Source organism: Carassius carassius, chromosome 19, assembly GCF_963082965.1.
Source record: "Carassius carassius chromosome 19, fCarCar2.1, whole genome shotgun sequence".
NCBI classification, from domain to species: Eukaryota; Metazoa; Chordata; class Actinopteri; order Cypriniformes; family Cyprinidae; genus Carassius; species Carassius carassius.
In genome coordinates this window covers 14,928,265-14,989,212 of record NC_081773.1, presented here as the reverse complement: position 1 = coordinate 14,989,212, position 60,948 = coordinate 14,928,265, and the positions used below count along the sequence as shown (strand labels likewise).

At 37.5% G+C, this 60,948-nt stretch overlaps 1 protein-coding gene and 1 long non-coding RNA gene across 2 annotated transcripts; both read right to left on the bottom strand.

Annotated features, from left to right (window-relative positions):
- Positions 1-3,327: 3,327 nt before the first annotated feature.
- On the bottom strand, positions 3,328-35,585 carry LOC132095157 (rho GTPase-activating protein 15-like). The gene is made up of 14 exons (XM_059499946.1): positions 35,496-35,585; positions 33,767-33,911; positions 33,031-33,090; positions 32,596-32,657; positions 32,312-32,399; positions 31,387-31,476; positions 23,238-23,336; positions 22,844-22,982; positions 21,552-21,674; positions 18,014-18,112; positions 17,833-17,910; positions 17,365-17,499; positions 10,013-10,118; positions 3,328-4,056 (listed from the first exon to the last, which is right to left on the bottom strand). Exons 2-14 carry the CDS (start codon positions 33,899-33,901, stop codon positions 3,873-3,875), a joined length of 1,398 nt encoding a protein of 465 aa, XP_059355929.1. The 5' UTR covers positions 33,902-33,911; positions 35,496-35,585; the 3' UTR covers positions 3,328-3,872.
- A 12,988-nt stretch (positions 35,586-48,573) lies between these two features.
- LOC132094709 (uncharacterized) lies at positions 48,574-51,987 on the bottom strand. The gene is made up of 5 exons (XR_009422379.1): positions 51,815-51,987; positions 50,903-51,278; positions 50,696-50,816; positions 49,836-49,954; positions 48,574-49,752 (listed from the first exon to the last, which is right to left on the bottom strand). It is a non-coding gene; the product is annotated as an uncharacterized LOC132094709 (long non-coding RNA).
- Between the last annotated feature and the right edge of the window lie 8,961 nt (positions 51,988-60,948).

Genomic DNA, 60,948 nt, shown 5'->3' with positions numbered 1-60,948 from the left:
TAAAAGCATATTAGTATGTTATGTGTAAGACAGGTTAAAGAGATGGGTCTTTAATCTAGATTTAAACTGCAAGGGTGTGTCTGCCTCCCGAAAAATGTTAGGTAGGTTATTCCAGAGTTTAGGTGCCAAATAGGAAAAGGATCTGCCGCCCGCAGTTGATTTTGATATTCTAGGTATTATCAAATTGCCTGAGTTTTGAGAACGTAGAGGACGTAGAGGATTATAATGTAAAAGGAGCTCATTCAAATACTGAGGTGCTAAACCATTTGGGGCTTTATAAGCAATATTTTAAAATCTATACGATGTTTCATAGGGAGCCAGTGCAGTGTTGACAGGACCGGGCTAATATGGTCAAACTTCCTGGTTCTAGTAAGAACTCTTGCTGCTGCATTTTGGACTAGCTGTAGTTTGTTTACTAAGCGTGCAGAACAACCACCCAATAATACATTACAATAATCTAACCTTCAGGTCATAAATGCATGGATTAACATTTCTGCATTTGACATTGAGAGCATAGGCCGTAATTTAGATATATTTTTGAGATGGAAAATTAACATACTTTCCAGAAGGCCAACAATTCACTTTTTTTTTTTATATATTTTTTTTATTGGTCTTATTAAATATATTCTAATTTGATTAAATAATTTGTTGATTGGTGGGTTTTTGTTAAATGTGAGCCAACTCATCACAATTAAAAGAACCAAAGACTTAAACTTCAGTCTGTGTGTATTGGATTTATTTAATTCACAAGTTTCACTATATATATATATATATATATATATATATATATATATATATATATAATGGTAGTATGTGCATATGTGTGTATATATATATATGCACACACTGCTATTAGTTTATATATTTTAAATGTATATAGGCAAGGTCAAATCTTCTCAGCAAACAAACTATGTAAAATACTGAAATAAGTAATTTGGTCATTAAGTTTTTTTTTATTATTATTATTTACTTATTTTTATTTATTTTTTTTAAGATTCAGACACTTAACACCTCATTCCAAACACTCAAAATGCACCACACCTTTTCACAAGCCAATTTGATGGGAGACATTAATTTTGCATGTATTACAGTTTTTTTCGATTACTAAACGACAGTGGGCACAGCTGGAGTCACATGTGCAAAACTCGAACTACAATCTGCACAGCAGCAGTACATGTGGACCAAACTCTAGTTCGTTTTTCATTGCTTGAACACAGTTTTCAAAACTCTACACACTTATCTCATGACTTTAACCACAACCTGCACAACTCTCTGGATTTACAGCACTTTGTTCAAATGCTAACACACTGCTGTCAAAACTGTGAACCACACATTCAAAACAGAATAGATTTCAGCCTTGTGCCTTTCAAACACTGCTGATTGCAATTTCAGGATTAGCCCCTCAATTATTTGTTCGAATTACAGTATGTACTTTTAGTTTCTACCTTTTTATTCTCATTACTGTAATTCTGTAAATTACTATAGACTACTGAAGCAAAATGCTAATTTTCATTTACTTTAAAGAATTGTTATGTTCTAAAAATGTAAATAAATCATGTGAAAGAATGTCACTCTTTTCTTTGAAGAAAATATTACTTTGAATGAAGTCACTGAAATAGTTCAAACTGTAAAGATGAAAAGTGAATATTTTCTGTATTGGTGTTTGATGCTAGTGTTTTTCCTCTCAGTGTGTTCTGAGTGATGGTGTGTGTTATCTCAATGAGGGTTGTGTGTAGTGTTTGGCTGCCCTGAGCCTGTTTTGAGCCATGTGTTAAGAGTTGTGTTGCTTGGAATGAGTTTTGCAGGTGATGTGAACTGTTTAGCTCAGGTGACTGTTGCTAGTGCAGACTGTAGTTAGAGTTTTGCACATGTAGCTCCAGTTGTGCTCACTGTCGTTTAGCAATCGAAAAAAACTGTAATGAGCTAAGCACCACCTGCAGTACTACGGCTCTAAAAGTGTGAGCTGTGTTGCTCAAAGCCCAGTGTCATGTGACCATGGGCTCTAGCACAGAATAAATCTGGGCATTCGCTTCATGTACACTGAAAATATCTGCCAATATTCTCCCCTGGGTTACTTACCACTTCAGTCCATCCACCCACACATTTTGATTTCTTGTTATTTGAAGCATTTAATGCAAGAATGAACTCTACAGCATGGCCTCTCGGCTCTGCTTGGGCAGCTGAAGTTCAGTGCCTACTTTTGACCAAGACAGTATGAAATAAATCACTGAGGTGTGCCGCTATCATGATATAAGTACAATTCTGATGAAACATTCAGATTTTAGTCCCATACAAGCAAACAAACCCGTTTTTATCTCCTGCCAACAAAACCACAGACAGGGATGTCTGTAATTGGGTATATTGGAGATATATAAAGTTTTTAGTTTTTATTTGTTATTCAAATGTCATTTAAAAACAATTTCTTCTCAATAGACCAATGTACATCACAGGATGGATTTAAAGCAAAGCTTTGTCTGCATTAGAATCATAATGGTTGTCTGCACATTTTTTATTGTCCTGTAATACTTCTGGGTTCTTTTTTAATTATTATTTCTGGATTTTCTTGTCTAGCACTGAAGTAAGCGAGCCTGTCTGGCATGTTAAACTTTTTTTTTTCTAGGTGTCAAAACGTAATGACAAACTAAGCCACCACATTCAATACAGGATCCAAGCTCTCTGTAAACTTCTTGTGGTTGGAGAAAAAAAAAAAAAGAGTATGTGTGTATCTTTTCAAAGGTTCTGCAATGAAGGTCTTGGTGGCCTGCCGAACTCGTTAGGTCCCTGAGTGAAGCGCAGCTGTGCCAGAGAGGTCACTAAAAGCTGCATCTCATTTCACTGCGTTATTTTCAGTCGAAATTTAGAGAGACGCACAACCCGCAAATCTGGTTTATGTCGCCCTCCTGTTCCTCCAGTACCCCTTCATCATTACTGCTTGAGATGCCAAACTATGAGGGATCTGATGCAGGGAAAAAGCTACAAGGAGGGATAGCTCTTCCCGTAATTACAGACTCTCTCTTATCTCTGGGATGGAATTAAAAACACATTCCATGCAGACAGTCTCAGCACTGGCCTGCGGGAAGCAAATAAAAAGAGACTGCTGTTCGAGAATTGGAGAGGACTTTGGCAGTTTGATTAGAAACCGATGTGATCACGCTGTACATTATCTGACAATGCAAAGGGCCCACAGAGTGACAGAGTTTATGAAGGAGGCTGCAGGAAGCAGGAAGAAGAGCAGAAAACTCAATGCATTAAGAAATAAGTTTTTTTTTTTTTACTTTTTTTTTTTTTTTTACTTTTTTCAAAATAATTGTACAAATTTTGCTTAGCTTATAAAAAAAAAAAATACATGTACCATTAATAAAACACAACATCACAAATACCTGTTGCAACAGACTGCAAATATGTGCTGCCAGAAAATAATCACAAGTTTGCTATCAGGTTTCTGCCAAATAAAAGTTTGACAAAAAAAAGCCTGCCAGAGATCGCTTACATCCAATTTATTTCAAACTAAAATTATCCATTAGAAAATATCAGTGTACAAAACCCATTTCCAAAATTGGGTTAATTTCCCTGTCACAAACGACCATGTATATCAGTACAAATATACAGCTTTTTAATTTTGCCATTGATGTTTTGAGGTATGATACAATGCGAGATTTGCATTATACAAAAATATAATTATATGTATAAAATTATAAATGCCACTATTTTTATGTGAACCTTTTTTTTTTTTCAAGGAGCAAATATGAAAAAAAAAAATCAGAAGCAGGGAACACACATTCACACACACATACACACACACAAACACAGACATCTTTTTTTTTTTCTTTTTTCTTCTTCAGTCTCTTTTTCCAGAATACTCTGGGGTGACTTCACATGCCCTCCGGTCCAAAGATCTCCACACATTCAATGAGAATGGACTCCACTATTTGATTCTGATACACCATATTGACTTCCATGTTTCCGGATTCAAGCTCGGGCCACATGAGAGTCGGTCCAAACACAATGCTGATGCCCTGAGTCGACATTAAGTTTTTCTTTGACTTCATCAAGACTCTGTAAAACAGAAAAACACCAGATCATTGAAGCAACACAATAGCAATGAATATAGTTTGCAAGTCTTGTGAAGATCCCTAATGGAAGAACTGACTACGACGTACAAGTACAATCATTTAAGTGTGCGTGTTTCCTGTCATAAGAAACTACTCAGATCGTTCGTGACGGACCAATGGCAGGGTGTTTTTGAGGACTTGTGCCTGGTCTTTGGAGGCATCTAAGCACACTTTTAGCGGAATCTCTCTGAGCTGAGGTTTGGCTGTGGTGGAGAGACAATCAATACTGGGGTATTGGAGGACTCTTAGAAGGAGCCAGATTGGAGCCCTCTGGCTCTGTTATGGGTTGAGGCCTGGAAAGGGGGGGAGGGATTGTGGTGGAAGGCTTCCTTCCAAGTTGTCAACGGGATCCTGACTAAGAGGTGGGAAGCAGGCTTAACATTTAGAAGCACACTTTGTATGGCTTAACCGCGGCCCAGTTCTGAAAGGTACTGATTAGGAGTGTGTTGAGTTTACTGCACTCACGTACATTGCACCGTAGTGTAACCGACGTCATGTGCCATCTACGTTTATGGTCACATCTATCAAAATAATGGTCTGCAATTATGCAACACAACTCAACGATCTATAATCCCTGCTTTGTTGTCAAAATACTCACGCACTCTGCTCTGAAAAAGGTAACGTTGGTGCTACATTTGACGTCCCTCCACTTAAGTGTTATTGGGACTTTGGGAAGCCATTTCAGTCGAGAAACACAACTTAAGAGGCAGGCCAAGTGCTCTCAATAATTCCCCATTAATGTGTATAATTAACCTCGGCCATTTCGTTTCCCCTACATCACAGCTAGACGCTTGTCCTGCCATGAGCATTTTTAACCTAATTAGCGCACTATGATGTAAGGATCCCGGCTGCCATTGCTAATGGTCTGCTAATGATCTTAAGGAGAGAGACTTCATTTCCGAAGACATTTTTCAAAACATTAAATATGAAGCTTTTTGTCGAACCTTTTAGTGTTTTTTTGGTAATTATGCCACTGTGACACCACTATATACATGACCCCCACACCCCTCCCCCCACCTTCACATTCATCTCTGCTATCAGTAATGCCAGATCGATTAAAATCATGATAGAAGCTTAATTACAGTCATTATCATTTTCAATTACAGTAGCAGCACACAGTTGGAAGAAGTGCAATTCGAAGACACTATGGAAGGAAAAAAAATTATGTGACTCTGTACATCAACAGAGAACCACGTAAAAGACATTACTGTTGTATATTTAAATAGTTTATATTTAAATAATATCAAATTCACAAAAAATCAATAAAATAAAAAATACATATGCATAGGTATTTTCTAAATTAATTTTTTTCCCTAAATATCCTGATTTTATACACACACACACACAAATATGTGTGTGTGTGTAGATACCATGTATATGATAACATGGTATCTATTTATATTGTTTTATATAAAACTGTAAATCAAAACTTTTTATTAAAATAACGTAATTTAAAGTGACAGTCCTGGTGACACTTGGAACATATTTATAAAAAAGTAACTGCAAATAAATAATACAGAACAAACAACCAAACACATTAAATTAAGTGCACATAAAAAAGTGTATTTATTTTATATTTCTATATCTCTTAATTTTTTTTTATCAAATGCTTGTCCTAAAATAATGTTTATTAAAAGGTATATATTATAACATTGTATAAATGTATACATTTTATATAAATCTTGAGTTAAAATAGTGTCTGTCATCTAAAATACCTCAGATTTAGAGAATGTATTTGTTGTACACCTTGCCTAAATTAACACTTTCAATTAAGAAATTTGTTGATTTGGAAAAGGGAAGGATGCAATCTGGTCCTCAGTATCTGGGTATTTATGGCAAAATGCAATCATTAAATCATCAGCTGACTTGGAGCCCAGTGAAGAAGCTCTGGTGCCTGGGTAAGGGCCAGGCTGTGGGCAGCTTGACCGGAGGTGACTGCGTAACGCCTGGTTGAATCTGACAAATCATTGATATCCCGTACATAAGCCGACGTGTACAGCTCAAGATGCCAATGGTTATTAATTAGCATCTTGTTTGCAAGCGGGACATGACAGGAAATGGAGGATAGCTCACAATGCCGTAATTCCCCGCCTAGGAGGCCAGTGCTAATTGGGTCAGCCTAACTGGCTCCTGAAGAATCATGGGACGAATAATAAATTGAGGCGGGGTGGGGGTTACAGAATCGCTCCAAGCTTTAAACTGTGTCATTTCCATGTTATAAGATGACGGCCTTGACTGAACCTATAAAAGAAAGGCTCACTTTTATCAGAGATACTTTGATTTTCCACTTACGATATTTGAAGTTTGCCTATTTTTTAATTATTGTTTATTATTTCCTGTCTGCGCCATAAAAGGTCATAAACTGCTGGGCATATACTTTGGTGGATATCAAAAATTCACACAACGGCAGTTTTCTTCCATCTAATTTGAGAGACACCAAACATAGATGAGAAGAAATGTTTTTGTTTCTTGGCTTTCCTGATCAGAGGTTTCTCCAGGTTTCTTTTCCAGCACAAAGACGAACGGAACCTTGAATTACTAACAAAAAACAAAACCTGTGGCCTTTTAAATCACTTGTGGTAAACGGGAAATATGAGGGGTGGTGACAAAACCTCCCACAAAAAATGACATAAATAGCACTACTGAGCAAGTGTACTGTTGAGAAAATCTGGTTGCCTTGACCACATCATCACAATGCGAGCACACAACTGGTTATTGAATCCAGGCTCCACGGACCAAAAGAAAAAAATGAACATTGGTTCCATGCGGGCACAGAAAGCGCCCACAACAAAGAGCTTTTGACTTTCACCACTTTAGATGAGCCAAGTCAGCGCAAAATATAACCTACGAAGGCATTACAGTAGGGGTTCAGAGAGCTGCTTCAGTTGGGTATACCTGTGTTATAAGAGAAAGACAGGAAGTGTACAAGCAAAAAGTGAGGTTTGAGCAGATATAGAGCTTACGCATATTGACACTTTGAGTGTGAAAGACGCCAAAGGCAACAAAACAAGAAAATGGTGTGTGCAATATTATGAATACTACTTTATGTGCTGTACCAAAAGCTGCAAAGCATCTAACCTCATTGTTCTTTCTTCATCTCACTCTGGACTGCAAAATTACTACATTTGTCTTATAAGGAAGGCAAATACAACACACACTCTAAGCTAATTCACCGCACATTCCTTGCCTTTATTCATGGGAAAGTCATCCTGATATTTAGAGAGGGAAAACAGTAGACAGAAACAAGTATGACTTAAGTGAGAATATAAAATAAACAGAACCACATCACTTGGCCGGGGTGTGGTGCCCACAAAGCAAACTATGCTTTGGATCCGAAGCTCTCTTCCCATTTATTGCTCTAATAGTGAGAGAAAGGAGCAGCGGGAACATCGCTGTGGAGAAGGATCAGACTTGGTGGCACTACAGGGATTTTCAGTGTCACCACAAGTTCCACTGTAACAGCTTTTTGGTAAGCAGAATAAAAGCTGAATGGATTTTCTAATGCCACCATTCTGTGAATTTATGACAATGCTTTACCCTCGTGCCTGTGTGTAGATTTGAATACAGATTTGGAAATGCTGCCGGTGATTCCCAACTATGGTGATACTTAAGCAGGTTTGAGGGGCAGTCTGTGTAGATTCACAATGACAGTGAAATATATGTGCACATGTGTCATCTGTAAAAATGTCAGAAGAAAATGCATCTAATAAACACAAATCAATACAAATCTGCAATAACGAGTTATATATTATCTTATAAAACTTGACAAGTTTTTTATTTATCTGGTGAATATTCTAGCATATAAACCTCCTGCCGCCTGTCCTACAGTATCCATCATACAATATTTAATATTATACAGCAGTGCTTTCCAACTTGTTTTGTCTTATTTACTTTACTACACCAAACACCCTTTCATCAATTAATAGGTTATTTAAATTATTATTTGTATGCAATTTTATTTACATTATTATTATTTTTTTAAACATTCTGAATATTGCTTAACATTGAATATTATTATTATTATTATTATTACTGAAAATGTATTATATTATATTATATTATATTATATTATATTATATTATATTATATTATATTATATTATATTATATTATATTATATGTTTTCCATTTAACATTGATTTTTTAGTTTTTTACCATATGGTTTTATTATAAACCATAACATCAATGTTAAATGGTAAATAATATAATATAATATAATATAAACCCTCAGTAATTAAATAGCAATAATAATAAATGTTAAACGATATTCAGAATAATGCTTAAAAAAAGTAAATTAAATTGCATGAAAATATTAATTACAAAAACCTATTAATGGAGGAAAGGGAGCTTGATGGAGTTTTGTAAATAAAACAAAAAAAAGTTGGAAAGCACTGCTGTATAATATTAAATATTGTATTTAATATTTGTAAATCTCATGATGGATACTGTAGGACAGGAGGAAGCAGCTTTGTGTTCTAGCATGTTCACCAGATAAATAAAAAACTTGTCAAGCTTTTATTATGGAATGCAGACCTAGTTTTCTTTAGCACGTCAGACTCTCAGAATATCATGTTCCTGTCTAGAAATCGACTTTTCAATGGGTGTCTTTCTGTCTCTCAGTCACACATTAGTGTTTTCTGATTGGGAGACCTGGCATGAGCTACCCAACAGACTTTAGCACTAGTGCCAAAGGGCATGTTCCATTGGGGGAAGGGAGGAGGGGGTGCTCATCAATCTGAGATGAGTCCTGTGGCCCTCCTGTGCTGGGTGGTAAATGTGCAGAAGGGTAAAGTGGGATAGAACACCCCTCCTGGGAGATGGAGACTAGCCATATGGCCTTCTGGCTGTGCCAGTAACGCTATCATGGACAAGGACTTGAGCGTTGACACACGGAAACACACACACACACACACACACACACACACACATTATGGTTCATATTGAGTCCTCTGTTCATGTCACATCCTGTTTATTGAGGACTTTTGTGTAAAAGGTTTTCAGATTGAGCACTATTTGTTGATTTCACTCTAAAAAAACTACTTTGTAATCTGTGACCATCTTTGATCTGCTAACATTATAAAAATACGTCACAAACTTTCCATTTGTAAAAACGGGAAGTTTATATTATAGTCTAGTCTGGTTTTGTACTGTCAAGGTCAGCTGGCAGTGCAGAGCAGTGTGATGGGTTACTGGGATCTCAAAGGGACAGTTCTCCCAAAAATGAAAATGTTGTCATTAGTTCCCTCACACCCACATGCCATTCCAATCCTGAATGGTTTCTGTACCTACACTGAAGTTTTTCCTTCAATGCAGCTCAAAAAAAGCTGAAATCATACTTTCGAAAAAAGGATAAAGTATTAAACAGACAACGTCTGACCAGTTTTTTGAAGAAAGCTGAGCCATATGCAGTTAAACGAAAAGCTAGAAAGCCTAATTTAGTTGATACAATTAGCTAGATAGTAAAGTAAACGTCAGTTCTGTTCTAATTTCACAAAGTAGACAGGCAAAAAAAAAAAAAAAAAAAAGGTAAACGTCTAATGAGAGCTCATATGCAGAGAGACATGTTTTCCAATACAAGGTCAAACACATTTTGTTGATCATTAGTGAACAGAGTGCAAGGTTTCAGACCACAGAAGTTTGTGAAACCCTCTGAAGGTGACAGATACCATTGAAGCTCAGATAACTAAAATGACACTGATAAGAAAGTTCTAACATTTAATTTACAAAATGATTAATTTACTGTGTAAAATTTCCTACTTGCGATTTCCAAAAATAATATAATGATATGTAGGCGTTATCCTCCTACCACCCACCTAAATGATTCAGGGGCCCCCAAAATGTCCTGTGCAGGACCCAATATTTGGTTTCCGCCCATGGTTGTGTGTATGGATGGAGACTTACCTCCTCAGGTGGTGGAAGAGTAGTTTCATGGTGTTGTGGTTGGGTTTGGGGAGTTGATGGATCAGTTTCTTGAAGGCCTGAATCTTCTGTGTGGGCTCCCTAATTTCTGTTGGCAGGGAAGAGATGATGAAATGTTTTGATTTGGGTATTGCTTCTTCATTTGAACCTCTAGGTTCAGAGAGAAGCTAATGTCTTTTTCATCACTTTTTCATTAACATAGCTCATCTAACATCAAAATATTCCCTAATACTGGACCATTACCCCTTTCTCTATTAATTATAGAGACATGCTTGAGAAGGCCACATGCAGAATATGTCCCATTTCAAACTGCTGACTTACCAAAATGCCAATATGTAATCGAACAGATTACTCCATTTATATGAAATATAAATCCTACTTGATCTGATATAATTTAGTTCTTAAATATGAATTCCTTTAAAATTTACAGTACAAGATAATCTCTTTTTAAGATGCCAAAATTAGCAGCATTTAGTCTGTGCTTATGCAGCTGTGTTATGCAGCAATAACCTTTATGCAGTTATCCAAACACATTTAGTACAATTGCATGGATATCTGACACCATTACACTTCTCAGCAAAATCATTTTGATTCTGTGCAATCACTTTATAAAGCATCTCGCTATTAAATGGATGTAATTAAAGATGTTGTAGAAAAATAAACTATTCCGCCTATAAAATCAAAGCATAAACACCTCTAAACTTTTTCACTCTGGTGTTCAGTTTTCCTACATCAAAGCACATGCGAGTGGTGCTAATGGTCTGTAATAGTCCACGTCCATTAAAAGCTGTTGTGCTGTAACACAAGCTGAAACCGGTGACCTCTTGACCCCGCTGCTCTTTACATGTCAGATGGATGATGACCTCATGGCAAACTCCTGAGAGGCACCAACCTGTGCGCTGACTGTTCTACATCAGTGTCACTACCTGACCTTTGACACTTTGAAGTTCCCTGAACCCATTATGATGGATATAGTAATATAGCTGATTGTATTATTTCAAATACTGTTAGTGTAAAAAAGCTTGTGTGTTAAACTAAGTAAAAGGGTAATTTATTGTTGATTAGGCTTTAACTTGGAAGGGTATTTTAATAATTTAATTGATGCTTTTGATCAATATCTTTATGGAACCTGAGCAGATGTTGAAATGGAGCTTTCACAGGGCCACCTGTGTGCACTCCAAACTCCCTCAGCTCAAATTTCACCACAACAGATTTGTTTAAAAGAGTAATAAAAGACCTTAAAGATTATACAGCCAACTATATACTACCATTCAAAAGTGTCCATACCAAGATTACAGTTATTTGCTAAAATTAAAATAGAAACAGTAAGAGAAATGTAATAATTATTAAATATTATAACAGTTTAAATTAACTGATTTCTGTCATTTATCCCCGTGATGTCAAAGCTGAATTTTCAGCAGCAGCAATTACTCCAGACTTTATTGTCACATGATACTGCAGACATTGTTTTAATACATTTTATTTCCATCCATGATGTGTTTTTCAGCATTCTTTGATTAATATAAGTTCAAAATATTTTTATTAAGTAAAGACTTAATAAGTCTTTACTGTAATTTTGTACTTTTTAAAATGTAATGCACCCTTGCTGAAAATAAGTATTTTATATATATATATATATATATATATATATATATATATATATATATATAAACCAAACTTTTACAGGCTTTGCACATACATCAAGCTGACTAAACAATTGTATTTTGTAATAATAATTACTTTATTATATATATATAAATATATAATAACTTCATATATATATAATTATATAAATTGCTTCAATTCTGCTTCATATCACATTTCCAACTACAATTGTCTCATGCAGTCTGTGTGAATGTGCATCCAGGCATCTACACTGCTGACATTCACAATTTCATTAGGCTGTACAAAGACCTTTTATAGCATGCAGTTTAAGGTTCAAAGTGATACCTGGTATAACTGTATTGATTAACTATCATAATGAAACAAATTTGCATTGCATGATTGTAAATCAATTTAGATTGTTTACATTCTAAACAGAGCAAAATCTCTTCTGTCTTCCTCCCGCTAAGAAAACATCACTGGTTATTCCTACTGTGGCTGGCTAACAGCTCCACCATGCTATTCATGGGATGTGCCATGGAAGGGAGCTGGCAGTAGTTATGCCCCCAGTCTACTGTACTGCCCAGGATGCCCCCTGGGCACTAATGGAGCAGATGTCTCCGTGTATACACCGCGCTGGCACAGGCTCTGCGAGCAGATGCCCCTGTCAGATGCCAGGTCTGTCAGTTGAGCACAGACAGAGACCATGTTCTAGGACAGAGAGTGAATCTCTGACCCGCTACTCTAGGTACCACTAGCAGAGGGACAATATTTTGTGCTTTTTAATGGAGTTAGCTATAACATTAGGGTTTAAAGCTGTGCGTACGATGCCCTAAACCACTCAAAATAGAGTGATAACATCAATTTGAATGTCAAGGCCACATAATTAGTGAAACAATGTGTTACGAACTAGAATTCTTCACTACAGCTTTCATCAACATTTTGTCTTTTACTTTATTCAAGCAATATCTTCTTTTATGACTTTCTCTTCACGCATTATCTCAGTGGAGGGTGTTAGCTTTCTTTTGGCTTTGACACTGCATGGCAGTCGGCCTGTAAAATATTTAATCTAGTCATTATTGCTGGCATTATTGCTGTCATTAATTACTTTGCCTTTGGTGGCTAGCATATTGGAGATGGTCCCTTGTCCTGTATTTTGGACAGATGGTGGGGACAGTGTCATTAATATAAAACTCGTTCGAAATGCCTATACCCTAAATCAGCATGAATTCACTATGGTAAACATTGTTCTTATGGTACTTGAATGTATTTTTTCCATCCAATTTTGCATTATTACAATACAGAACTAATTATGAAACACAGTCATTTTGGGAGATGAGATAAAAAAAAAGAAATATATATATATATATATATATATATATATATATTCTTTTAGGTATAATTAGTAATGCCTAGTAAATGTAAAATGTAAAAGTAAAATGACAAAACAGGATGTCACTTTCTGACACTAAAATTATATTCCTACAGCTGCACAAATGCGGCAGGGCCATTGCTACAGTGCACACTCTATAAATCAAACTGAGAGAATCATTGTTTTGTGAAAAGAGCTGATGTACAGTAAAGAATAGATGCACTTTTGGTTACAAAAATCTGTGAATATAATCCAATTACAAACAATGAGACCATCTTTACTGCAGTACAGCTTTGCTTCTCAGGATAAGCCCATCTGCGAGCTTTGTCTGCAGGCTTCTTTAAGCCCCGTCAAGGCAAATATTAGCACACTGCAAATAGTCCTGCAGGTTATGATTAAGATTTTAAATGTATCCCAATTGAATACTTTGCTTTATGAATAACAAAGTCTTAGAGGATCGGCGCTGTAATTTATTAAACATGAAAAACTTCTTGATGAAATATAGAGGCTGGGAAGAGATTTATGCATCTGAAAATATTTCTGCATGCTAGCTTTGCATGGCAATGAGGCCACGTTGCACAAATGAGGAAAGCTGCATAGAATGTAAAGGCTTGTGATTCACAGACTGAAGTTTGAACTGTCATCTGAAAGAGCATAACATCAGAATAGACAAACAATTATGTTATGACAGATGTACTGTCTGACGCAGCTCTGATTGGCATTATTTCAGCACATTGTACACTACAATTGCGGCACTGTGGTTTCTCAGAGAAAAAGTCAAGCTGGAAATCTTACAATCTCGCTTTTTAAAATACGCAACTGGTCATCTTCAAATGTGATATAACGATACAGTCCATCTGAATGAACTTTCCAGATTACTACACAAACGCCGAATTGTGTGTGTGGGCCCGGAGAACAAAGCCTCCATTTGTCAACAAGTATGTCTTCGCTTTGTACAACAAGGCGAGCTTGTCTATTGGACAGGTGGCAGGACAATGTCGCTAAGATACCAGGCAATATGAATAATAGATTTAGTCCATCGTGAGCCAAGAGCTGGTGCCTGCCACATCCACAACAGGCACCGAGTGAAAGAATGGAAAATTAGGCCAACTGTTCACCTGAGGACCCTGGGAAGATCAAATGTTGGTTTGCGGGAGTGAGTGCGTACATGTTAAATAAACATACAGATTGCAAGCGAGAAGACGAAATGTGCTCTGAGCATCTCGCAGATCGTGAGCGAAGGGGCCGTTTAAATGCTGGGCGAAGTCTTAAGCCTGAAGATTACATATTAATAATTGGCCAAAACTTCCAGTAAGCTTAAATTACTTTGAGTTCCACAAGATTTCCAGAAGCAGTGTGCGATTGGGCAGCTGTCCTAATTGAATGGATCCTTGTCCAAAGTACCATTTCAGAGACCTTTAGTTAATAACACCCATTTAAAGGGCAGCCATGGTTAGAGGAGCTGTCCTCTTTTGACAGTGATGGACCAATACAGAAGACCTGAGCCACTCAAGTATCAGCTGGATTCACTGAAATTGCTTGTCAGTGGTCTAGTGTGAGATCAATGAAACAGGATGTTGGGCAGTTTCGGTAAATGAAATGTAAGACGAGCTCCAAGGTTTAACCGTGCCAACATTGCAGACGGGGAGGAGCTTTGTAACCTACATACTAGAAAAGTCTACAGTGCAAAGAGTCTTGTTCTACAGATATGGTTAATTACTGTCCTGCCCTGTATATAATATAATATAATATAATATAATATAATATAATATAATATAATATAATATAATATAATATAATATAATATAATATAATATAATATAATATAATATAATATAATATAATATAATATAATATAATATAATGTAATTGTCTTATAAGATTAGGTTAGTCTCAGAAATAAACATACACATATAAATCAAAAACAAAAATCAATAACTAAAACGTAAAAAAGTTATTTTTAGTTAACTAATTCAAATATTTTTGGTAAAAAAAAAATATATATATATTCAACAAAGAGATGCACCAATCCTACTAAGAATGGAAGGTTAAGTTTAATCAAAGTATTGTCGTGTGTAAATTAACTCAGTAACCAAACAATATTTCAATTGTCAAATCAGTCTGATTAAATTAGGGGTGACACTTTAGTATAGGGAGAGACTAGTTCTCAGTGATAACTGGCTGCTTACTAGCATGCTTATTATTAATATACTGACTGTTTATTAGCACTTATAAAGCACATATTTTGCATGATCATATTCAATACCCCTAATCCTACCCAATATCTAAACTTAACAACTACCTTACTTACTATTAACAACAGCAGTTGAATAATTAAATTGTAATAATACAGTAGAACAGTAGTATGTTATACCAAAATACTCATACCCTAGGTTTTAAAGAGACATGTTGCAGGTTGAACTAATTACCTCCTGCTATTAGGGGCATTTAACAGTAATAATTAGTAGTCTACACACTATCTGTAAGTGATCGGGCTCATCTACTGATTAATTGGATACAAGCAGTTTGAGGTACTTTGGCCTACATGCAGCATGAGTAAATATTTATTAGCAATTTACCAGATCACCCCAGGCCTGTTCCCATTCTGTCTCATACATATCTCCTTCCATTGGGGAAATACTGAGGTGCTGTGTTCATAATGATATCCCTGCGCTTATTACAGTGAGAGCGCTGGCCTTTTGGTTCATATCTCAAGACTCTGAGAATATAAATCATTCATCGAAATTAAATAAACTAGAGAGAGAGGGACATTTTTATTTTATTTTATTAATAAAATAAAACAAGTATGGGATTTGTAGGTTGATTTTCTCTAAAAAGCATTTAGTAGATATAGTCGGACTATCAAAATATTGACAGGGAGGGTTTGGAAACCTGTGTGAAAACAATCGTGATTTCTGCAGTTATGATTGGTTATAGTATGGGCCCACAAGAGGGCCACAAGAGGGCGCTAGGAAGTCCAATTTAAATTTTTAGAGAAAAAGATTTATGAAAAATGATTGTGAAAAACTTATAAATCACATTTAAACCTGTATCATTTGATAATTGACTTAATACAGCCAACAAAAAATATACAGTATATATATTTTCCAGAATATGTTTTTATTATTTGTTTTGGCATTAGTAAAATTACATGATTGAGGTCAATTATTTATTTACTCAAATAGCTAAAAATAGCTCAATAGCTAAATCTGCTGGTTTAGAGTTCGAGAAACATTTCTTATTATTATCAATGTTAAAATCTTCTTAATATTTTTGTGGAAAGCATTACATGTTTTTTTTCAGGTTTCTTTGATGAATTCAATGTTTTAAAAACAGCATTGTTTTAAATATAGATCTTATTGAGGTCTGTCATTTCTGCTCAATTTAATGCATCCTCAGTAAAAGTTGAATAAAAAAAAAAAAATAATTTAAATTAAAAAAAAGAACTGTTTGGGACTGACTCCAAACTTCTGAACTTTATTGTAATTTTGGGTTCTTGGCATTAAAAGGTTTGAAAACTTCTACTCCAAACTTATCTTCCCTCATTCCTGTACACAGTGTTTAAGTCCATAAAGCTGCAATTGTGCCTACAATGTTCAGCACTCTCTATTTGCTCTACACTTACTCTCTATTTACTTGCCCGTATACGGCTTAGTACATAGTTTATCGCCACTATGCAGTTCACACGGCCACTAATCTGAAAGTGTTTGTTTTTAAACTAACAGGGCTTCAGAAACCGAACAAGTCATAAAACAAAAGAGCAGGACAAATGTTGTTTTAAGCGCAAAGGTACATACATATATTTCACAAGGTACATGCCTTTCAGAAGGTAGACTGCCCAAGAGAAACACACTGGCGTCAGCTGGACGCTCGAGAGTTTGTTCTGTGCTGCTGGAGGGAGGTTCCACGTGACACTAAGGCCGATCTGGTGACAGTTTCTGTCTGGACCACAGACCCTGACTTTGCCCTCTGGCCTGAGAATTCCCCTGTTCCCCAAAACAAGGAGTTTGAATGATCTCAGCACCTCCCTGTCAAAGAGCGACCCCTTTTGGCTGACAGATCTGCAAGAATGCGTCTAAGAGAGTCAATCCCAAATAGCACGACTCAACCCAAGAGTGGCGAGCGGTTTAGCCATCCGCGGCTTGAATTACAGCTAGGAGTACTGGGTCAGACTGAGCTGTAACCCATGAATGGAAATAACTTCATGTTGCTGTGGAATACTTGAGCATATTTTGAGTATTCTGCAGTCTCACATCTCTGGGAAAGGTAATTAATCATTCCTTGTAATACATTTTAAGGTTCTAATCCCAAATATTTGTAGCAATAACACTGATTTGCTTGTATCGATTTCAGTACTTACTAATGGCTTCCACAAACAAGTCGAAAAAGCGAAAGGGAAACAGGGGCTCTGGCAGTTCACGGAAAAACATCTTTAGCGCTCCGGTGATGACATGGATGTCCTCCCATTGGCTGTCACCCAAGTCAAGCTCCTCCTCTGGGGAAAGAGAGACACAGTCAGAGAAGCCAGCAGAGAGAATTAGAACAACAGTCGTTTGATGAGGAAATTAAAAAATGCTAATCATTATGTCAACGTTAATACGCCCCTTGAGAGCCAAACACATTCTCCTGCTTGCATTTCACCGCATATCAAACCACAGTGAAAATCCTTATCAAACAATTTGTGGCGCCTAATACAAACGAACCACTTTATACCTTTCAGCTAAGCCTTTAGAACCAAAATGATAATGTGTCTTTTAGATGAATACTGATTTAGCTGGCTGGCCTTAAACCAGCCACTGATGATTGATAATGACTGAATTAAACTTACCTTGGTCAACTAGGAAGCGTAGTTTCTGGATAATGGCCAGATTTCCACTCACCCTGTATATCCCATCAGCATCCAGGCCTGTGAGGACGAGGTAAAGACATCTGTCAGTCAGTCAGCAAGGCACTACCGCAATCATTAAAAAAAAGAAAAAAGAAAAAGAACCAGCTTTTCTGAGCCATACCTCGTTTTTCTACTTCCTCCACACACAACTTCACAAATTTGGGCACTGTGGTCCTTTCTCTCTCGCACAGGGTCAGCATGTGACATCCGAACACTCGGTCTGTGAAAAAAACATGGCATTGAGAAAAGTATAGGATTTGCTAACACTCTGTATTACAGAGTCCATGTCATAGGTGCTAATTTATTAATATTAAACGTATCAATAATGATTAAAAACAATCAGTAATATATCATTAAATTCAATTATTAAATCAATATGATTAATGCAATTATTATTACTAACAATACTAATAAAATAATGATTAACATTATTAATACGATAATAATGATAACAATAAGAACTCTAAATTTAATGTTAATTTAGCATAATAAATTTACTTGAAAATGTATTTTAAATTATTATTAATAATATTAGTAATATAATGATATGTATTAACAGTAACAACAATAACAATAAGTAGCATAAATATTATTAATAGTAGAGCTGTCAATTTAATGTGGTTATTTAGTACAGTTAATTATAAACAAATGCATTTAACTTAACAAAGTATCTTAAAGGAATAGTTCACCCAAAAATGAAAATTTTGTCATCATTTACTCATGTCATGTTGTTGTACAAGTTTCTATCTTATGTTGAACACAGAAAAAGATGTTTTGAAGAACCAAACAGTTGTTGGTCCCCATTGACTTTAATAGTAGGGAAAGAAATACAATGGAAGTCAAAGGGGACTAACAACTGTTTGATTACCAGCATTCCTCAAAATATCTTCTTTTGAGTTCAACATAAGGAATAAACTCATACTGGTTTGGAACAACATTTAGCATTTTTGGGTGAACTATCCCTTTAAATTTGTGCATCTCAGAGCATGAGACTGAAAAACCATGTTTATGTTAATTATGTGGAAATAAACAAAATATTGACTTCTCACTTGTTTACCACAATAATGTCTTAAATTTGAAGGCTATTTTTCAACAAATAGCTGCAAGATATCTGTGATCAATAAATCAACATATCATGTAATTAATTATTATTATATTATCAAATTATTGTTTGAAATGATTGCAACTTATTATAGCGATAAGTGGGCTTTAAAATTACCAGCTGCTTCAAAAATATTTACAGCTTATTTAAGGACACATAATTATGAGCGCATGTAACATGTGACCCAGGAATTTCACAGCTGAAACGCATAGTGGAATGTTTTGAGGCAGTCATATTTCAAAGACGGCCCACAAAAGATCAGAACGCTCCATAATGAGCAAACCTACAGTTGTCAGAGGTGCAAGTGTCCTCATCATTTGGCTTTCTGAGTTCATATAGGACCAGACGAGCTGTCCCAGAGGCTTCTGGAACATCAAAGATGTCCTGCTCTCATTTCGGAAAGAACCGGGAGGAAGTGGTGATGTGCTAAATGCATAAATGACTGCAAGCAAGCCACCTTTGCATACAAATGCACATTCAGAATGTTTCCTAGAGAAATATCAGGCAGGAGGAGCATTTCGAAATAAATTGCTTTTAAAAAGCATTGGTACAATGTGGACCGATTCTAATTTGGAGATGGATGTTTAACGGGCTAGCTGGCCTTGGAGCTGCGCCAGCGATAGCTGTGTTAGGGGCCACCTGCGCTACTCTGTTAATCCCACAGTAGTTTTATTCATTCCCTCAATATTGTCCTCTTTGATCTCCCATTTACCCCCACAGATACTACATTAAAGGCTCTTTTTGTGACACCAGAGGAAATTAAAGATATCATTACCTCCATCCGAGGGTTCCAAGTATGCTTAAAATATCCTTTAATGTTATATTTGGTGTATGCCATGAATGGAATAAATTAGTTACAGTCTTTAAGAATCGGCGTCAGGGATTGCTTGTTGAACTGTTATAATGTGTAAAGGAAAAAGAATGTCTTACTTCACTTATTATTATTATTTTTTTAACTGGGTCACAGTTGTGTTTAATATGGAAACACGCAGAACCAAAATACACTAATGTCCTAAGATTGCTCTTTCATATGTCATCACGTAATATGTAACCTGTAATTATGTAGCATGTAATTATGACTATTAACGTGGGCTACAACTGGGTGAAGTTGTTAAATGAATAAGACTAAAAAACTTTCCTTTTTTTATCTGGTAGTTGGCGAGGAGTTTAACATTGTAAAAAGATGATTGTAGTTTGAACATTTCCCTGAAATCTTAGCATTCCCTTACTATATACGGTGAAAAAGTGTAAGATACCTAACAGTATATTTCATGCTAAGTAAAATATTATTGTAAATATTATTATTATAGTTTATGGTAACAAAAAGAAAGTCATCTAATAATTTATAATAAAAAATAAAGAAACTTTTATACCCAGAATTACCTGCAATGTGACAACACATTTGAAGTTTTTTTTTTTTTTTTTGTAGTAGTAGTTTTTTTTTACTCTTTCTTCATTTTATTTATTATCAGTAACATCTTCTGTTGGTAAATATTTGTTGCCTTAGGGGCTGTTTACACCTGGCCACTTCATGCGTTTTCTCAGATCGGATAGCTATCTGATTTATCAAAACGGTTCCATTTACACCTGGTCACATGAATGTGTTTTTGGGAAACGGATTTAAATCCGATCTTCAATTCCCGCGTTATATGCACATTTAATGGAGTGCACGTCACCGAAAGCAACAGATATGAGCTGCATTTTATTGATCATCAGCTAAAATTTCAAAATCAAAGACTGTAATAAGAGAGAGCGGCAACAGCACTGGTAAGATCATTTCATTTCTCTACTATTAATGATGATGATTGTGTGTTAAGCGTTCGCGACTTACTTTCACTTTGATTTGCGATAGTTTGCACGTTGGTTTAATGAATATATGCTCAGCTTCTCATCTGGTGGTGCGTGTTCCAGTAGCGTCGTCATATCTGGCTATAACATTACATATAGCCTATAACACGCCCTCACACGTTTATTATTTTAGCATTTTGGGGAGGAGTACAATTTACATATGTGGTTTTAACAACCAGATGCATTTACACTTGTCTAGTTTTGTCTGGAATGCGGCCCAGACCACCTCCTGAAGTGGTTTGAGCGATCGGATTCAAATCCGTCTCAAATGCGTTTCGGAGGGCATTTACACCTGGTCTTTTCACGATCGGATAGCTATCCGATCTGAGAAAACGCATGAAGTGGCCAGGTGTAAACGGCCCCTTAGTGTCATGTGTTATCAAGATGTTGTTTTTTTCTACTGGTGTATGACATGGTGCACTTTCTATATATTAAAATTTACCTCATCTTATGGAAAATCTATATGTATATATATATATATATATATATACACTGTATATATATATATATATATATATATATATATATATATATATATACACACACACTTTCATGTTTGTTCTTTAAAGTTGTTTACATTTTTATTGTACTTTTTACAGAACTATTTTGGAAACCACAGCTACAGCTTTTTTTGTTTTGTTTTTGGAAATTAAAAACAGGATTTAATTTTGCAGTGTATTGTGTGGAGCGCATATAGCGAATGCTTCACCTTTAATAAGGCCTTTCTCCTGTAGCGTTTTCATGGAGGGCCGTCTGGAGATGAACTTCTTCAGTCTGTTCTTAACTCCATTCTTGTCGGCGCTGTCTGAGGCGCTGTAATTCAGCTTGAACACTGTGCAGGGGATCAGAGGAGACACAGGAACAATGCTGTCACTGAACACTTGCCACATTCTTTTGAGGCTGTCTTTGTGCAATTCCTCCTCATGCAAATAAGAGTGTCTCCTTTCTCCACACTGCTCAAAAGCACATCAGAAACACTACTGCTGAAATATTCTCCAGTGTATGTGAATATCTCATTCCACAGCTTTTATTTATTGATTCCGGCCAATGTTAGTGTCAATATTACAACATCTTCACAAGTCCAGTGATTAGTATGTGACGAGCGAGAGCTCGGAGTTACTGGCCAGTATTCAGTACAGTAGTAAATGAATTCTCTTTGATACTCATTCAGGGCAGAAAATGCTGCAATTACCAATGACAGAAGCATTTGGAGAGTGTCAAGTAGCTTGTAATTTATAATAATGATTGACAGAGAGCAGATTGACTCCGTCTTACTCAACATCTCAACGGAGTTCAGAACAGCCGTATTCTGAAATTCAGCTTCTGTTGGTCTCTGTCTCATATGTTAAATGATGTAATGAGTTGTGCTAATGTGTCTGTATTTTACAGTCGTCATGTTAAACGCGGATGTTCTCACTGTAACGCTGTCTCTCAGTAACCAAACTGCATGTGGTCAAGGTGCTGCTGCGCTTCCTGTTCAGAATGTGACCACAACTGCACAGACAAAAAAATGATCTACAATGTGCTGTAAAAATTAATTGCACAAAAACATGTCCAGGTCACATTTCATCCCAAAATCAAAAGAGAAAAAAATGAAATTATATGTTACTCTTTTTGTATATATATATATTGGAGTTATAATCAAAAAATTTTTATTTATTTTTTATTGTTCTCATGAGAATTCATTTTAAAACAATTTGTTTATATGATCCTATAATAGGCTACAATAGGTTCATAACTAAAAAAATATATATTTATAATTACTTAAGATTTTTTCTTTTGATTTTGGGGTGGAATGTGATCTAGACAGGCTTTGTGAACAGACCAAGCGTATCATCTGTACTGCTAAACTCATGAATGTGGATATTAAGCAGTGGTGAAGCGAAGCTGCAACCCCGACACGCTCACTGTTTCTGAACTCTCTGCGTTTATTGCCAGTTATCACCTCTCTCCCCCTCTCTCTCTTTCACACACACACACACACACACACGTGTTACTCACTGATAGAGCGTCTGTGTTCAGATTTGGTCTCTTTCGGTTTAGGTTTGGTGGGTTCACAGGTTGGTCTGGACAAGCATTCTATGCTGTTGGACCTGTGTAGGGCCGCTCTACCACAGCTCTGGCCTCCAGCTCCACTCGACTGCACCACAACATCATATAAAAGATTCATCACTTATATGCAGAAATAACATCCAAAAAAAATTTTCTATTTGAAGTATTTATTGCAGTCTTAGATGTTTAGCTACTTATGCATTAGTGTATTTAACTATTTATTTACCTACACATATTTTAAAAATATAGTTCGTATCAGTAAGGCCCACAATTAAATTCTCCAATGAGTACATGCTAATTAAAAAAGTATAAAAGCAATTTTGTCTTTTAAAAATTCACTTACCAGACTATCCGCTGCTTTCTTGATGGCATCATGCCATTTAGAGATGGTTGGAAAGTGATCTGCCTGCAGCAAAAACTCATGCCCATTCAAGGTGGTTATCTGTTTGCAAAAGACAGTTGAAATAAAAGTTTAAAAGTGGAATTCAAACAAACACAGCTAGCAAGCTAGCACATCCCCTGCCAATAAAAGACCTATGTATTAATTAACATCACAACTCTAGAACTTAATATAGCAAATTAATACAATCTTTTATTGTTTGCTTTTTCTAACTGTAAATGTAACCATATAAATGTTGGATTTATGAAGAAATTAATTTTTTTATTTAGCAAGAATAAACTGGCACTGTGGCTTAGTGGTAGAGCATTGCGTTAGCAGCACAAAAGGTTGTGGGTTCAATTCCCAGGGAACACACATACTGATTATATTATATAATATAGACTTAATGCACTGTAAGTCACTTCGGATAAAAGCATCTGCTAAATGCTTAAAAATCCTGTTTTTAATTTCCAAAAACAAAACAAAAAAAGCTGTAGCTGTGGTTTCCAAAATAGTTCTGTAAAAAGTACAATAAAAATGTAAACAACTTTAAAGAACAAACATGAAAGTGTATATATATATATATATATATATATATATATATATATTTACAGTATATATATATATATCTTACCAAACCAAAAATTTTGATATGAGAAGAAAATAATAATAAAACAAAACACAGTTTTTTTCCACATTAAAAGCTAAAAATGCAAAGTCAATAATAAACATTGTGTGAACACAGTAGATCTCAGGGATACAATTACACAAAAATACAAAAAGATGGAAAGTGAGAAATCTCCAATGCACTAAGCCTTTTGACGAGCTATTAGTTTGATACCTGACTAAACATTAGACTTATTTCTCGAGACTGCCATAACATCACATGGCACAGTCGCATGGAATAAGTGGCCTTCCCAGTAAATAAAATGCAAGCAAACACCAACGCTAAGGTCAGAGTTGTCAAATAATGTTGCATAGAACAGACACTTGTTATTTTAAAAAGAGCTGACACCGCATATTTCAAAAACCTAAAATCATTTTAGAGAGCGGTCAGTCTCTAAAAATACCAGACTGGATCACAGAATACATTTCCCCTTTCCCCTCATACAGTCACTCCACATAGACGTCCAAAGTTTTTGCCCGTTTAAAACAGACTTTTCTGACTTTGAGAGAGGGTGGCAGGGGGAATCAAGCAGTCTCTTTGGGGATGGAGTGAATATAGAGGGAATGGTTAGGGGCACAATTCTTGTCAGAGTGCGTTTGCGATCCCTCTATTCTTCAGAGTGGAACATCCGAGAGAGCATGTTTGTTCTGAAGCTGCTTCTTTCCTGGAGGGTGCCTGCGGACATGACAGTAATAGTTTGTATTGGGGTGGACTTGTTGGAGTCCTCGTTGGCGGTTTGAACGGGTGAAACAGATCCACTTTAATGAAGGATATTTGTGCTGCAGGTCATCAGAAACTTTGAAATGGCAGTTTCATATCTCTTTCTGGTTTTGCTGTCGTACAATGCGTGCAATCTTGTGCAAATCAGTCCCCTTATATGCAGAGTCAATGGTTATTTTATGCATGTTACAACATAATTTTTTCTCATTCTTTTCGGACATTGAACATCATTGAATAACCGTATGACGTATTGCCATTTGACTTTGATTCAGAAGAAAGTGCAGTGATAATGTTTCACAACCAAGCATGCAATGTATCAAATAATTCAAGTATTTCAGTATTTTAAAGCCAAACCAGCCTTAATAAATTCAACACCAAAGCTTGATCAAGTTAAACTGAAACACATTTGATGTCTTTCAAAACAGCTCATCCTGTAAATCAAGCTGTTTCAAAACCAAACGTCGCACTTGTCTTTAATTTCATGAAGATTATCTGGCTGATGAGTCATGAGTTTTGTCCATTCTGCTTCTGAAAAAATGATAATCATCTTTCCAACTACCCATTGCTATATTCACCAATACTTCCCAAGAATCAAGCTCTCATAATTTATACTGTGTTTCATCTCTGTATGTGGTGATGTCCAGAAGAGCCCATAGATGTATTGCCAATGTTACTAGTATGCACATATTTCTATGGACAGTTAATGTTGTTATGGACAGCCTACACAACAAACCTTGCATAATTTTCACTGCTGTTGTACTGGGATTTATGATTTGCATCTATCTTCTTCTAACATCTCCTAATTGTCATTTATTATGTATATGAAGAGTTACATATTTGTTTTTCTTTATTAGAGAAATGCAATGTATATTCACTTTCGGCATCACTCCGTATATGACATAATGAACTTTTTACATTAAAAAACAAGTTACATATTCAACACAGTATTACAGTCCTGGTAAACTTCAGTATCTCATATTGCAGATAGCCTGGATAGTCTGTTACACAATCTCTCATCAATGTAGTTTTTATATATATATATATATATATATATATATATATATACATATAATGTTTTGAAAGAATATTATTGGTCAGGAAAATGGCAAAGTAGCAGAGGCACTGAATGGAAAGCAGGGACTGTTGGAAAGTTTTGTGTTGCACGAGTGGAAATAAGAAAGAGTATAAGATAAAAGCACTACGCTTTTAATCACACTGTTTAATGAGGAGGAATTTGAATATCTGGGCTCTCACTTTGACTCTTCATTAATGTTTAATTATGCAGAGCGCTACAAAAACCCGAATGCCATTTGTGACTTAACATTTGTGTTTTGCTGTTAAATTAAACATTAATTTGAAAAACTACATAAAGACACAACTCAACTTTGAAGCGCTTTAGATAGGAGGGTTAATTATCTCCAATTTTCCACAACTCCTGAGATGGGTCTGGCTAAGAGAGCTATCGGCTTCCCAGTGAAAACAAAAGCAAAATCAGAGGAAATGGAGGGAGATACACTGCGTTTCCCTGATGCTTTCTCCTGCACACTGTTTAATTCAATGCTTCAGACTGCACAGGCCAGATTAAAAATATTAATAATAACAATGACAGAAACAAAATCTTTGTAAAATGTTTCACGAGCAGGAAATACTGTTTCTGTAACCTACATTCACCAGATTTTAAATGAGCAAGCTATTCTCGTAAAGGATTGAACCATCAGTGGATTTGATTAAAATTGTGAGTTGTAACATGCCAATACAAAAACTTCCACAAATGAACAGCTGAACTAAAAGTTAAAGTTAGAAATAGCACAATAATGAATCATAACACGGAAGCAAGCAGGGCTAGTTGTCACACAAGGACTTTGAATGTGTTCTCTCTAGCAATGGTTTTGTGGGTTGGTTTAAACGAGTGTTTCTTAAATTGAAAAACAAAAAGTGAGGTCTTTATTTTTTCCTGAGCAAGAACTATTTGTCCTGAGACACTGTAAATCGTATGCTCTTGCTAAGAAAGAGAGATTTTGCTGCTCTAATCTCTTTTGTAATCTGCTGTCTGAATCTCAAATCCTTCCATTCGCCCCGTGATTATTACTGAATATAAAGTATATTGTTTTGTTATGAATACTGAAATTAATGCTCAATACAATATAAGCAGCTTTGAGGGCAAGCAAATACCTTTCCCTCAACTCTCTTTCAAAGTGGTCTTAAGAAAAAGATTGCATGATCGCAAGCTTAAAGAGACAGTAATATATTTCATATCTACAGTAATATATTTTGTCTCTTGGAAACATTTTATCTTGTCAGTGTCAATTATTTTTTATACAAAAAATGGCATTTATGTCTTTCGTCTATTGTTTTACCATTGTCTCAGGTAATATATATATATAACATTTTTTTTTTAACATTTAAAATTTATGATAACTCTTAAACGTCTTGAACTGACTTTTTTTTTTTCAAATGAAGCTATAATTTTGTCAAAATTAGGCAAAAATAGCAAAAATATTATTTAACTCTACTGTATGTATTTAGGGTACATAAAATGCTATCTGCAATTACTTTTAGTAAAGGTCATTGCACACTGAATCCGAAATTCTGGTCCGAAATATTTGCATGGTAAAAAATAAATGAGACCTCATGTTGTGTCCATCATGTTTACACACTGCCTCTAAAACTTATATCTGTCAATAAAAAAATTCTAATCAGGTTAGATTTTCTGCGTTTTCGTATCCGTAACAAGCATTTTAATAGGAAAAGATGACTAATATGAAAAAAAAAAACAAAAAAAACGCTTAAGCAAATTTTGTAGTAAGTAGTAAGTGTTTTATTTTCTTTTTTTAAAGGACAAAAAAAAATATTTTTGAGATGTGGTTGAATGTTTTAAAATAAATACATACATAAATAGTGGGAGCGTGAAAAGTGTGATGTGACTCGAAAATTAATTGAAAAATTAATTCATATCTCTTTACATGTCAATCATCTGGAGACAAGAAACAATGTCAACCTTTAAAGTACTTTTTAAAGACTGATCCTTCCAAGTGCATCGTCCTAACATTGCTCACAAATCGTTAAATAGGATATGCCTTTAGCCTGCAATGTCATTCGGATCAAATATATTTTGACAGAAATACCAACAAAGTCCAGCATTGAGTGTCCCACTACTGTAACAGTCATGTTAAGGCTGTTTACATGTACCACAGTGAGTGACAATCTAAACAACATCCTGTAATTAGACAATACACCACTTCATTAGCTCGATTCTGTAAAGTGTCCTTTCAAGAGCACGATACTTAGTGGTCCTTTCTAGGCAAGCCATTTGAAGCGTCAGATCTCTCCTGCTCACTGTAGGCCTGTCAGTCTGTCATAATCTACAGTAAACATGCCCGAAAGGTGCCGCTTACTCGAGACACGAGATCTGACAGTGTCTGGCCAAAGATCTTCACTTCCATGGACAGTTCAGGAGATGGCGTATGGACACGAACCACATGCTGCTTATCAAACATTCCAATAGCCTCCGTTGGCCTCATTCCAAATGGTACAAATTGGTTCATAATTGCTGCTTATTCTCTGGCTACTTTTTGAGGAAGGATAAATTTGTTCATTTATTTGAACCCTGTCTGACTTTAGTCAAGGATTCTCCTTTAACTCTTGTTCAAGTTACACTGCATGCTTTAAAATCATAATATTATCAACTAATAGTTTATTGTTGTAGTTTATGATACACACAAAGGAAAAATGTAAATCTACAGGTGAAAGGACAATGCAACGGTTTGAGTTTTAGCTCTGCTGTCTATCCAGCTTGACACCACATGTCGACATATGATATTTCAATCAACATCAGATGTTTCCTCTTGATACTCAAACACTCATGCCAGGCACCTATTGTCAATAATACGAGACAGTTGTAAGGTATTAGTGCACTCGCTTTTGTGTGACAGGATTGCTGGATTTGATAGTCTTTTTCACGTAGGTGACGCAAACCCAGGACACGATGAGACTTGGATTTCCATTGTCTGAATTTTTTCGTGAAAACTGATAGGCTGTTCGGGAAAGGTCTTTGGGTTTCAGGATGAATGTTTTGGAAGATAATAGTTTTCTGTGGGTTGAAAAAAAATCTGCAGTTGATTTTTTTTTTTTCACACAGGTACGATTTCTGTCCTTTTTTACTCTCTCTTATAGTTCAAAACCTTTGTAACTTTCTTTCAGCTGCAAAAAAAAAAATTATATAAAAAAAAAAAAAAAATAGCAGAAAGAAAGTTATACAGGTTTGGAACCAGTGTTTATATTGTTAAAAAATCTGCAATTTAAATAAAACAAAATATAAATAATAGATGAAAAATGTATGCTCAAAAAAAAAATTATAATAATAAAAATAAAATAAAATTATTAAAGCTCAACTGAAATATATTTTAAAAATAACAAAAAATAAGTAATAAAAATGACATGGCCATTCTGAAAAAAACCCCTGAAAATATACAAATAAAATAAAATATATAAAATAAAATATACTATAATAGTATAATACTAAAATTACACTTTGAAATAAAGGTAAGTAAATGATGGCAGAATGCACAATTCCTGCAAGACTATATAAATGATCAAATTAGACATGCAGGATCAAGGATCATGATTTTAGTTCTGTGTTAAGTTTGATGTGATTTGCACAAATGTGGATAAGTGCATAAATGCTAGAATCAGTTGTTTCAGTGGTCTTTCTTTTAAAGAAACGTGGTGTTCTCAGCAGCTCTAGAGTTTCATCTGTGTAGGAAAACAGATTTAGTTTTGTGGGAGCTTTGAAAGTGATAAATGCATATGGCTCCCTAGGTCCATAACCCTTTTAAATGAACCAGAAAGGCTATGTGAGTCAAACCACTGAACAACAGCGTTATGAGAATAGCTAGTGAAGGAGATTCTTAGTTCAAGAAGAGGAAAGGTGCATCAGGAGTTTTCCTCAGTACTTCACATAAATGTTATGTGCTTTGCCACACATCACAGAAGAGTGAACAATTTATATTTCATTGATCAAAAGTGACAGTGAAGACATTTACAATGCGTCAAAAGTATTCTGTTTAAAAAAAAAGTGAAACTATAATATTTAGCAGGGAATCTTGGGGGTAAAAATATCATTCTTTTCAATATTAATGATAATAAGAATTTTTTGTTTGTTTTTTTTGAGCAGCAAACCGGCATATTAGAATGATTCCTGAAGGACCATGTGACACCAAAGACTGGAGTAATTACTGAAACAGCTAAAAAATGCAGCTTTGCATCATCAATAATTAACACTTTAAAATGCATTTAAGCAGAAAACAGCTATTTTAAATTGCAACTATATTTCCCAACTTTACTGCTTTGTAGTTGTGACCAAATGAATGACGCCTTGGTGAAACATAAAAAAAGAATTCTTAGAGACTCCAAACTTTTGAACAGCAACTCCTGTCTTAAGCAGAAGTTATATACTAGCCCTTTGCACACTTGTGCACAATTTCCATATTTTTGGCCATTTAAAATGTTAATTTGCAAACATGCTAAATACAGCACCTCCAACATTGTGATTGGGATTCAAGGCTGCTAAATTTCTACTGATAAATGCTGTAATCCTGGTATTAGTAGAGATATAAGGATCTGCACCAGCATTTAAGGTTAATATCGGCAGTGACAGAAGCACAAAAAGGAATGAAAGTCAACTCCAGATGCTTAAGACGCTGATCAAAACCTCCAATGAAAGAACGTGAACTTCCTTAATCACAACTATCCCTCATCTGACACAAGTGTTTTGTCTTGCCCTAAGCCGAGCAGATCTTCGAGACCTCGGCTGAATGCCTCACAGATTGCAAATCTAACTCTCCACGCTGCTGAATTAACGAGCCTCCACACTAATTTCTAATCCTGGTTGAGGTTGATTGACAGCGGTGGTGAACTACGAAATGGCTTGGTACCGTCATTACAAGCACTTTTTCTGTGTGAGAGTTTGGGATTATTTAAGATTACGGTTTAATGCCTTTTTAATCTCTCCTGCAGAAAAAAAAAAAGATTTCTGGGCAAAATACTGGACAGCAAGTACAGTTGCAGCGATAAGATATTATAAGTGCGCGATGAGATCGTGATGAAATCGGCTTTTTATCCTCGCTTTGCTCTCATTATGTGAGCTAACTCTGTTATCAGTTTATTGATAAGCATTTGGAGCACCCAAAACACCAGCCGAAAGATTATCTCACTTTACATAAATCCTAATGAAAAGTCTTCACAACAACAATGACTGGACAGAAATGTCAGGAAATGCTTTTGGATGTTAAAGAACTGCGAACCCTGAAAGATCCATCCAGTCATTGTGTGCAGATAAAAGACTGCGTATATTTTCTCTTGAAGGTTTATGAGAGGTATGACACTAGCTCCGACAGTTCTTGCGCCACTGGCCTAGTGAAAGCCCTGGACGCTAAGCAGTTGGGTTTTTCTCTGTAGATGTTTCAATCCCTTGAGACTTCATACATGTATTGAGCAACTTGGTTAAGATGTTATCTTACAAAGTTTGAGTTTTGGGATAGATTATAATATATGAAGAAGGAAGCCCGAGTTGTTATTTGCACTTCTGTCAAATCATCACTATCAAGACTTAGACAATCTACATTATATACTACGATTCAAGTGCAATCATTTGCATTTGCATAGCCTTTCCTGCTTTAATGGATGATAAACAGATGAACTTTTGCTCATCGCGTCCCACTGTCCTACCTGAATCACGTTTTTTCGGCTGGATTTCTCTGTTGTCCACTCGATTACAGCCCCACACAGATCCACACCATCTGGTTTACCACCTGGTTTCTGTGAAGAAAGTACAATTATTTGAACACGTTTGCCAAGATACTAAATAGAAACACCACGTTTCTTGTGTCTCTTACGTGACTCTGTGAAATAACACACAACTGACGAGCACAATGTTTTGATACAGGACAGATCTCTTATAATAATAGATCACATTTGTCAGGAGATTTTCACATTTATATTAAAAAAGCTTTGCATGCGAGTGGCAGAAATAAAAAGGCTCCACGTCAGTCAAGGGGCTTTTCATACAGTCCTACAGTTTTAATGAGGTGGCAAAAATACTTAACTTCATTCTGTATTGCCCACAGAGAGCTCGGGGGCTTTATGGCCACTTGACCATGAGTGATGTTGAAACTAATATGAGTTGACCCCATCGATGATCTCGACATACCATTTACAAGCATGGCAATCCTGTGAAGGTAGCAAACCTCTTCTCATCCGAACCTCCTGTCTCTATCATGGCCACATGCTGCTCAAATCGGCAGAATAATAATATGGCTGGAGCGTCCCGTGCATGACGGGTAAATATGTCTTTTTTCAGCAGTGTTTTAAATAGTCGAGATCAAAGGCGAAGTTAAGAAGTGAGAGAAATATGGAAATCATTATGCTTCCCCGCCCAGTCGCTAACAGTTATGCTGCTTAATGCACATCTGTGGCTATTCATTCAATTCTGCTGTTTATGTTTCAGTTTCATGATTTTACACATTACATATTTATTTTGTTATAAAGGTAGGATTTATCTGGGTTACGGAAAGGTTTTTTGTTTTTTTTTACCTAAATACAGGTGCAGTAGCCACTTTTTGTTGGTGTGTGTAAATATGTGTTTTGGTCTTACCAAATTTGCCACCACTTCTTGTTTGCTCTCTTTATAGAACAATAGTTGATTGGAGCAAAGAACAACCCAGGTTGAAGTCCAGTTTTTCCTGTGAAAATCAGCTTTAAAATCTCAGTTTTGTAGACAAAGAGACAGACAGAGAAAAAGTGATAAGACAGATAGATAGATAGATAGATAGATAGATAGATAGATAGATAGATAGATAGATAGATAGATAGATAGATAGATAGATAGATAGATAGATAGATAGATAGATAGATAGATAGATAGATAGATAGACACACCGTAATTTCTTTCCTCCTTCAGCAATTTTGGCTTTGTTCAAATATTCTCCTTTTAAAATAGTCTGTAAACAGTACACAAACAAAAAAATAATTAATCTTCCAGAATTTAAAAACTACAGTAGCTAAAAAAAAAACAGTTTGGAAACAGTCTGGTTGGCTGCTGCATTTTCATTTATTTTGCTGGTTAATTTACTGACTAAAAAAAAAAACTAAATACATAAATAAATAAATAAATAAGAAGGCGTTTTGAAACCAGCCTTTAAATTTATTGAGTAATGAAAAACTGAACTCTGTTTACACAGCTCATATTTCCGTTCTTCAAAATAATGATTATATTCTGAACTATTGTGAGCGTAAATCAGTCAGTGCAGGCTCTTCTCGATGACACATTTAAAAAGCCAGTTGTGGTAATGGAGGAGGTACGACAGATCATACCTGCAGCCCAACAGAACCATCAACGTTATGCTGAGACTGGTTCCTCCGGTGACGGCTGATCTGAACAAAGAGCATGTGTTGCTAAATGAATATCTCTCTTGCCTGTTTGAAATTATGGACTAAGTTATGACCACAATTTTTTGTAATATAAGTCCTCTAATATATAATGTAATATTTCATGAATTTATGTATTTATTTATTTATGTATATATTTTTGGAGAACTTTATATGCAACATTCTATTAAACTACAGATCATGTCTTATCAGGTTACTTGATTTCTCTTACAACTGATGGCTTGTTTTGTTTAAAATGTAATTTACATGCATGTTTACAAGATTTACATATTTTTAAGTAATCTAATATTGAATTGAATTCCATGTATATTTTATATTCCATTATATTTGTGATTAAAATTAAAATTTGGTTCTTTTTTTAATTATTATTCTTAGGTATCATAAAAAATAGACTATGGCACAAAATTATTACAAGAGTAACAAGCAACACAGATGCAGTGCATTTTTTCGGTTGGTGAAAATGGCTCCATGTCCACAGCTCTGTGCAGCAGTGCTGGCCTGCCCTCTGCTGTTCTGTGTCTGTGTTTCTAAAAACAGCCATTGCAACAGGAAACTGCAAACAAGGTGTTGCATGTAATGCAGTTTCCCACACTCTTGCAGCATGAATTTCTAGAAAAATCATGTAATTGGTCCTGGACCGTGTGAATGCACTCATGCTCACAGGTTTCTGTAGTGTGTCAGGTTCTGGTAGGACCATAGACTTTGTCTGGCTGAGTCTCTCTCCAGTGCTGCTTTGAGAGCTCTTGATCCTCAGCTGAACGGCTCCAGGAAGCACCATTGCTGGCTGCTTCTGCATCGCTGTGATACTGAGCAAAAATAATAGCATTAATACAAAATCGGTCATTTGTCATTTTTAATGGCTTAAAATATAAACTATGCATGAGTCAGACACACAAAATAGTAAAAGCATTCAATAAATAATTGCAGAAAATTACATTTGACAAATAAAAGCATGTGACAACTTGCTCCAACCCAATATTTATGAAAAATATCCGTGTTCTGAGAACACCCTTCAACCTCGTTAAAAAAAAAAATTGTCTAATTTTTTCATTTTTTATTTGTCTCTTTATTGAATGCATTCCAGTGTGATTTTGTGTTTAAAAGGCAGCTTATTTTAACTTCGAGAACAGAATATGGTTTTGAACAAGGAGTTTAAAAGCAACATTCAAATCCACAACTAGAGAAAACAATTTTTTATGACCTAGATATATAGATTAATATATGAAATTGTTCTCAGATTTCTATATGTTTTATGTTTATTTTTTACTTCACATGAGAATATATTACATGTGCGTATGAGTAGGCCTGGTGACAACATCCCTGTGTGACAACTAGCCCCGGCCTTCACTAGCACTGGTGCTGTAGTAGCATATGCCTCTGTAAAGTTCTTTTAAATGTATTTTGTTCACAAACTTTTGTTATGTTAGCCGACTCTTGCAAAACTCTACAGTGCATTTCACACTAACAGCCTTTTTGTTCTTCATTATTGTAGCAGGTTTTAGACAGTGACAATTCTGTCAACCGCTAGTCTACTTTCTTTTTGTTTTTGTCACTTTCTTTAAGATGAGCTATAATTAGTAAACGTCATGATCACAGTGTACAGACGCAAAGATCAGTGGTCATTTACAGAATGATGCGAAAATCACATTTTATTCCATTAATCGTAAACTAATAACTAATTATCATCATTTTTCCTATTTATATTGATATGATTCTTTTTTATTTGATTTGATTACTATTATTTGTCCATCTGTGGCAATACAAAGACTCTGATTGTGTGTATATGATTATGTTTATATTTAAAATATTTCTGTAGTTGATAAACAATGAAATCCACTGTTGCTATGATAGCACATGCATGACAGGAAATAAATAAATCTTCAAAAGACAGAACAACGGAAACAGTGCCACTTTCAGCCGTGCATGACGTGTTGGTTTTTTTCACATTGGTTTTAACAGTGGGCAACAGTCTGCAGTCTCCTCTGTATAAGGGAATTCAATTCCAATAAAAGTTATAAATACATATTCAATATATTGTCATATATCAAGATAATATATATTATTATATCATATAATGGCATATGCATGCATTTAAATATATATGCACTAATTTGCTATATATGTGCATGTAAAATAACACATATCTGTCCCTCTACATATCTTTTTTTTATAATTATTTTTTTACCTGATATCCAGTAAAGATGTAAAAAATAAATAAAGAGCTAACTTAGAAACGTGCAGAGAAACTGTAAGCAACCATCAGTAAGCCTTCAGTAACCAGCTGCCACCCACAAAACATTTCTTTTGTCGCATCATCTCTGTTCATTTCATGTATTCTGTCGTTACCCGCTGCTGCTGAAAAAAAAAATGAATTAAGTGGAAACTCGTACCTGGTTCTCGGTTGTAATCCAAAAAAACTGCTCAAAACCTTTTTCAGCAAAGACAGAGAGAAAAAGTGTCGTTTGGAGGAAGTGTACCAAGTCACATGGGACACCCAAGATGTGCAAGCATAAGTGCATACATGGGGCTTCTGCTATTACACTCTTCACTTCCTGAGGCCTGTCGTAACAGTTTCAATCAAGATGGCCGCTGTGGAACAGATGAAAGGAGATCAGTATCATCTCAGCCTGAGACATCTCCAGATATGAGGGTATATATGAGTGACTCTTATTTCAGAAAAGATCGGTTAAATTAGGCCTGGACTTGGGACCAAATAACTTGGATTCCATGTCTATAATAAGGTTGAGGGAATTTCTATATGATTGACATAATGCATAATATTCTCAGGTATTTGTTTGCAATGTGTTACTGTGATAACTGCCCACATTCTATTGTTCTCCTAAAACTACAGCAAATTTCAAATGTAATAAAGATGATTCTTTTATGCTTTCTTTATTATAATTTTTTATGTCTAACCAGTTCACATGCAACTATTTCGGTTTCATCTGTCTGAGGATGTATATTTAAATATACATTTGGTGCACCATAACCCTATTTGGCTCAGTTCATACAGGAAACAGTATAATAGCATGCGGTTTGAAGCCTCTCTCCCCTCTTAGCCTTTTTAATTTTGCAATAAAATAAAATAAGGGATGCAAATTATATCTAGGGGCTAGAAGTAGAAGAAGAAGAAGATGATGAAGAAAACTTAATTGGTGAGTATTTAATTCATTATTTTATTATCTATTTTATAAAGGTAATATTTTGTATATTGTAACAGAAAAAAAAATATTTAATAGTAACTTATAAGTCAAATAAGTTTATTAATAATTTAATTAAAAGGGTTACAATCAAACCATAATGGTCTGATGTGGTTGTGTGTATAATGAGTACACAGCACAGTTAAGCCACTAGATGGTGGTTAAAGCGAAAACAAAGCATTTTGCTATGTAAATTACATAACCTAATATAAACGAATTCGACCTTTTTAACAACAACTCGTGATTTTTCTGTATTTCTGCACCCATAACATATACATCCAATAAAATGATTAAAAAAATATACACGTGTTGTACTCGGCTTCGGCCACTAGATGGAGACAAACACTCACAAACATGAGAATCTCATGCGTGCCACTGTTTAGATCTTTTTATTGGTTAGTTTTAATATGACTATGTTATTATTTTTATATTACAGTTTTATAAATCAATCCACAATAAACGGAACCAGATCGGATCAGAGCATGTTCAGACAATTGCTCTTCTTGGCTATATGATAGCCATTATGTCTTAAAGTATCAAGGAAAATTTGACTCCTTGTGACAGAATTTCAGGGTGAAATATGATCCAGACAATCTTTGTCAGATTCACTCATGCAAGTATTACAGGCTTTTTGGAGCTTAAAGCAGCTTAAACAGGTAATATGATACTATAAACTTAGTGCAGTACTATAGTATTGATCAGTTCAATGAATAAATAGCACATAATAACACATAAACCAAAATAAAATACTTATTTCAAAAAGGCTGACAGCCTTCGCTTTAAGGGGGGGGGGGGGGGGGGGTCCTCTCAGTATTGTTCATAATAATTTGTCATTAATATAATGTATTTTAAAATACATACATTTCATATACAAAATAAAATAAACTTTGTGATACTTTAATGTTTCTTTCTTTGATAATTAATAATAAGTAACAATTTATTCGCAACCCTCTGACATATGGTCAATAATACTTTATTCATACTCTGAATAAAGATTTTATTTCATCCTTTTATCCCATTTTCCAATTCTCCTTAAAGACCTGTATTAATCACACTGGCAGACCTAGCTCTTCAAAGAATGAAAGCGTGGACATGAGCTAATGTTTCAGTTTGCAGGAGGTGGGGGACTGTTAAACAGAAAGAGAATTAGAGGCAGGAATGTGCTGGAGTTCACAAACAATGTCAGATTGTATTACGGCCGCAGGGGCGTCACCCTGTGAGCGAGGTGCTGTGTGTGAGTGGGGTTAATCCACTGTTTATGAAACACACAGGGTGAATAGCCGGCCCGGTCACACTCAAACTCCACTGCTGTGTGATGTATGTTTGCTCTGTCACTTCATCTTAGAGAGAGCGAACGGCTAAATGAGACCGAGGAAGAGAACAGGGACCAAAGGCTTTTTCTTTCTCTTTAAAGGTGAGGACAGGTGAACAGGATCTTTAAGCCCCTTGATAAACAAGCAACTTTTGAAACAAAGCCCTGAGCAAATAAGAAGAGAGGTTTCAGAGAACATCTTTGGTCATGAATATTTTGAGAGGTGTTTAGGTCTAAGGCCGAGGCCCGGTGGTGTGGTTAGACCTCTTTCCGTGTCTCCGCCGGGACATATGGCCAGTGTACTCGGTTCCCATGTCTGAGTCTAGATTAAACCCTGAACCAGAGGTGTGTTAATCCCAAACAGCACCTCACATTGACAGAACTGGGGCTCTTTGATCAGACAAAGAGAAAGAGAGACTGAGTGGAGGAGGGGACAGAGAAGAGAAGAATGGGACAGAAAATAATGGCCTCAAGTCTTAATAATTCAAGGTAAAATCATGGGAATTTATATGAGGTAATTGTACTAGAACTAGGCATGAAGTCCAAACTGAATTCTTGTTTGAAAGCCGTTCCTTTTGAGTTTATTTGTACAATATTTTATCATTTCACCATTGCAAACCATTATTATTAAGATTTTTGTTGAGTTGAGCGTTTGTGGTCTGAAAAGCAATGAATATAATAAATATACTAGCGTACAAAAGTTTGAGGTCTTTTTCTATTAACATTTTTATTCGGCAAGGATGCATTGCATTGATCAAAAGTCAAATCAAAAGTGACAGTTGAGACTTTAACATTGTTACAAAATATATATTTTTCAAATACGTGCTGTTCATTTGAATAATTCTATTCATTAAAGTATCCTGATAAAAGTTGTCAAAAAATAAATAAAGAAATAACAATAATAATAATAATAATAATAATAATAAAAAAATATATATATATATATATATATATGTATATGTATTAAGCAGCACAACTCTTTTCAACATAATAAGAAAAAGAATTAATGAGCACCAAATGCAGTATATTAGAATGATTTCTGAAAGATCATGTGACACTGAAAACTGGCGTAATGATTCTGAAAATTCTGTTTTGCCATCACCAGAATAAATGTAATTTTAAAATATATTAGAATTAATAATAATAATAAAAAAAACATTCCTTTAAACAGTAATAATATTTCACAATATTACTGTTTCTACTGCACTGAAAAAAATAGTAAATTGCTCAGAAATTGCTAACAATCAGGTTTTAATGTTCTTGAATGGATGTGTATGCCAGTTAGTTTGTGTATGAAAGAAAATCTACAGGCAAGAGTCTGTTAAAAAAAATCTATGCCTCTCTGAAATATGTGTCAATAATAGAGTGAATTGTCAGTGTGGAGTGATTGTTTTATAAGGCAGCAGAAATGAAGAGGGCTGTTGATTCAATAGCAGGAAACAGAGCCCTCAGTGAGTACAGACACGTCTATGAGGTCTGGCGTGAGAAACTTCTGTTCACTAAACACACACACACACACACACACTTACACACACATTTACTAACACCCACCAGCTTATATGATATACTGTATAGAGCGGGCGCTGGCGTTTGTAAATTTAATGTGTCTGGCTTCAAGTGTCACCCGCTCCCAAATATTTTTAGCTGTACAAAACACCTCGTTTAGTGGCATGATATTTTAAACTGGTGTGTCTTAGCATATTATTTGAATGTGTTATCCTAATTATGAACACACTGGACTCTGTTATTCTTCTCGTTATTTCCCTGTAGCGGTTAATGAACCCGAAAGTCTCGCACATTGACAGAAAACGTCTTATTTCCGCGTTGAAGAATAAACTGGATTAGTTACAAACCAAGACTGAAAGTGTGATGCTGGTTTTCCACTAGAGGGCAGCAAAGTCCAGAACATCACTGCTGACACGTACACGACCCTACCACTCTCTCTTTCCAAAAAACCAGACCAAACTGGATGAAATCGATTTATATTTGATGTGTCTACGTGCGCGTGTTTTCATATGTATATGTGCAAATTTTAAATGTACATGTCAGGAACCATAAACGTGTTTCTGTTAATATCCTGCCTTGTCAGCTCCACTTTTACTCTCTCACAGTCACCCTGTTGAGTCTCTCTCTTAGCTTTAACATGAAAGGGGAAAGTGTGATACACACACACACACACACACACACATATGTGCTCTGGTTGGAGTCCATTAAAGTCATCGCCCCCTCTAGTAAATGTCCAGTGTGACAGCGAGGTCACAGAAGGTCAAATCTTCTCAATGCAGCTCATCTTGTCACAGAAGCAAACTTCTGCCTCTGACCCCCCGACAGCTTTGAACTCTGAACTCATCTTCTTAGAACTCTGCCTCTCTTCCTTCTTTTTCTTTCTTTATGAGCGAGTAAACAAAGCCATTCTCTAATCATTGTCCGACTGACAGGACAGGAGGTAGAAAGATATTATCATCTACTTAAAAGAGCTTTATTCATCTGTCATACGACCAAAAACATGGAGCTAAAGTGCAGTCAGCATAGTTGCATCATACTGGAATCTGTTTTTTTGTAAGATTTACACAAGGACAGTTTTCAAATGTTAATAATAATTGATAATGCTATATATATATATATATATATATATATATATATATATATATATATATATATATATTTATTTATTTCAATACAATGTTACCAGGGAATCTGTCTAATTATTTAGGGTCAACTGGCTAGGCCTCACACAAATTAACCAAGTTTTTTATTTATTAAAATTTTTTCTCGAAAGCCAGAGCCACATTTAAACTCAGTGTGCCTCATCTGTGAATCATGAGCAGCATTTCTGTGTATAATAATTGAACGTAATATTTTACATAAGAATTGTTTTACAAACACTAAAATACATTCTGCGCGTGTTTCAAGAATGAGGCACAACATCACCGTGATTTCAAAATAAAGATACGTAAACACAGCCAGCAGCAAAGCATTTTATCACTAATCAAACTATCATTAATAATCTTCAAAAAAAAAAATGAATGTGAAAAAAAGCATTAAAAGGAGGATTAACTTGAAATTTGCTACAAATAAAAACAGCCATCACTTTTATTTTCTGTCGAAGAACTTGATTCAGTTTTCCATGTAATAGACAAGAGAGGAAAACGGCTCTTTCAGGTTTGTGAGTAAAAGGACATGGGAGAAGCAAAGATGGAAGAGTTTCATGCAGACGCCCCTCTGAGCGGACCGGAAAAAAAAACAGTTTCCTGACACATCCAGGAAACATTGTATGGAAAAGAAAAGGTGGGAAAATGTGGCTGTCCAGTGACCCATCATATATACATTTTACTATTTTAAATTGAGAGTGACAGTCTGAGAGGTGACAGCAAACAACAGAGTGAAGATGGGGTTGTGGAATTAGGAAATGACCCCTGCAAGACTCCGTTCTCGAGTTGCCTGCACATAAGAGCCAGCATGCAATGCATGAGAGAATATGCAACACCTGCCGCCAGGCCACATGCTGACCTCAGGGCTTCCTTGAATGCAAATTGTGGTCCTTGTAGCAACAGGTTTAGTGACATATTCTGTTTACATCAAATATTTACTTTGTATTCGTGTTCTTTGGCATTTTGTACAAAATGTACAAAATACTATTACACTAGTAGATTACTATTATTATCATATAATTAATATTATATATTATATAAACATATAAATACATTTAAATGTTAAATAAATCCTGGTTTCTGTGAGTTTTCTATTAAATAAACTAAATTAAACCATTAAAATATACACATAAACAAAAGGTTTTTTATTTATTAAATGTATGTGAATATTTTGTCTTGTTAGTGTGTGTTCAAGGCTCTAAAACAATGTAGAAGTTACTGAGATCACATGAGAGATGTCTGATGACCAGTATCCTACAGACCAGTTTATCTGACATCGCACTTTACACATCAAAGATATAAAAAATTGCTCATAAATATCTGATAAACACCTCTCATTTTTAAATTTTAAAGCTTTGATCTTAACCATCAGTGGTTTAAAGACAAGGACGATCTATATGTTTCCCTCAAAGTTGGGGTCCAGTCAACAAAATCAGGTCAGCAAAGATGCGTCTAAGCGTTCACACAGAAAACATTAACTCTGCGCTTATTGATTATTGATTGTGTTAAATATTTCTCTTTGAGTCTCATCTCATCCATATTTGAGGGTCGCAACCATCCATTGATCTACTTTCTCGCATGCTCGTCTCGGCACTTCTCAATTCGTTATCATTATCTGACTGTTTGACACAAGCAAAGAAGACAATGCTGCAGATCTGCAATGAACGACCTGGGAGAATGTCAAGCATTGGTTGCTGATACACTATCATGTGTTACAAGTACAGTGGGCAAACAAAGAATTCTCTTGCCCCCATAATGAGAGCTTTTAGGGTCTCACACACACGCAGGTGGTGTGTGAACAGAGAAGAGCTGTCTCTCGCATGCCTGATTGTTATTGTGGGCCCTGCTGGTGCACCGTTGGGCTTCTGCATTAATGCCACAGCGACAGGAAGTTAGATATTGTGTGAAACTCTGTTTGCTTTTGAGTTACTGCAGAGAGAAAATAACACAGGCGTTTTCTCACTCACTCAATGGGCTTTTAGCGGATTAAAGGACATTCTCTGCTTATCACAAACGGCAAAGCTATGAGAGCTATGCGTTTAAGTGTGTAATTTATTATTGTGCGTCTGAATACCTGGAGAGAATGACTCTCTTCACTTTAAGGTCAGGCCAAGTCTGATTTTAGGTATGTGTGTGTTCGAGACTTTCTCAAGAAGGTCAGCCATGAGAACCAAACTAATGCTGTAGCGAACACAACAGGAACCAAGCAGATCCGGGCAGAAGGATTAGATATGTTGGTTGTTAATGTCACCTATTTTGTATAATAATGGCATGCAATGTGTACTACCATATATTGCCATTTATAAAAACAGTTCACCCAAGATTTTTAAAATGTTTTTTGAAAGAAGTGTTTTATGGTCACAAAGGCTGCATGTATTTAATCAAAAACACAGAAAAAAAATAGCAATATTGTGAAATATTATTACAACTGAAAATAACTTTTTCTTTTTTAATATATTTAAAAATGTCATTTATTCCTGTGATGCAAAGTTGAATTTTCAGCAGCCATACTTTAGTCATTACTGATCCTTCAGAAATCATTCTAATATGCCAACTTGGAATTCTCAATATTGGAAATGGTTGTGTTGCTTAATAGTTTTTATGTAAACCATCAACTATGTTGTTTTTTCGGGTTCTTTGGTGAATAGAAAATAACATTTAATTAACATTATAAAATCAATTTCCTGCCCCTTTTGATCAATTTAATGCATCGTTGCTGAATAAAAGTATTAATATCTTAAAAAATGTTTGACATCAGTATATATTTTTATGAAAATAGATAATAGCTTTGTGTGAAAAAAATAGTATATTAATATTTTACCAATTTGAATGTTATTATTAAATAAAATCTTGCATTTCTGTGTCTCTGACTCAAACCTGCAATGCATTTTTATTTTAAGTTCAACTCTTCCTTTTACAGAAATATTCCTTGAATCAATGTGACATTATCAACTTGCAGCTAAACAGTATTCAGCAGACTAAGCTGAAATGTGAATTTTCTAGTATCATTGCATGTATCATATGAAATTTCTCAGATTTATCGATTTTCCAGAGATATTTGGAAATGCCTTATACGTTTAAGTGATACTAAGGAATTTAGTTTGGGTTTAAACATGAAATATTTTGTCTAAATATGATAAAAGCTTTTACAAAATGTTGTTGATAGAGCATAACGTGTTCTGAACCTTAAGCATTCCTCAAATTGCCTAGACCTCCCTGTTTCTTACAGTGCTTTATTGCTTTTCACACCTGCATCCCTCCGGCAACAGAGTGTGTAAGACTATTTGCCTTTTTCACCGATTCACACAGAAACTGTGTCTTTAAGTTATAACAACACATGATTGCACACTTCAGATTCCCTCTCCCCGTCTCTCATAAAAGAAAGGAGAGATGTTGTAGGGCTAACCCCATCATTAAACATCTCAGAGCCCGTCCTGACCCTAAACAAAGCCCTGGAATGTTGTCCCACCGGCAGGAATGCTCAGGAACGAGGGGGAGGGAAGTAAAAGAACGAGAGAATGAAATTGTGAATCTCTTTTCTTCTGACCCTCCAGCCAAGCAAAGAGGGTGTGAAATAAAAGGAGAGAAGGAATCGAGGGTCAGAGCAATAGGCCGCTTGTCTGCACGTGAGAAGTGCATTGTAGCGACACGGCTCCTGGCTAGCATTGCTAATCACAGGAATGAGCGGAATGAGACGAACTGCTCGACATGAAAGAACATACACATGGCCCACAGTTCATTTAGACCCATCAGGCAACCCTGGGGGAACCGCAAACACATCAGTATATCTACATATCTCAAATGAAACCATATTAAGCTATTGTGTTACATTATTTGACGACCCACATGTCGAAGTAACTAAATGTCTGCTACAGCATGAACTTTGTTTGACACATTTGTCCACCCTTGAACTGTTCCAGCGACATTACTAAAGCCAATTAGCTTTTTTAAAATCAAAAATTTAATAAACAAATTAAGAATTAACTGAACGGCGCCCCCTGGAGTCACATATTTCAGTAGCATAAGTGGCACAGTTTACAAAACATGTATTAAGCTAACAAACACAGTCTGGGGCGGCTTTAAGCACGAGAAACACTGCATGATTTTCAGCTGTCCTAGACGAAAGACTGGCATCGATGTTTCTGATTTGCCACATTTGTTTTTTTTTTCTGCGTCACTTTTGTCTGGGACAGCTGAAAATCGTGCAGCATGTCTCGGGATTCAGTTAATGAATACTGTTAAAACTGTATATGCCAGAACTAAACTACCCCAAACACTGACTGTATATGTGTAAGTCAGTGTGTAATTGTCCATCTGCAATCCCATCATGCCATTATGGGTGAGTGTGTGTCTGAAATAATCATAGAGAACGTAGAAATAAATCAGTTATTACATATATATATGATCAATAAGTCATGGCGACATGTTTTTCCTTTACTTCCATGACATTACTTTTCCATTTATAATATAATGAAACAATAAAATAATACAATAAAATTTAATAAAGTAAGTTTAATATAATTTAAGTTGAAATGCCTTGTAGAGCCAAATTAATTAAATTTAAGGCAGCAAATTAATTTGAAGTAGATTTTAAGGCAGCAACTAGACTCTTGAAAATGAATTATAGGCAGACTTTTTATTTATTTTTTTAAGTAATTTAAAATATATACTTCATTTGCTGCATCATTTTCAATTCTGAAAAACCTAGACAAGTATAGCCTATATAATTGAGAAATACAGACTATGAGGGGGAAAAGTCTCAGATTGCAAGATAATGTACGAAATCATATACTGGTATACAATACAGCTCAAAACTTTGAGGTCAGTAAGATTTTTTTTATGAATAATTTTATTGAGACATTAAACTGACCAAAAGTGACAGTAAATATTTTATATTTATATTTTATATACTTTATATTGCAACAAAATTAATGCTGTTCATTTGGATTTTCTATTGAGGAAAAAATGATGTATCAAAAGTTTCCTGAACAACAAAGCATCATATTAGAATGATTTCTAAAAGATCATATGACACTGAATACTGAAGTATCTGCTAAATTCAGCTTTAATGTCACAGGAATAAATGACATTTTAAAATAGAAAACTACTTTCTTGAAATTGTCACGCTATTTTATAATATTACTGCTTGTCCTGCATATTTAATCAAATAAATGCAGTCTTGGTGAGCAGAAGAGACCTTTCAAAAACAAACAAAAAAATCTTTCTGAACGGTAGTATATTAGGTTACAGTAATAATAAATACTGCAACTGCAAGATATGTATATATATATATATAAATATATATATATATATATATATATATATATATGTGTGTGTGTGTGTGTGTGTGTGTGTGTGTGTGTGTTTGTTTGTGTGAAATATATAGCAGTGTTTGTTTGTTTTTTCCTCTGAGGTGAAAACAGGCTCATTAAAAGCTAATCAACTTTGAGTTGCAGTACACAATGTTTGGCAATGACTTTGTGAATATTGTGTTACCAATAATTGCTTATTAGCACAAATATATCTGGCAATCTTAAAAAAAAAACACTTGTGTGTGAGGTTCTTCATCTGTGAGGCCTGGGGGAAGGGTTGTGTTTCATGACAACAAAGTGAAGTTTATCACTCCACCTGCCTTACATCAGCCCTCAGGAAACTGTGTGTGTGTGAGGATTGTGATCTATGTCTAATCTGATTTCACTATTAAAACGCGCATTCTCTCATACTCGTGTCATGACCTCGCAAATATTTACAACCAGCACAATACGCTCCATCTGTTGCATGTGCATTTGATCTGATATCCCTCTATCAGAACTTGCAAGCTGAAGTTTAAGAAATCTCTCTTTTGTGAGAAGATCTCAGGAATTGTTTCTGGGTGTGTAAAGTTTATACTCTGAAACAAATGCAGACATAAACAATGAATGTTGTATGCATTTGACATATTCAGAAATCACATAAATATGTGTTACAATGTCAAAAAGAGTGCCAAAGACACAAATCAAGAAGAAAAGGGATGCTGTTTAAAAAAAAGGAGTCCATTGTTTCTGTATTTTCTTCTGTAACTGCCAGTTTAGACAAACTCTGATCTGAAATAACGTCATCCCATTCGTTTCATTGTTTTAAACGTTTTTAACTCACACACACGTTGCCAAACTCATATTTGTGTATGATTTGAACTATATGATGCTATTTGATACAGACGTAAGATGCTGAAGTGGTGTAACTGCATATTCATAAGCCAAATCAAACACGTGGCATTATATTAATGACTGTTTTCGTTCAACACCTGCTCTGTGTGTTTATCCACCATATTTGTCTAATTTTCCTTCCTCCTGCCGGCAAGGCTCATGTAGCTCTCTTTCATCCCTCGTTCACATGAGAGAGAGGAAAGCTAGAGCTTTCAATCACACGCTACACAGGAGAAAAATAACAAGAGTCAGGATATACCGTCGCTCCCAGACATAAGCTAATTCATTACAGAGAAACAAAACATAGCGTTAGCGTGATTTCACGAACACTCAGTTTCTCACACTAATGCAGACACAAGGAGACCGAGACGTAACAAAGAACAAGAAAAGAACGGATGAACGTACGTACGAGACAGGCTAATTCACATATTAGCCTAGCATATGACCAATTATAGTGTTTGAATAGTGAGGGAATTGAAAGAGACAAACTATATATAGATGGGTGAGTAGAAGAAAGAAAGAGGGAACAAGGGAAAGTGAGCTGATTGAGAGGAGGTGGGGGACGAAGAAAAAAAGAGTTGAAAGACTAAAGGAAGAAAGAGGGGCTCAAGAAACTAGCGCGGTAAGAGTGCTGATCCTAGATTAGGTCATGTCATCCTTATTAGCTAGAGAAAAAGAGAAAAGAAAACAAGGGTGAGTGGACGACGGAACAAAAAAGAAAAAGAGTAATCAGTTCTCAGGGTTTAATCCCAGTGAACAAGTGAGAGGTAATGTCATAATGGCAGTGGGATGAATGCCACAGAGGTCGGTCGTAATTTTCAGAAAGAGTCTGAACACTTTGCCAGGGTGTTTAAACACGTGTGTCTGCACGCTTGTGAGTATGATAATGTTTAACCTGAGGTGAAAGTTACCGGTAGCAGCACTGTTTTGACCTATTTAAGATAACCAGTGCAGCAGATAACACACACACACACACACACACATACTCACAGTTGATAACATCTTGGGATGGTATTAGAGACAATGAAGGTAGATTTGTGGGTGAGAGGGGAGGTCGAGGGGCAGTTTGGCAGGGGAGGGGTGTTGTCTTTGTTTGTATGTGTATGTGTGTTATCTTTGTAAGAAAAAGGCCTTTGTCTTTGTCTTGCCTGTGCTTACACTGAACTCTCATGTGGACAATTATATTGGAAAGACATCACAGTGATCAATATAGTATTCACAATACTTACTATATAAGAATTTCATATTTGAGTTTCTTTAATTACAGATTACATGTTAAATTTATAAAAATTCCTTCAACATATTATTCTTTTAGGTATACTGTTGCTGTGATATTTTTCCACTATCCCAAATTTCCAATCATAAAATATAAACATCCATCATATAAGTGTGAATTAACATCTTTAAATAAACTATTTCATCATTTCCATTATGTCAGTAAACAGAATACTTAATTTAGGATGTAGTTAAATGGACAGTGTGGAATGTTTCAGGAAATCTGCATTCATTTCAATCCAAATATTTAGAGAGAATAAAAACTAATGAGATGATATTTGAAACCCAAAGGTAAAGCAGAGGATGCGGGGTGGGAGCCACCACAAAAACAAAAAACAACAAATAAAACATTTTTTTTATTATTATTATTAAGTTACTCTGAGATTTCCCATGTTGGACACTCTTATTAAAAGAAATAATAATAAAAAATTGTGAGACTGTAAAAAATGTTTTAAGAGAGTTTATTTCCTAAAATTCCAAGTGCTATAGTTGTTGAAACACCCGTATATACACCCAATATACACTGAACTGGGAAAAGCCTGGGAATCCATGCTTGTGAGTAGGTGTGTGTGTGTGTATAGTGGCTCTTTGTGTTTTTGTCCCAGGCTGAAAGCTGCAGAGGCAGATCTCCACTGATAACAGGAGCCAGCACAGGAAACAACCCAATAGCAGGAGACTGAGACAGACCTCGTAAGCAAAGAACTTTAAGAGAAGGACATTATTACGTAAAAAATAAATTGGCTTGTGAATACCATCTAGCTAATAATAATAATAAACATTAATATTTGTGTTAATTTGAAAATAAGAACCATTTTGGAGAATTTAACAGAATGAGAAGATTTTCAATTTTAAATCTCATTTTATTAGCACTTGCTGTTTAAATTATTGACATATGCATATGTAATTCCATCTAGCAAATGTACTACTTATGCACTGAGTTTTGCATTGTCTTAATAAGCTTGACATAAATAAATATTTAAAACGTGTCCCCATTCCCTTAGTCTCTCATGAGAGTCAAACACATCAATTTGCACTCAGAAAAGCACGAACAGAGAACTGAAGTGTGCAGAGAGAGAAAACGGCTCCTTTATTTGAACTTCTAAGCAGTTTCACCGCAAATTGAAGCGTGAAGACGACAGCACAATTAGCAGGCGCAGAAGGAGGGATGGGAATGAGCTTGTGAAAAGCCGAGCTATAGAAAGGCAAAAGGATACAACTTATTTGGCGCACTCTTAGCCTCTCGAATCCCACCACCAAACTCTACGTGAGCGCAGACCTCGCGAAACATTTCAATCCAATAAAAACTAATGAGACGGCATTCGAATCCCAAAGGCAGAGCGGAGGAGGACAGGGGGAAAAAGAGACGACAGAAAGAGAGGAAGGTCCTGGAGTGAGGGTCTGCCCCCTGCAGATCATGCCATTCTACCTCTCTGCCCCTTTTTCTCGCCCGCTTTTCTCTTCCATTGAGCTCAGCGGACCTCGCCGTCTCTCAATTGGATCTTTTCTTTCCTTCTCTCTTTCTTTGCGAGCCTAATCCGCCGAGGAGCTGAGAAATACACTCATTAGTGAGAGGGAGAGAAAGAGAGTGGAGAACATATGGCTTTGACTTGCGATCATTCTAAAAATCTCTTGTCTTTCGCAGGTTAAATAGTTTGTCTGTTTATCGGCCTTCTCAGAGAGAGGAGCAGATCTGAGATCACAGAGAGGAAACTGTTTAAAAATGAAACATGCTTAAAGGAGAGCAACAACAGTGATCCCAGAGCACTTCAAAACAAAGTCTTCCCGAGGGAAAGAAAAGCATTTGTGATTTTCTGTCTCGCAGAAGGAGAAAGGAGGGGGGGGGCAAGGAAAAGTGACAGAGAGTAATGTGTATGCCACCTGTAAATGCTTCTATGACCACTGACATTATCAGGTTTCACATGAAGTCTCCGGCTGATCCGGCGGATCCTTTGAACGAGGGAAAAAAAGTGTCTGCCCAAGGGTCTGTTTTTTTTTCTTTCTCCCTTTCTTCTCCTTCACTTTAACTATTTTCAAACAAGGTGAGAGAGTCAGTGTTAACGCATCTGAACTCCAGTGCTGTCAAAGGTTAACACACACACACACACACCTGAAGGAAAAGCTTTTAGCACAGGTATAGGGGAGGCGTTCCCATGAGGCCTTTCTGCAGCAGCTGCTGGTTAACAGTGTTGTGACATGTGAGGACAAAAGAGGAGTCTCAACTTCAACCTGAAGACAACAAAACCAGAGGGATGGATTACAGACAGGACCAAGATAAATGTTTCACTTCTGAAGGAGCTTTCCTGCTAATGCTGGTACGTTGTCAATCAAGTACAATTTTGTAAATAAGCAAATTAATAAATAAAATAAAATATTACTCCAATTAATTCATTATTGTTGTAGCTTTGAATAAGTATCCCATGATCCTCTTTGGTGGGTGTGCCTTAAGAGCAGTGTTCCACACCAGTGGACGTTCACTCTACCACGCAGGGGCTGATGGGTAAATGACTTCCTCTGCTAATCCCTTTAGAGACAGAAACAAGAATTCCACCTTCATTCTTCTTCTTCTTTCTTTTTGACTACTTCTACTTGTAATTCCAGTCTAGTCTGAGTGTAATTCCAGTTCATTTCCTTTCCTTCACATGCAAACACTATATTAAATTTTGCAGATGTGTTCAAATTATTTTCCATTTCTGAGCATGCCGCAATGAAATGAACAATATTTACAGATACATATGAGACAACCACATTAGTTCAATTTCACAGACTGAACCCTATAGGACATCCACTGTGATTAAACCTTAAAAATTCATGTCATGCAGCGCTCAATTTATTGCACTTTACCATCTCTACAAGCACCTTTCTTTCCACTCCCTGCAGCCCCGAGCCTGGAAGAGTCCTAACTGAGTGTTAAAATATTAACAGGATGTGGCTCATTAAAATGCTGTTATGTGTTTCACTCATAGAGACCTTTTGTTCAGCAGGACACCAGCAATACCACCAGACCTCCAACCCCTCCACTGCTGCATCCTCTGCCCAGCGAGGGGCCTTCACCTCAGGCACGGACAGCAGCGACCATCCCCCCCGGAGCCTGGACAGAGACACACAGAGAGAGGGAATAAAGATGGATAGATGAGTCTATCCCTGTGTGTGTGTGTCCATAATGTATTCTGATACCTCCCTCCGTCTTCTCTCCTTTCCTTCCTTGATTTCGTTCTCTTTCACTCCTGTCGTTGATCCCCTGTGCTCTAAGTGTATCCCGTCTCTCCAGGAGTCCTTGATATGGGGATTAACTCCAAAGTGTCAATCAATTCTGTTTTTCTATCTCTCCTTCCTTCAGCACACAAGTATTTAATTGACACAGAGAGAGCCAGCCAGTGTTTTGAGTCTTGTTTCATCCCTGCTCTCTGCTTCAGGTCATAGGTTTTAGAGATGGAGAGAGGGCGAAGAAAGAATGAAAAGTGAACCTTGAGGAGAGGATTTAAAAGTGCAATTTCCTTGTGCACTGTAATATTAGAAATACATGAGGGAACTCCATTCTGCTTGGCCAGCTCTTCTAAAACCTGTATTTGATGAATGATTGAAGATTTAGGACTCAGCTGAACAATTTTTTGGATGTTAAAAGACATCCTATCCCAACTTAATATGTAGAGACAACTGTAAAAGCAATTTGTAGGCTGTTTTCCCCAGAGTTTAGTTTAACATCTAGTAGCACCTCAGCTTTAAGAATATTTTCAGATGTCACTAGTTTGAGGTCAATAATTTATTATTATTATTATTATTTATTTATTTAAGAAATTAATAGTTTTATTCAGCAAGGATGCATTTAATTATTGTAAAGTGGCAGTAAAAATTTTACAAAATGATTTCTGAAGGATAATGTGACACCGAAGACTGGAGTAATGGCTGCTGAAAATTCACTTTTGCATCACAGAAATAAATCACATTTAAAAATATGTGAAAATAGAAAACATTTCATTTAAATTGTAATAATATTTTAAAATATTGCTTTTTTATGTAATTTTTAATACAGCTTTGCGAACAAAAGAAACTTCTTTCATTAAAAACTCCAACCCCAAACTTTTGTACCATATACAATAATGTTTTTTAGCAAGTTAGGCCCCGTCCACACGAAGACGTGTTTGGCTGTATACACTTAAATTTAGTATCATATAGGTGTTTCGTCCACACGGATCCAGCGTTTTGGGAGAGTGAAACCGATATTTTTTTTAAACCGGGTCCCAAACTGAAAAAATCTGAAAACGCTGATCTGAAAAAAATCTGAAAAAAAAAAAAAAGATCCGATAGGGAAAGCACTGGCTTCATGTGGATGTAGCCTTACACTCCCAGAAAACACACACACAAGGAGTGGAGTATATTACTGATTAATTTAATCAATGGCGATGCCCTTCTGCATGCTCTTCTCTATCTCTCCATCTGTCCTTCTATTCTTTTCCTCCACTTCACACCTGGAAATCTCTTCTCTCTCTGTCTCACCTGCTAATGTAAAGCGATAATTCAGACACACACAGGAAGTTTTACACTTGTCATACACAAGTAACGGACTTACACCACGGCGCTAGAGGTGAGGTGATGGCAGCGACCCACACACGAAAATCCCAGCTCCAACGACTCCCAGGATTCGGTGACCAACGGGAGAAACCGGAACTGTAGGGCCGAGCTGAGAGACAATGGGAGAGCAATCAGTCCCAAATAAACACACGTCAGTGCCCACTCTTTCGTAAACGATCAGAATTACCACTTCCCTTAGTATGAGTAAATAGCGCGCGTTGATTATTCTCGTGGGCCTCTCGCTGTCAGGAGTCAATCGCGTTTCGTTGTCACTGCGTGGAGTCGAATATCCAACACATCGGCACAAAGGCAGTCGAGCTTGTCTCGTTACGGTCTCTCTCACGGTCCAGGAACGCACCCAAAGGACTGCATGCTGGTTCTTATATTCAGTGGATCTACCAATCGCGTTGTACCACTGGCTCATCAGTAACATTGAACACACCTGCAACCACAGACTTGCAAATACACATGTACACCTGGTAGACATTAACCCACCCTCACAAGGTGTCAGACAGTCAGTGTTATCCTCCCGTTACATTTTCCCCCAGCCTTTAATAATGGTCGCCCCGAACATAGTCCATAAGAGTCAATCGGCCAATGCCATGGAGTGTCCAGACAGTTAGAGTATGTAGCGCGCAGGTGTTTTGCCACGGGTAGCACACAGGGGATATCAACGAGAGTCCTGAACGTCGATGACTGCAACAAACTCTAGGGCTGGGTCGTGACTCATAACTACGGGAGGTAATACTACAGGGTCAAGCTCAGGGGCTTCATGAGTTTGTGTGGCTGATGCATAAGGAAGGGAAGTACTAGCAGCCAAGTCCACTGGTTCACAGCGAAGACTTGGGGGGTCAGTCTGGTGTTGGGGGGCAAGAGGGAGTGAAACTAGAGGAGTAAAGAGCCAGTGGTATTGTCCGAGGCTGCGTCGGTTGGGGCACTGACTTCCACTAGAACAATCCTCTTCATTGCGGCTGGTCGCTTGTTGGTCCCCAGGACAAGGCCGCAAGTTATTGCGGTGAATTGTTCGAATGGGACCCTCTTTCGTCTCGGGCCGAATGCTAAAGACGGGTTGATCCCTGCGTGGCTGGGCCACAACTACAAAGGGTGTAGGAAGCCATTGTGGAGCTAGTTTTCCTTTGGCTCTACGGCGGAAGTTCCTTAACAGTACCCTTTCCCCCGGTAAAAGTGGCAGGGTTCTAGCATGCCTGTCGTAGCTAGTTTGGTTCCACTGCTGACGACGTTCAACACTGTTGCGTACAGTGGCATAAGCTTGAAGGAGAGTTCGATGGTGGTCCCTAACCCAACCTTCCACATCAACCCGATACTGTGGCGGTGTGACTTCATGGAGCACATCCACGGGCAGTCTGGCATGGCGGCCAAAAAGCACATAATGAGGAGTCATCCCAGTGCTTGAGTGAGTAGTGTTGTTGTAGGCTTGCAAAAGGGCCGGCAACTGACTGGGCCATTTAGCGTGCAAGTCTGCATCCATGGTGCTCAGGAGGGAAAGGAGAGTACGGTTGAACCGTTCACAAGCTCCATTCCCCTGTGGGTGGTATGGCGTAGTGCGACTTTTCTTACAACCATACACAGCACAAAGCTGGTACATCAGGTCTGACTCAAAAGCTCCCCCTTGGTCGCTAAGAATACGCTCTGGGCAGCCAAATGGGAGAATGAGTGCTGTCCATAAAGCCTTGGCAGTAGTGGGAGCAGATTGATCTCTGGTGGGCACTGCCAATGCGTAGCGGGAGAATAAATCCGTAATCACAAGGATATATTGAAAAGTGTCAGAAGGCCTCCCAAGGGACAGATAGTCTAATGCCACAACTTCAAAGGGGTAACTGGCAGAAATGGGGCACAAGGGTGCTTTTTGTGATCCTCCCCGTTTGCCCACCACGCAATTAAGACATTCGGCCGCCCACGTTCTAGCATTTGTGCTCATCCCCACCCAGTAAAATCTCCTTCGCAGTAGCGAGACCATTTTGTCACCACCTGCATGACCTGCAGCTTTGTGATATTCTTCCCACACTTGTCGTGCTTGAGCCATTGGCACAATGATTTGTCGCACTGGAGCTCCAGTGTCTGGCTCAGTGACAAGTCTAACAAGGGCCCCATTATGAAATTCCAGCCGGTCCCACTCCCTCAGCAAGCAACGGAGCTGTAGAGACAAAACAGAAAGGCAATTAGTTATTGGAGGCTCACCTTGTGTCTTCCAGATGCGTAGCTGCTGCAGGTCAGGGTCCAACTTCTGCTGGCGCTCCCATCGTCCTACCCTCTCGGGTGACTGCGGGGATGTGGTGCTCTGTGCTGCATGTACCACGATGGCTGCTGTCTCTCCTGGTATTCGAGAAAGCACATCAACATTCCTATTAGCAGTCCCTGGTCGGTAGCGGATTTCGTAGGAATAATTGGCTAGCTGGGCCACCCATCTCTGCTCCGTCGCCCCCAATTTTGCAGTCTCCAGATGGACTAAAGGGTTGTTGTCAGTGTATACCGTAACTTGAGCTCCCCACAAATAGTCTTTAAATTTCTCAGTGATGGCCCACTTCAAGGCCAGTAGCTCTAACTTGAAGGAGCTATAGTTTTGGTCACTGCGCTCTGGCGGATGGAGGCTACGGCTGGCATAGGCTATAACCCTCTCCCTGCCTTCTTGGACTTGGGCAAGGACAGCTCCAAGGCCATTCAGACTTGCATCCGTGTATAGTCTAAATGGAAGTTGAAAATCAGCATAGGCCAGTATCGGGGCACTGAGGAGGGCCTGTTTAAGTGACTCAAAAGTGACCTAGCACTCGGGGGTCCATTGGATGGTTGAAGAGGGGCGATGGGCATTTCCCTGCAGGAGCTGGTTGAGGGGGGCCGCTACCTTTGAGAAAGCAGGGATAAATCTCCGGTAATATCCTGCGAACCCCAAAAATGAACGCACCTGTTTCACTGTTGTTGGTGTAGCCCAGTCGCGGACGACTGCAGTTTTCTCTGGGTCTGTTGCTACCCCCTGGCCGCTGACTACATGTCCCAGATAGGTCACCTTTTTCTGGAACAGATGGCATTTACGAGGTTGTAGCTTCAGGCCATGCTCCTGGAGGCAACGAAAAACCTGCTCAAGATGCTGTAAGTGGGTGTTAAAGTTGGGCGAATATACAATGATGTCATCAAGGTAGATGAGAAGAGAATCATAAACCTGAGCACCCAGGCAGCGTTGCATTAGCCTCTGAAACGTGGCTGGAGCATTACAGAGGCCAAAAGGCATGCGTTCGAACTGGTATAGACCGAAGGGAGTGGTAAAGGCAGTCTTCTCTTGGTCTGCAGGTGACACTTCCACCTGCCAGTACCCGCTTGCCAGATCCAGAGTCGAATACCACTGAGCCCTGGTGAGGCTGGTAAGAGACTCTTCTATACATGGCAATGGGAAAGAGTCTTTATGAGTCACTGCGTTAAGCCTCCGATAATCTACGCAGAACCTCCATGTCCCATCCTTTTTCTTTGCCAGAACAACCGGGGCAGCCCATGGACTTGAACTCTCTTTTACAATGTCATTCTCTAACATACCTTGTAGTAGCGCCCTCAAGTCGGGGTAAAGGTTAGGAGGAACCGGTCGGTATCTTTCTCGAATCGGTGGAGCTGTGCCTGTGGGGATCTGGTGTGTGACAACCGCAGTCTTCCCAAAGTCGTCTTCATGGGCCGCAAACACGTGGGACCACTTCCGCAGTAGGGCTGCCAGCTGGGCTTGCTGGCCCCTAGTCAGGTCCTCACCGCACAACGCAAGGGCTGGGTGATCCTCAGTCTGCGTCTGTTCTACGTGCATAACATCAACTTCAACCAACTGGGGTTCGATGTTTCGTAGCACGAGTCTGGAACGTCCCTTTATGTCTCTTGGGTCTATCTGGGTCACCGAAGCAAGGGGGCGCCGTTGTGGCAACTCTAGGGGGAATGGGTTTGGGTTGCAGACACGGAGGGGAACCTTCCCACCTTGCACCCAGCTCAATGATCTACCAACACACCACTCCTGCCCGTGGTGCTCCAAATCTTCAACTAAGACCGCACAATTAGGCTGGTTGGTAGCTTGTGGGACGTGGGCCCAGACGATCATCTCACTTCCCGGGGGTAACACTACAGGTGGTTGTCGCTGGAGTTTAGCCACACCTTGGAGCTCTACCTCAGGCATGGAGCTGTTTACTCTTTGGCAGGAGGCGAAGGCTGCATCCCAGGCTTTCTCTGCGGAAGGGGAAAACACAGATTTAAAAGCTGCAATACCAGGGTGTCTACCCTGGAAAATGCCCGCCCAACAGTCTGCCACCACATTCATACCTAAAAGTCCATATTCTGTGTTTATGCAGTCATCTCGTACGATAACCACCCCCTTCTCATGCACTTCCACACCCCCAATGTTAAAATCCAGTACTGCATAGCCCACATAAGGAATTTGAAGTCCATTAGCAGCTCTCAAAGCCAACCAAGATATTTGACTGGGATCTTGCATACATTCGTCGCTAAAATGACGCTGGAACAAGGCTTGGCTAAAGAGTGTAACCTGAGAGCCAGTGTCTATTATGCATGGGATCCGTCGCCCTTGGACCAACACTTCAACCTCTGGGCACCTACCCACCATAGAGGGCCTTTGTAGGGACGTGGCTAAGGGCCCCTCCCGGTTCACTGGCCCTGCTGTGACCGGGGGTATCGAAAACCCGACTGAGCTGGACGTCTCCTTGGACAAAAACGCTGTATATGTCCCCCTTCTCCACAATCATGACAGATGGCGCGGCCTTGAGCATCCCACTGATAGCGCTGTTGGTCGGGGGGGGCTGACCCCAAGCGTTGGCGACGGGGGTCACGGTCGGAGTGAGGACGCCAATGTGGCTGGAACGGTGCCTCAGTTGCTGGGTATTGTGTTCTAGCTTGTGTTCTCTTGTTCTAGCGCCTTCGCTTCTCTACAGGCATCAGCAAAAGTGGATGTTGGGGTCCGGCGGAGCTGTCTTGACAATTCCTGCTTTATCAGTCCATGTCTCAAACCCATAACGCATTGAGTTCGCAGCAATTCATCATCTGTTCCAGCAGTCAGGGGTTCTCTGCCCGCCACCTATGATGCAGCTCACGTAGACGAAGGGTAAATGCTCCTACCCCCTCCCCCGGTTGCTGTTTACAAGTAAAGAACTGAATACGTAGTTGAGCAACAGGCTGCTGACCACCATACAATGAAGCTAGGGCCTCTAGAATTTTTACATCAGTATTTCGTTCTCCTTCAGCCAATAGCAGGATTTCTCTTTGAGCATTCCCCTCCAGTGCACTCAGCACAAAATCAACCTGCTGTACCTCATTCAGCCCCTGAGCCCGAATAAAAGCCTCAATTTGGTTTCTCCATTCTTGAAATTTAGAGGGCTCCCCTCCACCAAATTTTGGGACCCATGGCCCTCCCATAAACCATGGCATTAACGCATTTACCTGGGGCTGCTCGTCGTGACTCATATTACTTGTGTATGTCAAGGACCCTGCCGACTACGCCAAAATAATGTAAAGCGATAATTCAGACACACACAGGAAGTTTTACCCTTGTCATACACAAGTAACGGACTTACACCAAAAAGTCTTATAAAAATACAAAATTTATTTATACAGCAAATAAATAATAAAAAAAACTAAACACTTGTATGCATAATCAAGAGAGCAAAAAAAAACATTAGATGTAACTGCTACAATTCAAGGGCTCGGAATAATGTCAATCTGGCGCCCTGGTTAGACAGCGAATGAGAAGGGCTAACACACAAATCACGCCAATAAAGTCATATGTAACAGCACACAGTCACACGTGAGATTTACACAGCAAGGGCAAATAGCAAGTTTAAATACCGGTGTAACACTTCAAAATAACTCCACACATTAAGGAATAATGGTAAAACTAAATTGGTTTGATCAGTACAAAAGCCCTAAAACCAATTCACATATAACCAATTAAAAATAAAACCCAGACGAGCAGCCAGTATACTCCTAGACCGAGAGAAGGTTACATAAGCAAAACATCACAATTATGCATGGAGCGGAGTTTCATCGACACAGTTCACAGTCTAGTCACTCACGACCCCGCCCACTTGGCGCTTGTAGTGCAAAGGGAAGAGGCGCTAGAGGTGAGGTGATGGCAGTGACCCACACACGAAAATCCCAGCTCCAACGACTCCCAGGATTCGGTGACCAACGGGAGAAACCGGAACTGTAGGGCCGAGCTGAGAGACAATGGGAGGGCAATCAGTCCCAAATAAACACACGTCAGTGCCCACTCTTTCGTAAACGATCAGAATTACCACTTCCCTTAGTATGAGTAAATAGCGCGCGTTGATTATTCTCGTGGGCCTCTCACTGTCAGGAGTCAATCGCGTTTCGTTGTCACTGCGTGGAGTCGAATATCCAACACATCGGCACAAAGGCAGTCGAGCTTGTCTCGTTACGGTCTCTCTCACGGTCCAGGAACGCACCCAAAGGACTGCATGCTGGTTCTTATATTCAGTGGATCTACCAATCGCGTTGTACCACTGGCTCATCAGTAACATTGAACACACCTGCAACCACAGACTTGCAAATACACATGTACACCTGGTAGACATTAACCCACCCTCACAAGGTGTCAGACAGTCAGTGTTATCCTCCCGTTACACTAACAGGAGTTATTTCAGGTTCATTAATCTCTGTGACCTCCTGAGGAGACATCGTAAACACACAGATGTGTGTGTCACCTGGCAGCAATGCGAGTTGTCTTTTCTGTGTCCACATTACCCAACAAACCCCTGGGATTCTGAGCAGGACCATAAAGCCATTTACACCCCTGATTCTTACAATCCATTCAAAACAAGACTATATCCTGATGTAAACAAGGTCCAACAAATTGAGATTCCTCCACATCTGCAAGGAGTCTATACCACTTTTTACCATATTATGCTTGCAGTTTGATCAGGACTGCTTATTTTATTTTAAAGTAGCAAGACAAATATTCATTATATAATTGCACTTATATTTTATTCAATAGTTAAAATTATCTAAGAGAAATTAGTAATTAAACAATATTTCTACGTGGTATTCATTTTATAGGTCTAACTGTTATTGTGTAGTTAGCTTAGCAACATGCTAACTACAAACTATCTCAGCTGCCCTGTTTAAAGTGCTATTTTGTGGTTCATTAAGTTGTTGGCAAAGTAGAATTAACAAATTGGTCACTTACGAGGCTCCATGAAGGTTGTAAAGCTGCCTACATAGGCAGCAAACAGCAGGCTTACTAGGATTTGGAGCACAGTTAATGTCTTCCAGGATTCCCTGTTGGCGTAATCCGTTGTTGTTTAGATGCATTAATGTCTTAACGGCTTAGTGTTAAACAGCCATGTACAATGCTTAAGACAATAAACATTAATAGAAGTCAATCTCCTATTCACACAGCAAGACACTGTTAACACCTCAAGCCTGAGGATGCCTATCAATATAAAGTAAAACATCTAGACAGTCCTTTAACATACTTCTTAACTGGGCCAAAGAAAACATTTACCCAACAAATACCTTCAAACCATAAACTGTGAGCAGCAAAACAGCAGCTGGTTCTCATGTAACCTGCTTCAGAGTGGATGATTCCGGTAGATTATGAAATCTGTGAACTTTTTTCCACTAGAACAATAGTAAGCGGTGTAGCGGAGTGGACCCCAGCTCAAACTCTCACCAGCAAAATATGGCTGACCTGAAGAAAGCACAACAGCCCAGTGGGAACCAGACATGATTTCACCTCACAGCCGGGCAAATAAACACAATCGGGCAAGAAAAACAAGCAAGATAAAGCACAGAATGTCATGTACATAAAGCCCTTGTTTGTACCTATCAAACATTGTGCGTTTGTCTGAGATAGAGTAAGTGTGTGTACCAATCTGGACACCATGTGTCTTTTTTATGTGCGTAAAGTGGTAGATGGCGGGACCGGACGTTTGCATAGTGATCCTCGCAAACGTTATTTCAGGTCACTGGGTATGATTAATGTCACGTCAACATCACTATGGCATTGGCATTAATTTGCAAGAACCTGGTAGTTTTGCAAACTGAGAAGCCCACTGGGGTCCTTCATGTTTTCCACCCAGTCCATTAACTATGACCTGTTATACCATATTACACATCCGATTTTTCTAAACCGAAGATTAGAAGACAAACTGAACCCACTGGGAACCGTATGTCAGAAAAGGTCAGTGAGCTCAGCGCGTGTGTTTGTGCATGTTTGTGAGAAAGGAAGAGACTGAGACAGAAAGAGTGTGATCAGGCATGAGAGAGTATGCCAAGTGTCACAATTAGAGGATCTGATTGAACTCTATCAGATGACCTCAGGGGTCAAGGGTTAATGTGGATGTTCAGTAGTGTGTGTGCATGTATTTAAACAGGAACAAAGAGAGCAAAAAAGGAGAGAGACATAAATTTAGTTCCAAAACCTAGTAGGCTGCATACCTAGATGCTGGTTGCATTAAAGGTTTAGACTAGTCTTAAAAGTTAAGGCTGATTTATACTTCTGCGTCGGACATATGCCTTAGCCTTTACGCCGTAGGCTATGCATCAGTTTTAATTTATACTTCTGCGTCGTTGTCCACGTCGACGTGAAGTATACATGCAAACCGCTAGTATGCAGTGTCCACGGGCATGTTGCTGGT

Bases quoted from the DNA above. Each gene is read 5' to 3' on its own strand.
- LOC132095157 (XM_059499946.1), bottom strand. From the start codon at position 33,901: ATGCAGAAGCAGCCAGCAATGGTGCTTCCTGGAGCCGTTCAGCTGAGG. The intron at 32,400-32,595 runs GTGTGTCTATCT...TGATTTTCACAG, and splicing joins GAAGGAGGAAAGAAATTACG to GAAAAACTGGACTTCAACCT. The intron at 21,675-22,843 runs GTGAGTAACACG...TCCCCTGCACAG, and splicing joins TGAACACAGACGCTCTATCA to TGTTCAAGCTGAATTACAGC.